This window comes from Oxyura jamaicensis, chromosome 1 (assembly GCF_011077185.1).
Source record: "Oxyura jamaicensis isolate SHBP4307 breed ruddy duck chromosome 1, BPBGC_Ojam_1.0, whole genome shotgun sequence".
NCBI classification, from domain to species: domain Eukaryota; kingdom Metazoa; phylum Chordata; class Aves; order Anseriformes; family Anatidae; genus Oxyura; species Oxyura jamaicensis.
Genome location: NC_048893.1, coordinates 95640230 through 95701177, shown reverse-complemented (window position 1 = coordinate 95701177; position 60948 = coordinate 95640230). Strand labels below are relative to the sequence as shown.

General features: G+C 47.0%; 3 protein-coding genes and 1 long non-coding RNA gene across 11 annotated transcripts in view; 2 read left to right on the top strand and 2 right to left on the bottom strand.

Moving 5' to 3' along the window:
- Window positions 1-1417: 1417 nt before the first annotated feature.
- Window positions 1418-22627, bottom strand: LOC118160522. Its single transcript, XR_004747545.1, has 8 exons — window positions 22498-22627; window positions 21916-22053; window positions 16676-16836; window positions 16378-16572; window positions 8351-8398; window positions 5088-6053; window positions 3991-4068; window positions 1418-3546 (listed from the first exon to the last, which is right to left on the bottom strand). It is a non-coding gene; the product is annotated as an uncharacterized LOC118160522 (long non-coding RNA).
- On the top strand, window positions 7792-27087 carry GJA5 (gap junction protein alpha 5). 3 transcript variants are annotated; one of them, XM_035315297.1, is made up of 2 exons: window positions 7792-8181; window positions 24123-27087. In XM_035315297.1, exon 2 carries the CDS (start codon window positions 24209-24211, stop codon window positions 25316-25318), a length of 1110 nt encoding a protein of 369 aa, XP_035171188.1. In that variant the 5' UTR covers window positions 7792-8181; window positions 24123-24208; the 3' UTR covers window positions 25319-27087. The 3 variants fall into 3 exon arrangements, with proteins under 3 accessions (XP_035171188.1, XP_035171186.1, XP_035171187.1); XM_035315295.1 differs by having other exon boundaries at window positions 7794-8181; window positions 24155-27087; XM_035315296.1 differs by lacking the exon at window positions 7792-8181 and adding an exon at window positions 13465-14268 and having other exon boundaries at window positions 24155-27087.
- A 15020-nt stretch (window positions 27088-42107) lies between these two features.
- Window positions 42108-49251, top strand: ACP6 (acid phosphatase 6, lysophosphatidic). 2 transcript variants are annotated; one of them, XM_035315298.1, is made up of 10 exons: window positions 42108-42317; window positions 42425-42553; window positions 42675-42805; window positions 43447-43526; window positions 44341-44428; window positions 45996-46128; window positions 46902-47002; window positions 48329-48424; window positions 48629-48794; window positions 49078-49251. In XM_035315298.1, exons 1-10 carry the CDS (start codon window positions 42123-42125, stop codon window positions 49216-49218), a joined length of 1260 nt encoding a protein of 419 aa, XP_035171189.1. In that variant the 5' UTR covers window positions 42108-42122; the 3' UTR covers window positions 49219-49251. The 2 variants fall into 2 exon arrangements, with proteins under 2 accessions (XP_035171189.1, XP_035171190.1); XM_035315299.1 differs by lacking the exons at window positions 42108-42317; window positions 42425-42553; window positions 43447-43526 and having other exon boundaries at window positions 42673-42805.
- A 5657-nt stretch (window positions 49252-54908) lies between these two features.
- Window positions 54909-60948, bottom strand: part of BCL9 (BCL9 transcription coactivator) — a 28947-nt gene continuing 22907 nt past the window's right edge. For 4 of the 5 annotated variants that reach the window (XM_035315291.1, XM_035315290.1, XM_035315289.1 and 1 more), the window contains exons 7-9: window positions 60053-60948; window positions 58348-58608; window positions 54909-57102 (exon numbers count right to left, since the gene is read on the bottom strand). The exon at window positions 60053-60948 is cut by the window's right edge and continues 1334 nt beyond it. In XM_035315291.1, the coding sequence (XP_035171182.1) occupies window positions 55985-57102; window positions 58348-58608; window positions 60053-60948 (2275 nt within the window). In that variant the 3' untranslated portion in view covers window positions 54909-55984. The remainder of the gene's footprint in view (window positions 57103-58347; window positions 58609-60052) is intronic. The other variant, XM_035315293.1, reaches the window with a different exon arrangement.

The following is a 60948-nucleotide window of genomic DNA, read 5'->3' as shown; positions in this document are numbered from 1 at the left end:
AAAGATAAAAATTTACACGAGTCAAATGAAAAATCAGGAACAATGCAGGAATTTTAAAGAGGCCCAGGCTGCCACCTGACTCAGCGTCTAGGCAGGATATTGATTAGCAAGGCTATTCTTTATTCCTCTGCTATTGTTTAAGCATGGGCTCCCTCATGACAGCAACAGGCGTGGGAACACAGCAGCTTTGGTGTTAAAAAGTGCTTTTATCACTGAGCTGAGTAGAGGGGTCTCTGGGAACCAGAGATGGTGTGTCTGATAGTGAAGGAAAGGCATTCAAACCAAGAGCCTTATTCTGAGATCTCTAGGGCCAATCCCGCATTTCTTTTGAGTTGTGTTCAGGCTCCAGCGAGTTCAGAGAGGTGCAGAAAGAAAACATCCCTGCCACTAAAAATTCTTGGATTTTTCCTTGAAACCCAGTAGCTGCTGGGATGGCAGCTCCTACATACTTACTTACCCAAGTTATAAGCAAGCCATTGGGTTCTGTAAATGGTGTAGCACAGCACAGAGAACAGGCTCATCATCGACCAAGCTTCTTTAACATGCGTGAGCAGGTTTTGCAAGCCAGGTTGGGCTCCAGCCTACAATGGCTACTGCAAGAATTCAACAGAACCAGACAAATATGTGGTCATTTGCATCATTTCCATTTAAACTGTCCATGTGCTGGCAACCTGCCATTCAGAAAAGCACGAGTTTCTACCAAATGAACTGATGGATATAATTTCCTGGTAGCTCCAGGCAGGAATAAAGCAAAGTCTTTGGTTCCATGGTAATTCTCCACGCACTAAAAAGCAACACGCTTCAGTACTTGAAAACATCCAATTTGGTTGAGTAGGGGGCAAACAGTGACCACCATGCAGGTTTTCAGCCAGCCGAAATATTTCTGCCTCCCATCAGAGATGTACAGGTGGCTACTGATTTTATATTCTCTGTAGGTTTGTTCTTCACTTGCATTAGAAGCTCAGATGTGATGACCTCATATATACATATGAGGGTCTTTGTTTTCATCCACCCTTAAGATAAAATAAAAACGAAACTCCTTCAGGCACTGACTAAACAAATATCAATATGTGAATTTGCTTCAAAAACAGGGCACTGCAAAGTGGACTGTTAGACAGAGGACATGCTCTTTGTAGACAATAAACGTGTATTCCAGCATCTAGAAACCCTCTGCAACATTGCTTCATGTGTCTGTGTAAGTGTGCACAATTTGGTCATAGTGTGAGCATACCAACTTTCTCTATAGGCTTTCATGATTCAGTATCATTCTTTCCAAGCATTTTTAACCTTCCCAAAGTTCAAAACCAGTCAGGACTCCAACAAGATTCTCCTGCTTTGGTCTGTAACAAATGGACAACCAAGATAGACCTTTTTTAGAAAATAATAATAATAATAATAATAATAATAATAATAATAAAGGTGATAGCCCTCCTTCTGAAAGAACCATGTTAGCACACAAATACTGTTTTTCAAATATGGACTTTCTCTGAAGATATCTCAGGACTATTTATACAGTTATTTAATACCTTGGTTGCTCATCCTGCCTCCATGCCAGCTTGTACTCAGTGCCTAGTAGTGAGCAAGCTGTGCACCGGACTGGTAAGCTGAAGCCCAGAGGCTGGCTTGCTCTGCCCATCCAGACACCACAGACACTACAAGCTGGAGACACTCATCTCTGTGAAAACAACCCCAGCTCTAGCACTGACCCACACATCAGTCCAGAGATAAACAAAACAGCTACTGCATCAGCTCATAAGCTTAGTGAAGATGTCGATTATGTCCTTAGCCACATATTTTGGCAGTCACGAGTTGAAGAATCCATCACCTTACCCATTATTCCACAGTCCAAAAGGCAATCCAATAAATGTAGCAGGTTGCAATTTAAAGGACAGCTCATCTCTCCTTGAGCTCAGTGGTGCAGTCATATTTTCACTGCTTACTTTCTGACCTTCTTCCTCTTCCAAACCTAACTTGCTCTCAGACAGTGGAGAGAGCAAGTTAACTCTATAACTCACAAGCTAACAGGACCAAGGCATAGGCTCCAATATGATCCTGCTATCATCAGTACTGTTTAACTGTCAGCATGTTCTCTGGCAATTTCTCTCCAGGCCATTGATGCTCTCCTAGGATGGATCAGATGCCAGCCTGACTAATAACGGCTCCCACAGTGCAGCATGGACAAAAGCACCCTGCTTGCAGTCTGAGGGAGGGAGTGGAGAGGCAAGCAGACATACACTGTGCTGTTACATTTGCCCTCAAAGCCAGTGAGCAGAGCACTCTCTCATCAATATTTAGTCTTCCAGTCTTCCAGTCACAGTCTTCCACATGAACCACCTCACAGCTTTGTTGCACTTGGAAACAAAATGTGAGTTCCCATCCAGTTCGATACCTGCACAAAGCAAGCCACAGATCACAATCGACCTCTTTGTGGATTCCTGTAATGCTGGTCAATTTGCTTACACAGCTGCAGGCTACTATTTCACATCACTTCAGTAGCTGAAAGACAATCTTGTGTAAGTCCTGTGCTGGAATTTCTGTGTGGTTCCACTTTTTAAAATGGAAAATAATTTCTTTTAATCATGTGACACAATTTCTCAAGTTTTTTTTTTTTTTTTTTAGTGCAAGGATCTGAACAGAGGAGGTAAAATGGGAAGGATTGCCTGGGTAGAAGGAAAGATATGTGGCCTGGATTAGAAGGGATTTGACTGGAAGATTGGCTTGGATTTGCCCTGACCTGTTAGACGGGAATGGGAGACCTCTTCTCAAAGGTTTTTTGGAATGAGAGTGTAGGCAGTGCAAGAGAAAGCAACTCATGTGAGCAGTATGGGCCAGCCACAGTATCTTCAAGAGAAACATTGAAGTCTGGTGTTAGACTTACACTGGATTGTAGCATTTGTGGAGAGCTCCGGCTCTTAAGAGCCTGATGGCATTAAAAACACCAGTAATTCCTCTCAAGGCAGCACTCCTTATGTTTTCCCAACAATTTGGGAACTGCAAAGAAGAGCAGATTTCTCAACTCAGTAATTGAGATGTTGCCTCAGCATTTTTTCTATCAGCATACTTCAAAGCTCTTTAGATTTCCTTCCCCAGTGCAGCCATCCATCCTCTTCCAGCAAATCTCAGACCTTACTGGTTATTACCAATAAAATTATTGATGTTAGAAATGCTGACTCAAGAAGATGAGGCTATTTAAGAACGTTTTAGCAGATGGTAGTTGAGTGATACTGCATCATTTCATGCAGCCCATTGCAAAACCTCTTTCTTCCCTGCTGTGTTCAATTGTTACTTTCCCTGCGAGAGAAACTTGTTTCTTCACAAAGCTGGCCAGAGAGGAAAGTGTGGGAAGAGTGTGGGAACAGCAGACAACATCAAGTCTTCCCATTTTTCTGTTCTCTGGTTCTTGTGAGCAATATTGTGTGGTTTTTAACTGCTGCAACTCTGAAGAGTTCTTTCAGAGGGCACAACCCGTGGTGTTCCTGATTTGGAGACAACACTCCTAAATACTGAGTACATTGTCAAAAAAATCCATCTCGGGTTCCTTTTGATCTGAAAGAACCAATTTATTTTCTTCTTCAGATAGACACAGGATAATTATAGGAAGCACCCGTATCATTCATGTGGCTATCATATGCAAAAACCACCTATCTTACTAGCATGCATTGCTTAGGCATCTCCATTTCTCACACAAACTGAAAGCCACAAAACATCATCCCTGACCAGGAAAAACTTTATTAGTGATTTTAATATTTTTGTCGTAATTTTTATCATCCTTTTGTTTTTGCTATTTAAGAAAAATAAGTCACTTTCATCATAAAGCAACCGAATTCTATATTTTGGATACAGAACTGCCAGATTTATCTCAGAAAAACAATTAGTTTATAGCTACCTCAGCTTGCTTCAGTCAGATTTAAATATCTCTTGCTTTTCCACCATTTTAAGAAAAATAATAAACACCAGCAAACTAACATAGTCATGTCTGATACCACTTACTTGTCAGGTTTTATCACCAGGATTCTGCACGAGCTAATACAGGAGTCTTAGCCCAGTGCAAGCACACTTTGGTATCATCTGGCAATCACAAAATAAGAGAGATGAAATACCAGCAAGCCACAAAGGATATATCTCAGTACAGGCTAGCAATTTTGCATATGATTTTCAGCTAGGTGTCCCATGATCACCCTTCATCTTCGTCACTGCTGGCATTAAAAACACAAATATACAGCATGCAAAGGACTGGCGAGAATGCAGTGCCTGTCTTTAGACGGAGCAATCCCTAGTTAGGATTAGAGCAGACTGCACCACATCGTGTATGAGGAGTAAAGGGAGAGAATTTAAATGAAGTTATATGGGAATTTAAGTGGAGAGGGTCCTACGTTAGACCATCAGCAGTACTTCAGTGCCCAGAGAATCCCCCAACCCCAAGCCAGTCCTCATAGCTTTAAAAGTGGGCGCTGCCCGTGGCCATCTGCAGAGCCCCGCAGTGTTTCAGTGTGGCTCTGAGCAGCCGTGGTGGAGAAGCAGTGGCCGTCACTTCCTTGTCTTTGTGGCTGTAGGTGACTAACATGCACACCTGCTTCCTTTGCAAGCTGTCACCTCTCCTGGGCAGTGGGGGCTGTTACAGATTGTCAAGCAGACGGCATTTTACCAGGAAACCCAGGTGTCCAGCAACACAATTAAGGAGATTTGAATTGACCAAATCCTTCGCCCTTCCAGAAAACAGAACTGATTACATACCTCTTCCAAGCTTTCCTCTAAAAAATATTCAGGACACCAGGCTGACAAGTATAGGTACTTAATGCATCCCCGTGTGTCTATTTGTCGTCGTGCAGGTACATTGAAGGTGCAGCATGATCATCAGGGCTGCCTGCTTCCCTTGCACAGCTCAAGTTGACTTCATGTCAACACTTTGGAAAGAGAAACCCCTTGTAAGGCAACTTCCCTGCACTCTCTGCACCACTGCGTTGCTGGGAGTTAGGCTAGTTTGTGAGCTCTTTTCAATAGAAGAAATATAATTTTATTCTGTGCGTGTATATGTGCGTGTGTGTGCATGTAGCACGTGGATATTTGGTCTTCTAATATAAATGTACCTTTCTGTTCTGCTTGGGCCAGCAGTGTCCTCCTGCCCCCTCCATTTGCTGTAATTCTTGTTGTTCGCAGAAGGCTTCAGAATCCAGCCAACTTGTATCACAAAAATAGTGAGAAGAACCATTACTCATAAATTTGTGCAATTGATTAAGTCCTTAATTGTACCCAGGAGGTCATGTCTTGAAATGCTTTCAAACCATCAGAAAGAGAAACAAGCTGCCTGGGAGCAGCAAGCACCATCTGAGACTTCTTCCATAACTCAGACTGTTTACTTTTCATCTTCACTCACCACTTCCAAGCACGTCTTTTTTTCCGCATATTCTTTTACTGTTTCTTTTTTGAAACTCACTTCCAGGGAAAGTTCTAAGGATATCTTGGCCTTCGGGGCAGATTCAAGTCTTGATTTCTCTATACCCCAGCAGAGAAAGTATGGAGCAGACCAAGGTCCTTCTACCCCACAACAAACCTAGTTTTCTTTATGATGAGACATGTGCCTGTGATTCTTTCTATGCTGGCAGTGTTACGTAGGCAGCCTCTTTATAAGCTCAAGCTTTACAGCTGGGACATCTCACAGCACCACAGCTATCCAACCCCAGCATGGGAGAGCACGCCTCAGGAACTGTGTGCTGGTACTGGCACCACATGGCAGCATGTGGCAGCCTACCAGGGTAAGATGTACCTCAACATCCATGCATCTGGCTGGTTGGCAACCTTTGCCAGAAGGTTCTGGGAAGCCATATGAATCCTGGTAAGAAAAACAGGAGCTTCGACAATCTACAACATTTTCCAGTCCATGATGTTTTTATGGAGAGGGACCTTTCCCCATGTGAATGGCCCCAAGCTGTAACTATATCAAGTTAGTTACATGAGCAAGTCTTTGCAGGATCCCAGCCTCGGGGATTGCTGGGAGTTCAACAGTGGTGAGTGACTGACAAAAAGGCTCTCACAGAATACACCTGGGGTCCCTACTTATTAGAACAAAGTGTGAATTAAATGATACTGGTGTAGGTGACACAGATTCCAGTAAGTGCGAATAAAACATTTCCCACTGCCAGAACACCATCTCGTGATTCACGTGAAGTATCCCTTACAGCAGAGGCAATTGAGAAGGATATTGACTAGCTGCTGTCTGCCTCGGACCTCCCCTGGCAAACTGGCCTGGTTAGCCGTGCAGGGTGGTCGACTTCCAGGCTATCAAGTCTCACTGAAATCAATGCAATTCAAGAACATACTTAAAATAAACGCCTACAGACTGTAGTGAACTAAGGTACTGCACTGTTCTCTGAGGTTTTTTGGCTGGTTTGTTTACCAAGGAAGTATTTCAGAGGGACAGAAACCAGCAAAATAGTCTAAAAACTGTAAGAATACCCTACAAGCAAGGTAAATGTAAATGTAATGCAAATGAGAGGTGGTTGCATTTACAGTAAAACTACAAAGTTTAAGACCCAATTTCCTAGGTCTTTCCAGAGATCATGCACTCCCTTTGACCCTCATATAAGCAACTAACCTGGCTAAATTAAAATGAAAACATAAGCCAAGATCTTCTACCACTTGCCAATGCAAGAAGTGCTATTGCCCTAGGCCTCAGAGATCACTGTAGTTATGCATTCCTGCTTTTAGTTAAGCTAATGAGGAGAAGAAGGAAGAGAATTTTTGAGGTGGGCTCCTCTTCCTTTCATTTGGAGAGTGGTTACTGAGTTGTTCAAAGCTTTTGTGCATACCTCTGTGTGCTCTGTACCTCTCAGCGTGTGACTTTCTAGAGACTCCTACTGCACTATTGAAAGGAAAGGTGAGTTCTTCCTATATGTTCCCTGGAAGCAGGCTAAAAATGCAATTAGCAGAGAGCCCTCCAAAAAAGCGGACGATTTTGCATTAAGCAGAGTTTGTAAATGCTTCTCAGTTACTTGTTCTATTCTCTTTTCCTTTCTTTGCAAATGATGGATCACTTAGAAAGGGCCAGACAGTGTGGACATTTTTGGCTTGAGACTAAGTGTGGTTGTCCATTCTTCTCCATAGCCGCATGCCAGCGTGTGTTCAGTGACTTAATGGCACTGCTACTTTGGGGCAGCTAAACAGAGCAGCAGACTGCAGCTGCTTCTAAAGATATAAATATTTTTACAGCTGGGGGGCTCAAGCAGCCCCACAGGATCAAGGACACCTGGGTTCTATTCCTGGCTCTTCTACAGACCTGCTGTATTGTTTCGCTCCTTTCAGAAGCTCTAAATGAAGACGTTTTCCTGCCATATCTGTAACCTTAGGCATGAGATTTCAATTCGAAAATCTGGACCACAATGAGGGGTTTGGGGTGATGGGGCAGGACTGTGAATGCAGGGCATTCACCTGATAACAAAATCCCACCAAAGCCATTCCACTGGTGAACACCATGAATGGTTCACAGGCCAACCTTACTTGCACCATTTACCAGTTAGCCATCTGCTGCCTTCAGATATTATTTTATGGCTTTCCTTTGTTTTTCACCGAGGCCTAAACAGGAATGAAATTGTGAGTCTTGTCGCTAGCCCTTTTAAATAAATAGCTCTGCCATCACTCTAATAAGTTTGACAAGTTGGTCCCAGGCCCTGGACAGGAAGCTAATAAACTTTAAGTTGCTTTTCTATTGTTTTCCTAAAACAATTTGACTTCCTTTCTGATAGCCTCAAATTCCTTCATTAAAAATAGAGTAGCTGGGAGCCAGAGGAAGAGCTGAACGTGAGCCAAGTTGTGCTTACAATGCCGCCTGCGTAAGATCACATTTTTATCCTGATCCACGAAGACTCTTTAAAAGAATAGCAGGCAGACAGCTGCCAGTGCATGTCAGGAACAGCTCGGAAGCCAGTCTCCCCCAGCATCAGTCCTTCAGGCTTGAGGGAATCTCCAGCCAGTGAGCCAGTGTCAGACCACAGCAGGAGGCTGAGTCCCAGGGAGCTGACTGGGGTTCGTTTACCCTATCCAAAGTGTCCTCCCTTAGACACGGATCTCTTCAGGGAGCCGAACAGTGACAGAGAGGTGGGCTCCAGCAAGACCAAGGGGCTGTGCTAAAGCTAACCCTTTGGTCAGCTTCACCTGCTCCTACCTCTACTGGCTCTGCAAAAAGAGGTAAAGGTCTATTCTTTCTTCTCACTTTGTGAAATATATCTATATATATGTATATATACATACACACATATTTGTGTGAAGCAGCAATTCATCTAGCTGGAAATCTACAGGACAAGGTGAATGTCTGGTTGCTAAGTAGATGAGGATTCCTTGCTTTAAAATGACTTACTAATCATTTGGACAAATCCTTTGGCTCTCCACGGTTTGGTTCCTCCACCTGTAAATCAAGGAGAGTGTTTATGAGGGGTGTAATTACATTGTTATTTGCAAAGCATTTCTCAGCTAGTCAGAAATGTTTTAGAGTTGGGAGGTGGAAGCAGTAGCTCTGAGAGTACAGTGTTTTATTTCCAGTAACATAAAGTCGACAACTAAGCTTTAGTGGTCATTTTAGATGGTCATTTCTCCCCAGTAAGATGAAAGCCTCTTACAGATTTTCTTGCTGAAAACTTTATTGGCATATGAGACTAACACAGTGACATTTCACACCTTGTTGTTCCTTTTTTCTTTTCTCATTCTTTGCTGGTTTGGTACTCTGGTCTGGGTGGTGTTCTCACACTGATGGGCAGCTGAACTCCACCACACTGTTCTCTCACTCTGTCCCCAAAGAGGGAGAGAAAGCACAATGAAAAAGTGCTTAAGGGTTGAGATAAGGACAGGGATATTGCTTACCAATTACTGTTACGGGAAAAATATTTTCAGCATAGGAAGATAATTGATTGCCTATTGCTAGCAGACCCAGGGAATGAGAAACTGAAAGCTAACTAAAAACACCTTCCCCCATTCACCCTCTTTCACCTCCTCACCCCCGAGTGGCGCAGGGGAACGCGGAATGGGGGCTGCGGTCAGTCCCTGACGCTTCATCCCCGCCGCTCCCTCTCGGTCCCTCCCTGCCCCTGCTCCCCGCGGGGTCCCTCCCACGGATGCCGTCCTTCTGAACTGAGCCTGCGGGGGCTGCCCACAGGCAGAACTGCTCCCACACGGCTCCGTACCACGGGGTCCATCCCCCAGGAGCAAACTGCTCCAGCACGGGTCCCCCACGGGCGGCAGCTCCCCCCAGACCCCTGCTCCTGCGTGGGCTCCTCTCCACGGGCTGCAGCTCCGGCCCGGGGCCTGCTCCTGCGGGGGCTCTCCATGGGCTGCAGCCTCCTCCAGGCCACATCCACCTGCTCCTTGTCGGCTCCTCCACGGGCTGCAGCGTGGAGATCTGCTCCATGTGGGACCCATGGGCTGCAGGGGGACAGCCTGCTCCACCAGGGGCCTCTCCACAGGCCACAGGGGAACTGCTGCTCCCTGCCTGGAGCACCTCCTGCCCTCCTGCTGCACTCACCTTGGGGGCTGCAGGGCTGCTTCTCTCATTTTCTCACTCCTCTCTCCCAGCCGCTGTGTCTCAGCAGTATTTCCCATCCTTAACTCTGCTCTCCCAGAGGCCCAACCAGCATCACTCACTGGCTTGGCTCTGGCCAGCAGCAGGTCCCTTGTGGAGCCGGCTCTGACATGGGGCAGCTTCTGGGCTCTGCTCAGAGGCCACCCCTGCAGCAGCCCCCCACTACTAAAACCTTGCCATGTAAACCAAATACAGGCTGGAAAGAAACTGAGGCAAAAATGTCCATAAATAATGGAATCAATTGGGGATTTTTTTGTTTTTCTACTAAAGAAGGAATTGTGACTATAAAAGTAATTCCCCCTCATTCAGGGACCTATCATCACGTGCTACTCCTGTTCCCTTGGGCCCAGTCTGTCCTTGGGAATTTGCTTCCTGCTGTAGGATGCCTTCAAGCTGTCTCCAGAGGTTTAAGCTATAGCAGAGAACCTCTATCTCCCTCCTTCTCTTTCAATCATATCCATGCCAGGGGATTTTGGATAAAACATTTCATGAGAAAAGTCTGCTCTATCAGGAGGAAAGCACAAGTTATTTACCCTTCAGACAGTCTCTTGAAGTTCTCAGATCTCAGGAGAACATTTACCGGCATTTGAAACACCCTTACAGCAAAGCCAGATGCTGCAAGAACATCTGCTTTATGTGAAGAAGCTCATTCATATGTGAACTCTCATCTATACTACTGCATGTCTGCAGACCTTCTCCATGCATTGTGTTGGCTTGCCCTTTTTATTTGTTTAAATCCCTGACACAGAAGGAATACTCCATCAAATAACCACAGGATCAATGCTGAAAAACTCATCACACTGAAACTCTCTCTTCAGGATTTACCTGGCTTCTGTGTGAAAGGGAGCAGCTCTGATAAGGCAATAAGGGAAGTACGGGAAATAGAATGAAAAAGGGACCTCTTGGCTTATCAGGCTCAATCCTTTTGAATAACAGGCAAATACAAAACAAATGGCCTTTTCTAAACTTACTAAGCTCTACCCTAAATCTCATTAGGTTTCCACCCTCACTTCTGTTACTAGAATGCTGTTCCAGCACCTCCTTCCCTGCTCTGTTGCTTAGAAACCTTCTGGTTTCCAACCTAAATTCATTCATGGCCAATTTATATCTATTTATTCTTATGCCACATTGTCCTTTAGCTTATGTAGCTCTTCTCTCTCCCTAGCACTTACTTGCCCAACCCCCAATTCCAAAAAGTATTTATAGGCAGCAAATCTCTCCTCTCTTAACCTTTGCTCTGCCAGACTAAGTAACTAAGCTCCCTTATAGTATTCACCCTGCGGGCACATCACACGATGTTTTAATTACTCCGAGTAGCTGCAGTAGCACGAAGTTCAGTGTGAAATAATAATGCAGAAAAGGTCGTACTGGTACCTCATCTATTTTCAAATCAGTTCAGATATCTGTTTGCAGTCACTTCTGTGACTGATAAGTAAACATACGCTTGGCCGAGAGACACTTTCCATTCCTCTAATCGCCCTGTTGACTTTCTTTGCACCTGTTCCAGGCTGAATGTCTTGAACATGGGTGAGCAACACTACACACAGTATTCCTGGGGGGGGGGGCTCGCATCCTCTTGGGTGACATTAATCTTACTCACTACAACTGGAAATACTGCTCTGGCCTGGAAGCTCACCTGCCATTTTCACCCTCATCACATCACTGGAAGCCTTCACGCAGGATTTTCCCCTTCTCTGTCATGCCAACTGGGAACTTCCAAGTGCTGAGAGAGATTCCTAGTGTCTGACTTTGCACTTTTCCATTTAACCTCACCTTGATCACTCCAGTTGTGGAGAGCCTTCAGTTCTCCTGATGCTGGAATCACCTCTGCCCTGATGATAGGCTCTGTTCCATCAGCAGATTTCATTAACATTTCTACTTTCAGTGTCAAGGTAATTAATGCCAATATTAAGAAAGATCAGTCCTAAGTGCAATCTTTGAGCAGCCTCACAGATAATTTTCTTTTAACTTGTTAGGGAACTTGTGTCTCAATTCCATCAGTCTCTTACCCACTTGAGGATTTTTCTAATAATCCCTGTCTTATTCAGCTGAGACTTTTAAAATAATTTGCTTCTTCTGGGATCTTATGCCTGACTGAAGTCTAGGTAGATATGGTCTGCTATGTTTCTTTTACCTAGAAGGTCAGGAATTCTACCTTTCATCAAAAGATGATGCACGCTGTCCTATTTTCCCCTTACCTCCTGTATTTCTCATTTCCTTCAAAATCTGTTCTACAGCACCACAAACTGCTGAGATCTGCAAGCTGCACATGGCAAGCTGTCAGCTGTTCTCCTCATTCCCACTGTCTGGGGGAGCATTCTCTTCCACTTGCTCTCCTCACTCAAGTCATAAAAGTTTTTCATAGCAGACTCTTGAGGAGGAGAGGAAAAATCCTTCTTCCCAGCTTACCAGTGGGCAAAGCAGCTATTTCTCTAGCTGTGGAGCTGGAGAAGCTGCCATGACACCTTTGTTTTTCCTAGAAGAGGCTGCAGTACGATAGAGAGGAGGAGGAAGGACACGCTAAGCATCCATACAACATCTCTATTCACCTGTCTTTTGCCTCACAGTCTGCCTTCACCCATTTCCCTTCTGTGCATCATAATTCAGATAGTTTCCTCAATTTAAAAAAAAAAAAAAAAAAAAAAGAGAGAGAAAGAGAGAGAGAGAGAGAGCTCAGAACAGTTACCTCAGTTACCTCATGAACATGATGCAGAAAGCTTCTCCCCATATTCATTCAACAGAACTCCAGCATATTTGCAGGATTCAGAGAAGAACTCTGTAGTATTCCACTCTGGAACAATACTAGGGTAGGAAACACAAAGGATTGATCATAGAAAATCAGATCTGATCATTGTGAGTGCACAGCAAAGTTTCAATAAGGCAGGGCGGGGATATTGCATTTCAGACAGCTTACTTGCAGGAATTGCCTCTCTGTAGCACATGAAAAAACTTGACAAGCCTTAGCTAGCCTATCCCAAAGCCATCTGTGAGTTAGATCTGTATTACTAACACCTTTTCTTGGACACTTCTATGATGAAGTTCTTGACAATTTCACTGGCATAAAATCAACACAACTTCAAATAATAATGCTTAGCGGAAATTTCTTCAGAAAGATTAATGAAAACATTGATATTCTCCTTCCTATGGCATTTCATCACAGGCATAGAACTGCAAGGCAGGAGAGAGAAAAACAACTCCAGAAACATTCCCATTTTCTTTGAAGACACAGGAAGCCTTTCAATAAAGTTAGAAATGAAGTGGCAAGTCATCGTGGGTTTCCCCATGCTAGGAGTTTTCTGAGCTGCTATGGGAATGTACTGCATGTCCTGTACTAATCATCAGTGAGGATTCAGTGGGCGGGAGATTAGCCCTCCTGAAAAGGAGTTGCACTCTTAACTTCAGAGTGAGAGTGTCCACATGGGACATGACTCCAGAGCAGCCTCTGCACAGCACTGTGTATCTTCTAAATAAAGGGGATACTAAATTAGTAGGAGAACAACGATTAGATTAGAAGAGTTGCCAGCCCTGCGTTTTAGTCTCTGGACTACTTTTGCTTCATGATCTACACTAGCTGCTGCACCGAGACTGTGCAGTTATGTTCTGGATGAGAGATAACTAGCCCAGGAAGGATTGCTGGAGGGACACCAGCCAAACCTTGTGTGCAGCAAGCCAGTTCTCAGGGAGCCACAGTTTTCTAAGCAAATCTCACTCTCCTGACACTGGTTCTTTCAGATCAGCCTTTAGCAAAGCCAGAAGGCCTCTCTGATTCACCCTCATCTCTTGGCACAATGTGCAAGAATGAGAGTCTCAATTTGACACATAGATAAAATATAAGACCTTCACACAACATTTTTAAGACAGGCCCAAATGTTCATGCATCGGACTCTGTGTGAGTGTGTGTGTACATGGGAAGGGGACAGGTTGTCAAAAAGCACCTTGCCTGGCAGGCAGGTTATTCTCTGTTTATCCCTAAGGGGGCTGGGACACCTTCCTGGGAAGCATCAAGTGCCCCCTGGGACAAGGCTACAGCTATGCTGGGGCCCTGGTCCAAGCCAGCAGAGCAAGTCCTGCCTTACTTGGAGAGCTGCAGGATCCTGCTCCACATGGATTCTGCTTTGCCTAAGCCTGAATGAATCAGAAAAATATCCTTCATCGATGTCCTGTGTGGGAGAACCTTCCCAGAGTCTGGCTGGGGTAGCTGTGGTGCAACCTCGTCTCTTTTCAATTAAGGAAGACTTACTTATACCATGGCGTGTTATCTGGGGGAGGAGGTGCAAGGAACAGCAGCAGCAGCAGCAACTGGAAGGGACAGGGAGAAGCCAGCAGTGAGTGCATCCTGTCAGCATGGGGAGGGTGGCACAGAGAGAGACTGAGCATGGGGAGGGAGGAATAAGACCCGTGATCCTTAAAGGAAAAACAACAGGAAATTAGGTTTGAAAATAGAAAGATTAAGCTGGAGGGGGTGGGAGAGACAAGGAAAGTAGGTGAAGAAAGAAGAGGGGGGAAAGGCAGAGAGGCAGTGGGGAAGACAGAAAGTGACACAGAAAGGGGGTGGAGAAAAAAAGAGGGGAAGAGAGAGAGAGAGAGAACCATACTAAAGGAATAAAACCAAGCAACTGAGAAGAACGAAGAGTTCAACTCAATTACAGAAAGGAAAAGTGCTAAGGCAAGGAAAGGAGAGAGAAGAAAAGACTCAAAATCAGGTAAGTTACCATGAGAGGGAAATAACAGAACTGCAGGAGCATCAACGGGGAGATCAAGCTGTTAGACTCAAGGGTAAAACAGCATGAGGGGAGAGATGGACTTGGTGAGGCAGGAAAAGGACAGCCTAAAACAACTTAAGAATTCTATTTTTTCTTTCCATTTCTATCCAAAGCATTCCCACTAGTAACAAGGTGGGTTTGGGGCATTTTAAAATTACACCATTTTCGCCACAGGCAGCTACACAGAACTGACAGGGGAGCCTCCCTGCAATAAACACGGATACCAATAGATTGCAATGTACTGGATGGTAGAATAAAAGCCGCACGTATCCTCAGACATTATAATGTGCAAATTGTAGTTTCTGCTAGATCCCATTTCAGCATGCCGTCAGGCTGCTCTAGGGAGGGTGGCGAAGGGAACTCTTACCTGTGAGAAGCTGCCAGGGTATAAGCGCTTTATCAAGCGTCTGTGTAAACCGCCTATATTCCAAAGCACGCAGAATAGTTTCAAAATGCCTCAGTTTCTTTGCCTTGAGAGTATTGTATCCTGGCCAGTTTGTGATGTGGATCCTGGGAACGTAACTCAAATGTAGCGAAGTGCCTTGTTCGTGTCCCCCAATCATATGTGCAGCACGCACTGTGGGTAGAATGCCTTTCTTCTCCATCCCGGCACAGCTCAGAGCAGCCTCAGCAAAGAGGCACACGGATCTAGAGGGACAAAAACCCGCTCCCACTCGCAGCTTCTTCTTTTTGTTTGCCTTCCTAATTTTTCCCCTATTTGCATGTGGAATAATTACTCAGTTACACTGCCATAATTTAATATCTCCAGCGTTGCAACCACATGTTTTAAAGAGTAGCCCAGCTTGAAAATACAGTGCCCAGTTGTCTGGTAATTGCTACATCTGATCCAGCATAGTTTCTTTGATAACTCCTTTTAGTGGTCATTGGTAGTGTCTAATGAGCTTTGTGGCATTCTGATTTTAACAGCTCAGGTAAACTGAGGCAGTACCTCTGTCCCTGAAGTACTGTAAAAACCACCAGAGGATTATGTAAGCAGCATTTCTGGATAAATCTCAGGTACAAAAAGTAACGGGCTAAATGAGCCCTAATTGCTGAAGTCTTCCTTCATGCTAAAACCTTGATGAGGAGGCATATGTGAAAGGTTTTCCCTACTGCTGTCTATGTGAAGCCTCTCCTTAATGCTAAAAAAACTTAATGCATGTAATATGTGCTTGCATGTGTGTGTGCAGATAGGAGTGGGTTAAACTTTTACTCAAAATTCTCACACAGGAGCTGTATTTGTACCAGATGCCAAACAACTCTGCATCTGTTGGTCTTTTCAAAATGTACTCTGTTGAGAAAGCAGAACATTTCTGACTTTCTTCCCCCTTTCCTTGAGAGCAGAACACTAGTTTAGGAGAATTCCTGAGGGTTCGGGATTTAAAATACTAATCAGACTCTGGTTGCTTGGGAACTATGTTAAGTATTCCTGTTACTATAAGTATTTGGCTTTTGTTTTGCCTTTTTTTTTTTTTTTTTTTTCCACTCAACACTATATATTATCACACTATTTCAGTATTTTGGACTTTCGCATGAAAAATTTAAACCTTGTCAGGAAATACAGATCTTCCTACCCTAGCCTCTCTTCTCTTTTTGACCTTCAGAGAGATTTCACACATTCTGCACGTTTGTCCTTGTTTTCTGACTTATCTCAAAGCATTGAAAATAGACAAGAAGGAATGAGTAACTCAGCACTATACCATGTCATTAGGGAGCATATTTCAGAGACTGCTCCACACCTCGGGTGCTGTTGTATGAAGCACGTGAACAGAGGCTTAAAATTAGAAATAGTTCCCAGGAGGCACAAGAGAAACTTCAATCTTTGGGCTAGGAATTCATGAAGAGGAAAATAAATCAATTTTATGCCTATTGATAAACAACGCATAGATCTCTATAAGCAATACTCTAATAAGCCAGCTCTTTCACGAAATAAATATTCATGTCATACAGTAAGTAATGAGCCGAGATGCATGCCTCTAAGTTCCTCTAGTGTATCATTAAAGAGGGGTCAGTGGTTTTTAATGTAAGAACTAAGGGTTCTACACTTACATTTCAGTCTTTCTTCGTTATCTTTGTCATAATGGCCATGCCTTGAGAATGGCTCAGAATTTCCATACGAAGCTCTTCTCCCTTAGAAGTGGAAAAGCTGGCAGATGCCTTTGTAAGGGCACGGTGACTCTGAGCAGGCAGTCCAGCCAGGGTAACTGTTCCAGAGCTCCAGGGTCTTACGCTGCATTTGGATGCCTGGTGGGAAAGGCAGAGAATAGCGACATGGGAGAAAAGCTGTCTCCAATTTAAAATCACACAAAGCTGTCCAAGAGGACAGGTTTTTGTTCTTGCTGCTTACTCCAGTTTCCTATGCAGAGATGGGGCAAATCACTTAAACCATGTTTGTTCACAAATGGCCCCTCAGTGGTGCCTCTTGTCTTCTGGATGCCTGCCTCTTAGATGTGGTCTAACTGGTGGAAGTGATAAATGCTCCTGCTCCAGCGTTAACCAAGGAGAGCTCTGCTTCGAACATATGTTACATAGTGCTAAGTACACCGAAGAAAACAGATTAGCAACATCTCCACGCAGCTTCCAAAAGTAATGAACATTTTTAATCGTAATCTCTCTCTGCCTTAGTTCCCCAGCTGCAAAATTCATGTAATACCATCTCCTCACCTCCGAGTGGTAATGAAAATAAGTAAATTAGTAATTGTGAAGCGATCAGATACCGTTGTGATGAAAGCCATAGGAAAACCCATGAGGAAACTAATAATTCTGTCTTTAGAACAGGACTTGAATAATGTACAGTAAATGAGGCACAGGCCACCCACTGAACAATAAGGAGAAAACAAAACATTGAATAGCTGCTGCTCAAGAAAGCCCCAGCCAGGCTGGCACGGAATAAGGCAGGCATCCTGTGCAAAGAATGAGGTGACAATGTGAGGATGTGGTTAAAGACTCCTAGCTAGGAGGCACAGGCACAAAGAGATTGAATTAAGATTACTTAGGAAAGTAACTCTAGTATTTGCTAACTCCCTACAGCTTGGTTTTGAAAATTTAATATTAGTTGTTTTTAAAGGGGAGGAGGGCACGTATACGTATATGTATGTGTATATGCTGAGTATAAGAAATAATCCACTCACAAGCTATAGCCAAACTTCACCCTGGATGAAAAATGAAATGCTAGGAAGCAAGGCTACAGCACTGAGGCTGGGGTGTGAAGAGAATTGTAAGGATCTTTGGGCAGAAAGAAGAAATAAGAAAGAAGAAATATACCTTGACAAGGTATAACTAAGTAGATAGTTGCTGAAAGTTTCCCATTCTAAAGCTGAAAGTGTTAGCAACCTGTGTGCTGTAGTGAGTTAAGTGGTCAAAACAGCCCAAAAGCTGACCCTCCAGAGAAGGATCAGTGGGGAGCTTGACTATGGGAGAGCAACAGGGAAGGGGTAGGCAGAGAGACATTGAGGAAGAAGGGGAATGAAGGATAGGGTAAGTCTGACTTTGAGCCCTTTCCTTCTCCTGTTACCTCTCCAGTCTGTTTTATCTTGACGCTGTTCTGAGTTGCATCTCATGCAGTCTGTGAATCAGCCTAAAATCACATGAATATGTATTTTACCGCTGTATCAGGCCCAATGTGATGCCCACCATCACCTCCATGTCTCCTTATACCAGCCTCCCCTACCGTCTACGCAGTGCTTAAAAACAATTTCTGTCAGCAGAGTTCAGGAACTGCTTCACTATGGCAGTCCCTACATTTCCTGACATGTTTCTGCCTTGCAGAGCTCCCTCTGCCCTGCTTGGCTGTCCTCTCTCCTGTACACAGCACCGCCCAGTTTAGTACCAGCTGCAGATACATCTAGGGTAGCTTCTCCCTACAGAGATAAATATACTGTCAAGAGCATCAAGCTCAGTCATCCTGGACTGGATGTTCTTCAACCTGATAGTTAACGGATAGGGTGGATAATATCCATTAGCCTGTTTGTAGCCTTTACATCAGAGAATTGATTTATTTTTCTAGCAAGAAGCATATATGTGAGCCTTTGTTTAGCATATCCCAAGTCTAGTCTTATTGCGGTTGCTTGGCTAAGGGCTGATGTTTGCAATGCACAGAGAGAATTAGAGGGTGCTCCCCGCATGCTAAGTATAAGCCTGGATACCGCTACCACGTAACTATTTGAAGCAGGCTTTCCAAATGCAGAGGGACAAATTCATTCCTCAGCTTGACTCAGATGTGATAGAGGTCTTTTCTGTTCTTGATCTCCTGTATCCACATCAGGCAGAGCTTGGCCCTAATGTCTGGATATATAAGAACATAAGAGCACAATTTGACCCTACCCAAGGGGAAAAAATAAAAATAAGTATTAAAAAAATTAGACATCTTGTATAAACAAGCAATAACAATTCAGCACGGTGGAAGTTTGCAGCTTCCAGCATCACTTCAGATGAAAATATTCTACATCATACTGTCATCTGTGTGTGTAACACATCCCTGATGTACACACTTGGAGGTGTTGAGTGAGCTCCCTCTGTCTGTGTCTCTGTGTGCGTCAGGGTGTGTGTGTGTTCAGGAGGTGACAGGTCATTCAGCTCCCTTATCTTCTCACCCACTCTCGTTTTTTGTGAACTCTGAGATTTTCCACAGTTGGAGAGGGAGAAAGCACACCTCATCAAGGAATAACAAGCTGTCTGCAACTACAAGCAGGGCCCGTGGTCTGGATAGCAGCACGACCCTTCCAGAAATTGCAGTGAACTCAGGAGGAGCAGGGAGATGAGAAACATTGGACAGCTGTCTTCTAGGACAGGAGCTGTTAACACAGAGCTCTGCCATGAGATTTGAGCACAGGAGTCAAAGTCACTCTCCTTGCAGCTTACAGGACTTTGAACTCAAGGAACTAGCAGAAAGGAATATGAAGCTATTTAATGCAGACCCATGCACAGATCAGAGTTACAAACTTGGCTAAAGAACTGGCCTGTTTCAGGCAGAAACTTACCATAAGCACATATATGTGCATATAAAGCCAGAGGGATGGTGTTTGGATGGCAATGCCTGATGCGTCACTGCTCATCTATTGTACATACATATGAAAGAGCCAATGCCAGTTAATAGTGAACAAAAAGATACATGCTGAGGTGGGCTTTAGCATTGATTTATGTCCCAAAGCTCTGAAAAGCCAGCCTGAATAATGTCAGCAGCTGTATTGTGCAGGATGCTAAGAGTGGATTACTGCTACCAGGGGGCTGGAGACCCCTAAGTGACAGCGCTACCTACCCTCCAGTGCAGAGCTGCCGTGTCTGCAGGTGTGAAGGGCCAATTTTGCAAGGCTGGGACCACTCAGCTCAGGCTGCAGCCTGCCAGATGTTAATGCAGGGGAAAAGATCTTTGCTTGCATGCCTCAGCAGTAGCTATCTGTTGTGTTGCCTGGGCCTGCTAGGAGGTGACACAGCTGGAGGAAGGCAGGCCACAAGCAGCTCCTAGGCATTGACCTTGCCACAGCTGACCTGGATGCTCCACGGAACGGGGCTGACACTTCCCAGTGCTTAGAGGAGACGGCTGCTGCCTTATTCAGAAGCTCGAAATGGGGGACTTGCTGCACGGCCTTAGGCAAAAGTAGAGTGACTTTGCATTCATTACTCTCTCCCTTCTCTGGGAACCTCACTTCCCTTACACAAATGCACCCTGCTGAGAGAGCTTCTCTGAGCCTGCTTGGGACCTGCCAAGAGGAAGAGGTGAGCTGAGAGAGGGAGAGCAGAAGCAGTATTATAATCAGGCTCTCCACTTTATTTTAGAAACATCCTGCAGAGATGTCGACCTCCTGTCACCTTCCTTGTGGGAAAAGTTAGTGTGAAGTGTGGAGCTTGGCTATTTATATCACTGCTGATAGTCTCGCCTGTCTGCTAAAGAGGGGAAAACCAGTGAATTCCTAGCAACTCCTGGGGAAACAGACTCACATCGAGAAGAAAACCCTGCAGGAACAACCTTCCTGCCTCTTTGGTGTGAGTTTCTTAGCAGTTCCCCGCAGCTGTAATGAGTCTGCCCAGCCTGGCCCACCTGCCAGAGTGAGAAAAAGAAATGCAGAGTGCCTGCCTGTCATTCAGAGCACGTGGCATCATAAACAGGAAGGGCAAAGCTGCTCTGAGAGCTACGAACACGTCCCCTCCCACAGAAAAAGGTAGCACAAGAAGAAGATGGCGGAGAGCAGCACTCTGTTGGCGAGGCAGCCTGGTGCACTAGCAGGTGCCATCCCTGCCGGGGTATTTTTATCTCGGCATTTGGCAGTCACAAGGCCCTGAGCTGGGTGGGAGCCGCGCTTGGGCTGCGGTTTTGCTACTTGGTTTTTCCCAGCTTTAACTGCATTCCAGGTGACGATGAAGCCGGGGCAGCCACGTCGCTGGGTTTGTGCCGGGCTGCGCTGGGCTTTGTCACATACACATTTCCTCTTGCCAAGACCTCATGACTGCGCACAGCCCCTCTGCTGCTCCAGCAGAAAGCTGCCAGCCAAGAGCACGGCAGCGTGGTGGCACGGCCCGAGACTCTGCATGAATATGCACGAGGGCTGTCAAGACAGCCTGCTATCAGGTGCCGAGACCTCGGGAAGATACACGGAGGTATTTTTTGCTGAGTCACGCCGGAGAGAGACGAGATTTGTCCAATTAAGTCCAAAGCAGGAGTATAAAAGGCCACAGATGCTCACATGTTGAGAGGCCAAAGCGTGTGGGGATAACAGTCTGGGAATAAGGAAGGGGAACTATATGGAAAATTCCCAAGAATAGTAAAGCCCCAGGGGGAAAGGCTGTGTCAGAGACAGTTCTGCATAGCCAGGAAAAGCTGTCAGGAGGTGACAAAAATTCTTTGCTCACTGGCAGCACAGAACTAGATGCTTTCTTCTGTTGTTCTCAGAGGTCCTTGGGCTGGCATGGCAAGAATAGCTCTCTAATAACTAAAACCAGCTAAGCCAAAAATGCTGCACTAGGAAGGACTCCCCTTCTCTTGGTATCCAGCACCCATTCTCCCATGTCCTCCTACCCCCTCGCAGCAGCCAGGGGCTCTCTGGGGCTGCAGCAGGCACAGCAGGAGGCATTGGGCTCCTTGGGCAGCCCCTCCATCAGACAGCCTGCACGGGGAGCAGTCAGCAGGGAAGGACAGAAGGAATGGCCATACTACCTAGTCCAAGCCCCATGGCTGCCAACCTTGGATCATTCAGATTTACCTCCTTTGGGAAAATATCGTGGGACTGTTACTCTCACATCTGGTGCCATTTTTTAATTTTTTTCCTGGACTCCTCTTGCACTTACGCTTGCCTACTTCGTGTTCTGTACACACTGATCTTAAGTTTGCAAATATCTAAGTGTAGTAGCCATCAGTAGGCAAAAGCAGACCATAATAAAACCTCAATCTACCTGCACATCATAGAACTGATGCAAAGAGTTGCTCAGTTTATGAGTGCACATACACATGGCAGGAAGGAAATCTCAGCCTTGGCACAGCCAGGGAGAACTGTTTTAATTTTTACTCTAACAAGCAAGGTGAATTAAGGAAAGGCAGCTGTGAACTAGCAACAGCAGGAGCCATAGGGGCACCTGCAAACAACACATACTCACCTGGAAAAACAAGGACACCCTCAGTCGTTCATGCTGTCAGGGAAGGAATATTCCACGTGGTACCATTGTGCTACGCCCTAGCGACCTTGGACACACCTGTACACTGAGCTGTAGGCTGGTGGCTGCCTTGTCACCACTCTGCAAAAAACATTAAATTTAAAAAAAAAAAATAATGGTTTCAGTGCAGCTTACTGTAAACCCGTCACTGATTTAACTGTCTGTATTTAATTCCTTGGTGCTCACAAAACAAAGCCATATGTTAATTCCTCCCAAATGCAGTAACTGCACCGAAGCCATTTCAGCAGACAGACCCTCAGATTTTTCAGTTTTACCAGCGTAAAGAAGGAGAGAATCAGAAAGACAATTTTGTGTGTTACTGCTCCTCTGGTTCTCAGCTGGCAGCAGATGAAACAGCTTCTGCATACTCCAGCAGCCACCAGGATCTACAATAGCATGACTGCAGCATGCCTGCCAGGAAAGAGCCAAAGCCCATCCTTGGCTTGCTGGCGTGCCCCTTCTCCCTCCTCACACAGCTTCCAACAGGCGGTGGGGCAGCAAATGATCACCTCTCCATCTCCTCACCTGGGAAATCCTCACCTGTCCTCAGGGCAGCCCTCAGCAGCACCACGAGTTTAAGAATGAATGGCACTTTCATTCTTTGTCCCATTCAGCCACGCAGATTGATGCCGTGCACAGACAAGTAATGGTAAAAAAAATAATAATAATAATAATAAAATCATCATGTTCATTGCTACAATAAATTATATCAGTTACATAACCGGGGGAGGGAGTATTGTTCCCTCAACAATCGTATGGTCTCCAGCCTTTGCTCACAGGAAATGTACACAACATCACTGCAGTAAATTTTCAGCATTTAACAGCGTCTACTCTCCACAGGCATTTTTGCACAGTAAAAGCAATTGGCTTTTAAAGAGGAGACGAGGGAAAACAAGGGAGGAGAGTTATCACTTTTGGTGCCTGCAGCTTTGGGATTTACCTTGTCTAGTGCTTTTAGTGTTTCATTATGATGATTATTAAGCTTTGCATACATTTATTGAAAAGACATTTTCAAAAAAATGACTGTGGGAGAACATTATCTCCAAGGTAATAATGCATACTTTGTAGTGGCCAGCCCTTAACCCACGCACAAGATAGTGCCCTGGGAAGGTCAGTACGGTGAGTATAACTGCATCAAATGATCACCCAAGTACTCCCACAAAGCCCCCACAAAAGATGGATTTAGCCCATCACTCTCCTTTATCTGGGGGGTTAAGTGACTTGGCCAGAAACAGTCTGCCAGAGTCGGAAACAAAACTGAAGAAGGTTCTCCTTCATCCTGAGCTTGCAGTCTTACTACCAGCTCACCTAATCTTTCCTCTCAGCAGACCACCTACCAGGAGTTGCTGGTCCTTGGGAGGTATTTCAAGGGAGGCTTGTTTCCTTTGCCCATGCCATTTGAGCAGTGAATATTGTTTTAGGGCTTAAGAAAAGAGGAGGGGGCAAGATCCACCACGTAGATTTTGCAGCAGTTCCCACTTTAAGAGGTATGGCAGAGCGGCAGCAGGTTAGGTTTACAGGACTGGCACAACTCACCAAAGCCTTTACATACCCAAAACACTTCAGACTTGTAAATAAAATGCTTGTAACTGGTGATACTGCGAAACCAAAGCAAAACGTCCAGGCAAGGTGCAGGTGGGCAACAGGAAGGCTTTCTATGCCTTTCTTTCAGTGGTGACACTGAGCTCAGGCACAAAGCTCAGAGCTGCAAGCACTTCGCCTTCCAAGTGTCTGCAGATATTACGCAAAGGCGGCACATAAATGCATCAGGGCACTGCCCAGACCAAGCAGTACACCCCAGATCCCAGAGGATTGATCCAGTTAAGGATTCTCCAGAGTGCAGTTTGCAAATGGATGACTACAGCTTTACACGGTCCACAGAGGATGCAGTACGCAGACCACAGTGAAAGGACTTTCTGAACCAAGGAAAAATCTGGTTCACCCTCAAAATTGTAGTATCCCATTTAACAGCTTGTAGTTTGATTATGATAAAAATAATAGTAGTAATAAAATGGGTTTGGTGAATGTGAAACAGTTTTCATCAAACCAGAACTCATTCATTTCAGGTCAAATAAAAATGTTTCATTTTAGACAAGACAGATCATTCCACTCCATGCACCCCCAGCTGGGCATTTCCTGACCTTCCTTAGAACCCCTCTCTTCTGTCTGTTTTCACCCACAGAGGCTGTCTCCAGTGCTGCCTTCAAGCCTTCTCCCCCCCTCCTGGTGAGCAGAAATGGGGGACTGGAGCTTCTTGGGCGAGTTCCTCGAGGAGGTCCACAAGCACTCCACAGTGGTGGGGAAAGTCTGGCTGACCGTGCTCTTCATCTTCCGGATGCTGGTGCTCGGTACCGCAGCCGAGTCCTCCTGGGGGGACGAGCAGTCCGACTTCATGTGTGACACACAGCAGCCTGGCTGCGAGAACGTCTGCTATGACAAGGCCTTCCCCATCTCCCATGTCCGATTTTGGGTCCTCCAGATCATCTTTGTCTCCACCCCGTCCCTGGTGTACATGGGCCACGCGATGCACACGGTGCGCATGGAGGAGAAGAGGAAGATGAAGGAGGCAGAAAGGGAGGCCCAGGAGATGAAGAACAGCGGTGACAATTACTACCAGCAGAAGTGCCCTGTGGCAGAGAAGGCCGAGCTGTCTTGCTGGGATGAATCGGGAGGCAAAATTATCCTCAGGGGCAGTCTGCTGAACACCTACGTCTACAGCATTTTGATTCGCACTGCCATGGAAGTGGCCTTCATTGTGGGACAGTACGTCTTGTACGGGATCTTCCTGGAGACCCTGTACATCTGCCAGCGGGCACCTTGCCCCCACCCTGTCAACTGCTACGTTTCCCGTCCCACAGAGAAGAACGTCTTCATCGTCTTCATGCTGGCTGTGGCTGTGCTGTCCCTGTTCCTCAGCCTGGCCGAGCTGTACCACTTGGGCTGGAAGAAAGCCAAAGAGAGGTGCTCCCGGGCTTACAAACCCAGCCCCAGCACAGCTCCTGGCAGACTGGAATCTGCCCCGCAAGTGGAAAGGGCCCAGATGTACACTCCCCCGCCAGATTTTAATCAGTGCTTGGCGAGTCCCAACGGGAAGTTCATCAGCCCCTTCAGCAACAAGATGGCCTCCCAGCAGAACACCGCCAACTTCGCCACCGAGAGGGTCCACGGCCAGGAGGATGCTGCTGGTGAAGGGCCCTTTGTGAAGTCCAGCTATGCGGAGAGCCCGGAGGTGGCCAACGAGTGCGCGGCACCTGCCTTCCCTGAGAGCTACTTCAACGAGAAACGCCGCTTCAGCAAGACCAGCCGTGCCAGCAGCAAGGCGAGGTCGGATGATTTGTCTGTGTGACTTGTTGCCGGGAGGGATGAGGAGAAGGAGTGGTCTCGGCGCTTCGTAAAACTTCTGCAAAGTGGGCCGCAGACTCTTGCCACTAACCTCTCTCTCTTTTAATGCCCTCTTGCTCCTTCTCGGTGAACGTCATCGCATTGCAGACACTTCTCACAGCTTACAGCAGGGGCAGCCACTGGACAACGCACACCTGGAGGCTGAGAAGAAGCACCAGTCTCGAGATGTGAAGCTCTCGGCCATATTCTCACCAGGGGACCCGCAGGGACTGGGGACTCGCCATCCCTAGCCACAGACTGGTAGAGCACAGGCTAGCACGCTCCTGAGGCTGCCTGGCTGCCCCAAATGCAAGGCCAGCCATCCACTGCGACGCTGCATCCAGCAGGCTGACAGGACCTCGACCCCCTCAGCCCCCTCGCATCTCCTTTGATGTCTGTTCAATACTCACTACAGCACTGGGCAATGATACCGAGCTGAAGCTTCTCTCACCTGCAGGGAGCAGAAACACACCAGCGGGCCTTCTGAAAGAAAGACTCTCTCTTCTTTGTTGTCTCTCTTTCTAACCTTCCCTTTCTCTACCTGAGCCCAGATATTTTATACCAGTTTACCTATACAATAAACTCTACTTGAATTTTTTGACACTGTGCATAGAACTGTTCCCATAGATAGATAAGGACAGCCGTGGTCCCCCCACACACAGCTGCTTCGTGTCTAACTTTGGATTCCCTTCCTCATTCCTACACCAGCACAGCAGGCTGGCCCCTGGGATGTCACGCAGATGATCAGTTGACGAAGACTAGGGAATTTTCCCAACATACTTGTGTCAGCAATTTTAAGCAAGGCATCCACTAACAGAAATAGAGATTTTCCTCTGAGAACAGACATCCACCTAGTAAAAAAAGGAGGAATCATCATGTGGAAACAAAGTGATTTTTCCCTTTCTTATGCTCATCTTTCAAGCAACCTGAATGCTGCTGAAAGGGTGCTGACAGCTGCCAGCTTGGGAGATAAACATCCTCTGTTTACCTGCAGAAGAGGTACGGCCTGTGTCTTCTCCCTACTACCCTACCAAAAAATAATAAAAAAATAAAAATAAAAAAAAAACAATTCAGCAACTTTTGCAAGGAGCAAGAGGCCCCTCCAGGTCCTGCACATCAGTGAGCTCCTGGCTGCTCTCTCAAACCTGCCAACAACGATATTTGTCCTCACAGAAAATCTCTGTTCTGCCATCAGGTCATCTTCTTCGCTTCTGGTGCACGTGGTAAAAGAAACCCCCTATGGACCACCTCTTTCCACCACTGCAGCCTCCCAGAGCAGCCACTGGCGCCCAGTGCTGCACAGTGAGCCTGGTGGGTGAGGTCTGCAGGCAGCTCCCACCCTAGATACATTTTCTCCCTGCAGAACTGACCTTCCTCTTTTAAAGAGGGATGCCAAACAGAGCTAGACTGCTCCTTGCTGTTTACCCTGCTGTTGGACTGTGAGTGAGTGGCCTGGGACCAGCTTGTGAGGGGACCGAGCCATTCCCTTTCTTAGCAGCTGCTGAAAAAGTTTGTGAATCCTTGCTCCCGTTACACGGTTAGCTTTGGTGCAGTTCTCTGTACGTATACAAACACAACCACACACAGGGGGGGAAAAAAACTTTGTTTGTTTGTTTGTAAGGTGTTTTATAAACGTGTATTTTATAATCCTGAAAAGACCTGTGTGCTCGCTCTCCTTAACATGAGATTTTAGTCCATTGTGCCTAGGTTTCTCCTAATAAAGTTCTAACTCCATCTCTTCTTGTTGGTGTTTTGCCTCTCGTATGGCTGAGAACGAGCTGCTAGCATTGACCCGGCTGCCCGCCAGCCTCTGCTGCTCAGAGATCACAAAAATTCCCACTGCCCAGAGTGGCAGGGATGAGGGGAGAGCTCAGCCAGGAGCATAAATAATAAACACTGGGAAACGATTGATCGACTGGCTAGCAGAAAGCCCCTCCAGCTCCCTCTGCACTACCAAGGAAGAACAGGAAGAGCTGGCCCAGGAGGAGCTGCCCAGCCTTGTTGCGACAGAAACACCCGCTGCTTCCATCCCCTGGCACACCTTTACATCCAGAGCCTATGCCTCTCCTTCCCATACCCAGTCTGAACTTCATCCCTTGCTCCCACTTTCTGGCTTTCACAGGCTCCCTTCTTCTGACCTCGGGTCCCTCTGTCCACCCGGAGGAAGTGCCCTTCCTTCCTCTCCCCACACGATCTCCCATCCCATGGGACTCGACACGCTGGGAAGCTGGAGACCAGTAACGTACTGGGCCCCAGCAGGGGCATAAAGGACCAAACTGAAATTTCATGAGGACACCAGCACAAGGACCTTTAACTGGTTGACATGGCAGGGACCCTGCCAGGGATCAGAGAAACCTTGTTTCTCTGGGGCGGCAGGGGTTGTTCAGCCCAGAAAGGAGGATGCCATGTAGGCACCCACTGCCACACAATGCAGCAAGGAGGCAGGGTTAGCCCTCATTCCTAGCAGGCCTGGGAGCTTTTAGCTGGCATGTGTGCAGCCTTGGGTTGTGCCCATCCCTCAGGGTGCCACCTTGCTGGGAGAGATGTATTTAATAAGCCAGGAGCTTATTAAAGCATGTTCATGGATTTCCCTTTGGAAAACCTGGTTATTAAGTGATATTGCTTCTTCGTGGGGCCATTTAGGCACTAACACTGGCCTTGTTTAATAAATTATTCTCAGTTTATGACAAGCAGTAGTGCAAACTTTAAAAACTCTGCACTACAAGCACTCAGAGGGGTAGCAATTCCTTACTGGAAAGCAAGGTATGGATAGAATAGCCTACACTATTTCAGCCCTCCACAGTCCAAACATGTTCACAGGGTGGATTTTGGTGGTCCTTGAGACCACAGAAGGACAACCACACCAGCCCAGCTCTACACACACATCAGAGCGGGTAATCTCCCTCTGTCACACCTGCCTTAATGCCTCCCTGGACCTGTCTTCTAGGTATAACAAGTGGCCAATAGTTGATGGATGGATGTTTGCACTGGTTGACAGACCATTAACTTATGACTGGTGGAATCCATTGCCAAGGCCAGCCAGGCTGTCACACCACAGTAGGAGCATATTTACTTCAGTCAGTAAGCAGAGGGGCTGGCCTGTCATTTCAGACAGAGTTTGTGGTTATTGCTTTGTCCCCAGTGGATGGATGGATGGACATTCTTTTAGCTGTGACCTAAATCAACATCATACGTTAAATTCAGGCCTTGGATAGGCAGTCAGTCTTTAAATGGCATCATTACAAAGACAGTGCTCTGGGGAGAAAAAGGGAAACACCTGAGAACTTTTCATTCTGCATTTGTCCCTCTTTTCTCAAGAGCCTTACCTGCTGGGATTAGCTCAGCCTCTGAAAACTGTGATTTTTCCAGTGAGCACTGGAATTGCCAGTTAACAGAAATACTGTCCCGTCTTCTCCTCCATGAGCACACCTCAGACCGTTCCAGTATTGCCTTTTCCGACTGGTGCCTTTCGGAGCCAGAAGCCAATTCTGTCCTACAGCTGTTTGCTAATCTGCTGTTGAGTCTAAGATGTGAAAACAGAAAATGTGTGTTTCACCAAGCTCTTAAAACAGAAAGACTTAAACCTATTAATAGAAAATCTATATTTAAAAATATATAGAATGCCAAAACTAACAAAGTAATGAATCAAGACAAGGTCACTCCTGTAGCCCCTCTCATTTCTACAAAAAGCAGAGCAAGACAGTTGAACAGTTGAGTGGAGTAAGAGACAAATGAGGGAGATACCTAAAAGTAACGGCTGGTGCCCAGCATGCAGGCTGAGCAAGTTGTTTCTTCTTTCAGAATACGTAAGCAAGGCAATACTCGTGCAAACTCAAAGCTGATGTTGAAGAACTGATGTTAAAAAAGAACAGACTACACTATCCTCCTTCAAACAGTTTTCCACCATATAGGAGAGGTCAAGGAATTAGGAAGATCCATCAATCAATAAATAAATGCACTGTGCGCTCATAGGAATGAGAACGTGTTTGACTGGACCACTGATGTCTCAAGCACAAAGTTGAAATGCACCATGTCAGAAGTCAGCGTAGTGTGGCAGAGTCCCAAAGGGAGTGGTGGAGGCTGCCCAGCCATCGGTCTGGGCCTATGGAGGCAACTGCTGTCCCCAGAGGGAACCATTGAACTGCCACCGCTCCCTCCGAGGCTCTCAGCAACCACGCAGTCTCACCAAAAGGGTGCCCAGAGTCTTTATAAACATGGGTTCAGCAGAATGAAGGTATAGACAGCTCATGGTCTCTCGTTCTGGGCCCCAAGAGCAGGTGGCACCCAATTTTCTACTTATCCAAGCAAGGAAGAATGACTTCAAGAACTGGCATGAAGCTGAGAGGCAGCTGAAGGGACGTAATGCCACTGTTTCAATTATGTCCCACTCCTGTTTTCCTCTGCTCACTAAAGTTAACAGGCAAATCTGGTGCTGCTCTTCTGACCTGGTGAACAACCATCATGTGCACAAAAATCAGAAATTTCCCGGTGGCAAAAACAATGATAGAAAAGGGCAACACTGTCTTTACAAATAGCATTTAAAATAAATAATCAAATAAACCAAACAAAGAAGCAGGCAGCCCTATCCAAGGCTACACTACTAACCTGCAAGATGTTTAAAACAAACAAACAAGAACACACAATACACGGGCAGCATGGGGTGTGTAGCTCTGCACCAAGTTCGTGTTGTATCCAGCTCTCAGCTCTGAAAGAGCTGGCAGCGCTAGGAGGAGCCTCCAGCTGTGATGAAGGCTGTGCTGCAGGAAGAAAAGCCTCTTCCCGCTTTTCCCAGTAAAACCACTAACTGCCCCAAGGACTTCTGGAACCTCCTCCCAGTAGGGATTACAGGAGGGTATCCACGGCTTATGCCAGTTTTTGCACACCCATGCACACGTGTGAAGGAAGAGCAACGTTGTAGTGATTAGGTTGCCAGCCGCAGCAGATGTGCAGATGGACTGAGAATGAGGGTGGAAGGAGGCAGCTTCTTAAGATACACATTTTAGGGGAAAAAATTGTGACTTCAAAGTATAAAATTAATAGCTTTGCTTTTGCCCTCAGCATTTGTTACTTGTATGGTCTAGATGAATAAAGATCTTTCTGGGGACCACAGGAATTGTAACAGCACACACACACACACATATAGATAGATACAACATCACCATGAAAATGCGATGACAGAAAAAGAAAGAGAATCAAATGAGTTTATAACACCCACTTTAGCAAAATAATGCAGAAATTCTGCATTTTTCCCGCAGTGAACATTGTTTTACATTTTTTAAAATGGATTTGCTGAGGCCACATTCACATACCACCACTGTTTTCCCACAGTTATTTGAGTGATTGAGTTTGACGGGCAATAGAGCTCTCAGAAAGTGCATGTCAGCCATGGAAACTAAGTTTTAAATTCATATGTACAAATAGTTACCCCAGAGGCAGCTGTGTGTTCCTCAAGCCACCAGGAAGCACAAACAACATTGTGTAACCAACCCTGCCTGTCACAAACCAAACAACACACCTCCACGGTAGAGTATATGCCATAAATTCACACTGGAACATGTTTTAAGGACAGCTGAGGATTATACCAGTCAGAGCAAATAACTCTGGTGGAGTCCCCACCAGAAGATTTCAAATTTTCCATCAGCCTCTTAATGCAATCAACTCTCTCCATTTGGTGCTCCTGCACAGAGGGCTTCACAGCATCCTTGCAAGCCCTTACACTTGGCAAGTGCAGAATGTAGCAGAAGCATTGCAAAAGCACTGCCACTCAGGCATAAAAACACTCCCCAGCCTCTAACACAATTTGCCAAGCTAACGCAGGGCTTCATGGCCTACCTATTCACACAAAGGCAGTGGTCTCTGGATGAATAAAAGTAATCACGCTGTGTTTGCTGGCAAAAAGTATTCCCCCAGAGCAAGCTGGGAAGCAAAACTCTGAGAAGCTGCAATATTTACTTACTCCTTTAAACTTATTTCTGGACTGAGGCCCATAGGACTGCTACATTAAGCTGTGTTCCTCCCTCAAAGTGGCTACATCTTACTAGTGGATTAGGCAATCCTTTTCTTTTTTCATTTCCGTATTACTCTGGCCTCAACCCCTGCTCAGTCGGCACGTGATGAGCTCCCCTGAGGCTCTGTCTGCAGGAGCAGGGCAGTGGGCGGCAGGGAATTTGGCAGACACCCTGCCTCTTCCCACTCTCTCAGGCCACGTACTCCGCTGTCCGGCTCTTCTGATGCATCCTTAGGCAGGAAGAGCTCTCCATGGACCGCTGTTATTTTTCATGAGGACATCTCCATCTGACAGGGCTGGACCAAAGTGGGAAAGTGCTCAGGGATTACTTCGAGTGGGGTTTTGTGACTCACTATTCACACACAGTAACTCCTCTTCACCATAAGGTTAATTTAGATAGCAAGGGCAGATGCAGCCAAGCCAGACGTCAGTATGCACGGCTAGGGACCCACGAGAGAGTTAAATTTTCTTGTTCACGTTGGACATGAGCCTAACCTTAAAAAGGCATGTCCGTGGTGGTCAGCTATATGACAATATAAAGAGAGCAAAAGTCACATCTAGCGATTTTTCCAGAAACTGGATATGTGCTGCTAGGACATGCCATTTTTAACAGCCCCCCGCTCCCTGCTAATCTGATTCCTTTTAAGGGTAGGGGCGGGGGGGGAATGTAATTTTAAGTGAAAGCCCCCCCCCAGTAAAGCCTGACACTCTCATACTCAGCTACACACAGGCTTTCACTTAAAATTACATTACCCACCAGCTCCTACCCTTAAAAGGAATCAGATTAGCAGGGAGAGGCAAGCTTGAGGTCAGAAACTTGCTGCTATTTGTTTGGGTTTGTTTTTTAAGTAAATGCCATGCCAGCTGTTCAGCCTGGGAACAGAGTTTGAGGTTGAAAAGTGCTCTTAACAGAACCGGTTTGATGGGTGCCAGGCTACGGGCAACAAGTCTCAGAAACAAACGTCTCAACTTAGCCATTGCTAAATAATGCTTGGTTTCCACCTGGCTTTTCTTCTAATTCGCCGAGCATTCAAGAAAGCCTTAGGTATAGCAGAAATTACCATCACCTTCACTGCATAACATGAACTAACAACCCAAGGGCACAAGTGGTTTGTAACTGATACTCCACTGAAAACCAGACTATTTTCCAATCCGCTTTCCCCTCACAGATCACTAGAACTCTTTTCTCAGCTTTTCTTCCCCTCTGCGATGAGACTTGGGATTATTTTTCCCACTCTGTGGCCTTGTCTTTTCTTAGGATACAGCTATATGTTCCTTTCCACATTTCTAGTTTCTCCATGGTTCCTTTCGTCTCTGGCATTTCCGATGTGTCAAATTTGAGGACTTTCTGAAAAGCTCATTGAAGTACCCACTTCAAAGTCCTCAATAAAGAGGTTCTTTATGTTAAGCAGGACTCGGAATAACCCTCATTGATTCCTGTCAGGCATCTCTGTCTGAGCAAGCACACCACAGGCTCCTCACACAGGGAGCTACCCGACAGACCGATGAGGTCCTCAGAAGCTCACATGGCGACACCTCAACCCTTTTCTTCTCCCCATACACACCCACTGTGTGTATGACCAGCCCAATTCCTACAGCCCAGACACGCCACCGCTTCCCCGAGCGCCCTCCCCACAAGTGGGATGGGGGCTGCCAGCACCCCGTGCGTGTAGGCCTCGGCGCGCAGGCCGACGCCGCCTCATGGCGCCACGCGCTCGCAGCCCCTCAGGCCCGGAGGCTCCCACCCCGCGGGGCCCGGTCCGCTCCCCGCGCTAGTCAAAGAGCCGGGGTGGGCACACCAGCCTCACAACCCACACGTCTGTGACAAATTCACTGCCGTCAATGCGCTGCAGTTCGTAATGATTATTTTCTGTCCACAGCGCTGCTGTTTGTTTCAATCCATTTAGCAATATTCATTAGCTCCCCACTTCAAATTAGGGTAATTGAGAGTAAAAGATCACGTAATAAAGTCTCTTAGTAAGGGAGACCTGTCACATTCCCCTCGCTGACTCATTTGTTGACTCTGTCAACTTGCAGTCATGTTTTACCAGTAATCTTTCTTCAGAAACGCTGAATGATTCTTGAAAAATGTTCCGCTGGCCCTTCCTTATGATCTCACTGCCAATGAAGTTATTAAATCAAAAGCTTCTCTTCACATTTATCCTACTGTCTTACAAGAGGAGGATATTAAACTCCAGTGCAAAAACTGCTTTGCTTCTGACCCTTTAATGACTGAAACCACAGATACCAAAGCCCTAGAAAAACTCATATATGTCAACAATCCTTAAAATAAGTACTAAAAAGCAGTCTTAAGACAAAACTGCTGTTAGCCATACCATTGTCTGGGATACTTCAAATTCTTTCTTTCAAAGAATCTCAGTCACTCGCATCAAATGACTCCCAGCTGAGACATGAGAACTGGTAGCAGCACAAATACCCATGAAGCAGTGACTGGTACAGCTGACAGCCACATGGGATCAGAATGGCAACAAGAGATAACACAGAGCCCAAACAAGAAGCTCAGACATCCAGCTAAAGCTTTGGAGAGCACCCTCTGGTCCCTACTCCAGCTAGCTGTGTGTGTGACAACCAGCAAGACAATGAACCTTTCTTTGCCTCAAATCCATCTGGAAAATGAATACAGCAGCTCTCACCTACCCCTAAGGAGGTGCTGAGATCCTACTGAAATGCAATGACCTGAGATAGGCAGAAGATGGACATGGGAAGCAGGACAAACAGGACTATGTTCAAAGGTTAAACTCCATGTCTGAAGCTGTAATAAAACACAGACATAGCACCATGCATGTACCTGTGCACCTTGCACAAAAGCAGTGCAGGACTATTTCCATTTTGTAATCATTTTTGCAACCATGATGAGCCATGGATGTAAGGCAAGACCTGAAGAAAGATCATATCCCTAATTCAAATAGCTACTAATGTAGTTGGAAATACAGCAGAGACTTTGCATATACAAGCCCTTCTGCATGTACTTTGCTACCTCACAGCCTTCCTTGCTGTGTGCCAAAAAATAATCTGTGTTTGAATGGCCTACTGAACACTCCATGTGAAATTATATCAACTTCAATTCAGCTTGAGCTCCCAGTGCTCCCTCCACAATTCTCCTAATGTGTCAGGACCCAGTTTCAAGTTCATTACCTTCATGGTTTGAATTATCACCTACCATCTGCAAGCAAATATATTACTTGCAGTTAACATTTCAACAGCTTTCAGAGAACTGTGAAAACCCTCACAAGAGATACAATTCTATCTTTCCAACACTGTTGCATGACTCAGGTTCCTGCGTGCTATTCTGTCTGCCATGGATTTGCTGCATCACCAGGACAAATGATTAGATCTCCTCACAACACTGTCTTTCCTGTGCGTGCACTAGAAATCATAATGACTTCATATTATAGGACTTCACTTCATAATCACAGGACTTCACTGGGGAATGGTACAGATTTACAATTGAGAACTGCTTTGCATTGCATGGGTGGAAGACACTATGAACATATGAACCATAAAGTTAATAAGGAATAACTGTATTTCTTCATTAAAGTAATCGGCTGCTGATTCCTACTGGATTTCTCTTCCAATAATAAGCAGTATGCATGTCCTTTGTTAATGGATATAAAAAACACAGTACGTCTCATCCTTCTGCTAGTTCTTGATACCAGGAGCATTCATCCTACTGTTCTGCCACACCAGATCCAGAGGCTGCCCAGCCTCTGCCAGAATTCAGCTGGTTTTGTGCTTGCTTAGGGCTGGTGTGGGGAGCCTACTGCTGCTGCCTCCTTACTGATATCAAGTGTCTATGTCAGTCTGATACGCAAAATAGTTTTCCATTTGACGGTATGAAATGTATTAAAGAGACCAGTTGCAATTAGGCACTGAGAAATAAAGTGACAAGATGTGATACCTGCTTTGGAAAAGGTCTCATTTAGGCCAATAAAAAAAAAAAAAAAAAAAAAAAGATTTTCACAAACCTGTGGGGAAAAACACAGTTTAAAAAAAGGTTTGTTTTCCCAGGATATGAGAGCTGCAGGACCAAGAATAGAAGGATGAGTTATAAGCCTTTCAAAGCAGAGATTTATCACGGAAAATTCTGACAACCGTCAATGTGAGCAATGCCGTCAGGCACCACTTACAATCCACAGCATCTTTGAAACCTGTTGGGGGTTTTTAGAAAGAGCTAAAAATAAATGAAGAAATGCAGCAATTTATACACACACACATATATATTATTGTTCAATAAATAACAGGTGGTCCTGCCAGCAGTGTAAACACAGATGACTCTTGAAAACAGCCAAAAAACACCCAGCTAGGCAGCCCTTCCTAGCCACACAAGCAGCACATTCAGAGCTCTCCTTGAATTCTCCCAGTCTGTAAGCCATAATCATCTGGGATCCTGACTCTCTGTCACGATGAGGCCTGAGGACTTCCAAGCGTCTTGATCTCCTTCACTCGCTGAATTCACACAATTCCACCCTCCTGACCTCCCGCAGATTGTTGCCCTTCTGAAAATAACACACATGGAACAGCTGGTGGGACCAGAAATGTCGTGAATGTAAATAGCACGGGTCCCTGAGACGAGGTCTTTCCCCTCTTGTAGCAGACAAACCCACCACTTGAGCTGGTCCCCATCCTCGGATAACAAAGAGGAGTGTTTCCTAAAAGGAGAAAAGAGACTGGGGTACTACAGGCAACCTAAAAGGATTCGGACATCCAGTCTGGTTGACCACGCATTGAAACCCAGCAGGTCCACCACCTGCAGTGAAGGTAAAGAAGAAAACAGGAAGCTGCCCTTGAGTTTCAAACCTTAACTTAGGCTTGCAGCAATACAAACAGATAACGTCTCACCGCAGTGCCAGTTACATCTCCCCACCCTGCAACGGGATGAAGACAGATCACAGGTTGTACAGCACACACGAATCCTATGGTTTGGTCACTTCTATATGAGTATGAAAATGTAACAAAACAGCTTAACTTGCTAGGAACCCAGAGTAAGGTTCAAAATGTTCTCTTTGTAGCCGCTCTCCTCTGGTTGCTTAGAAAAGAGTAACTAGAATCATTTACACTTGCACCATCTCCTTCAACGTCATATCATCCCCAACCTTTTGATGTAATATATACCCACAAAAAGCAAAGGAGCTGGCAAAGATTAAAAGTGCCAAACAGTTCAATGCTGCCACAGGAGAGCACATCTGCCGCAGCATCAGAGCGCCGAGCCTCGGGATGCAGCAGCTCAGCAGCAGCGAGCGCCTGGCAGCTCTCCCACCACGCCCAGGACAGCTCTGCCATGCAAACACTGAGATTTCATCTGATGCAGCTGGGAACAGTTTACTGAGCCTGCTGCTGGAGGATCCTCCTTATCTAAGCCTTCATTTTCCATGGAGAAATCACCCTTTTAAAGCTGACGAGAAAACTGTCCTGCTGTTATGCCAGAGAGGCGCATAATTGAGTCTGCGTGATCCCGCAGACTACCAAATGCAGCAGATGGCTGTAGGCCATCCAGTTTAGGATGACAAAGTTTGAACAAAAGAAAAACAGAAGGCAGGGAGTGCATCTTTTGCTCTAGGTTACAGAAACCAGGGAGGAACCCCTCCACAACAAGCACAGTCTGCTTCTGCTGCTCGCAATGACCAAACGCATGAGCCTGCAACTTACAAGGAAAAGAGAGGGAAAAATCACATGGTCCTGTGCAAAAGGCACGTGGGGGGAGAAAAAAAAAAAAAAAAGAAAAAAAAAGACTGAAAGTGACCTTATGATGCTGGCTCTAAATGCTGTGACTCCAGCATTCAGGACTGTCTCAGACGACCTACCCAAATTCAGAACTAAAGCAGTGACCACAAGCATGACACCATTTCACTGCCAACCAGAACAAGGAAGGTAAACCGGTGATGTGAGAGCATGCAGGAAAAGTGATGAGATGCATAGATCCACACGCTATACTATGAACCATGCCTTGTGGGGAGGGCTCGGTCTGTGGCGGCATCTAGGAGTTTATTTTTTCCAATTCCACCCCAAAGGGTCACAGAAATGAGGAGTGGAGACATTCTTTCCATTTCCTGAGCTGCCTTGCTCACCAAGCAGCTGTCTGCAAGGTTTACAACAACAGACAGACCGGAGCAGAGACAAGAGTGATATAGCTCCACGGGAAGCAATACAGCATACTCAAACAATTTATAAATAATTTTCAACTCTTTTTGAATGCAACACAGACGTACATGCCCAGACTGACTAGCTTATTATAGATACCGTGGTCATCGATCCTCGCAGGACAGAGATATCATCATTAGCACAACCGTTGCAAATGGTGAAGGCTCCTGTGGCTGCAGTGTAAAGAGGTCTGTGATTCTGAACACGAATACTGCGTATATCCTTGCCTACATTGCAAGAGTGGACACCCGCCTGTTACAGCACGTGAGATTTGAGTAGCTGCTGTTACTTCAAGACACCAGAGTGAAAAGTAGCACTTCTCTACCCAATTGGAGAGCCAGCCACACGAATATTTTCTGGAAAGACATATTGGGCAGGATAGTAAAACACCCACAGTAAGATCTGACCCCTTCTGCTGCACACAGACCCTCCTGGTGCCCTACAAAACTGGGGCAGGGGACACCACACTTGGCATTAAGCTGCTTGTGGTTGACTCTGGACACTCACACGAGCCTGCGTACATCACCCTCCTGTGGCAGCCAGCTTCACTGCCACGCTCCCAGTGCAGCTGCGGCCCTTGGTTGCCCACAGCTGCTGGGGAACCTTTCCAGCTTGCTCCCCTTGCTGAGCAAAAAGCATTTGGAAAGGAAGCAGAGATGCCAGAGGCAACACAAGTCTATTTTCTGGCCCCTACCATTCAGAAAATAATAATAATAATAAAAAATAACATCTACCTGAGGGGTGTCCAAATTCTCTTTGTGTTTCTACCACGAGGATTTTTTTGTGGTATCTCTGATTTACACCACAAACAGCTCTAGCCATTTTTTCAGGTTTTCACATAAACCAAGAAACAGTGAAACACTGGAACCTGTCAGGCTAAGTTGTTTCTTTGGTGGGTATCTTTTAACACTTCTTAATTTCAATGCATGATGTGGGAAAAAAAAAAAAAAAAAAAAAATCTAATCATGGTAGTTGGTCTTGAACTTTAAGCAAACAACAGAATAAATAACTTATCAATGTATCAGCCACATAATGACTCTGTGGTTTGGTCAAACTGAAACTCACTATGAATCACTTTTATTTTCAAGACAATGAGTATGTAAATGCAAGCTTACCACACAGGAGTGTTCTGAGATGCGATCCGTTTGTGGAAAACAACAAAAAGGCAAATGAAAGGAATAGTAATACTTTGAAAAGGTAGCAATCATTGTAATTTGGTTAAATTCCAGCCAGGAGGAAATTTACGCTCTGCTTTCACAGAGCAAGAGTTCCTGAAACTTGCTTATTTGTTAGAGTTCATTAACTTCCCCCAGCGAAATGAAGCTCACCCACAGTGGCCATTGGAATAGCCTTCTGCTCCTCATCTGGTCACAAAAAGCAACAGAAGGGTAAAAATAACAGGTCCTTTGAAAATGTTTCTGTAAAGACGATGCATCTTAGAATAAGTTTCTACACAGTTGGATGAAGAAAAAAAAAAGGGCAACACCATTTGCTAAAAAATTGACAGCCGCCTGCTATTTTGGAGAGCTCTCCTCTAATTGCACACGCCTGCTGTGGCATGGCGTATTCTAAAATACATTTCTACAGAAATGCTGCTTGGCAGCAGCCAAATCCCCCCAGGAGGGACACTGCAGTCCCAGTCCTCACAACTTCACAGAAACTGGGGTTTTCTTCCAGCGTAACATTAGAATGGGAATGCAAATAAAGGCAATGCCGGCCTCTTCCCTTGTTCCACCTCTGCTCATTTACATCACATCATCTCTCTCCCTTCTCTTCCCCCCTCTTAACTACCTTTTCTATTCCCTCTCCACACAACATCTTTTCCTCCCTTGCCCCCCACACCACAAGATTCAGGCTTGATTTCTCCATTTGTTATTTTATTGGCTTCTGCAGTAACCTTTTCGTCTCTGCTGTGGCCATGTTCCTCTGCTTCTCAAGCTGCATACGCTGGAAACTCAGGTAAGCCTTTAGGAACAGCACCGCTTTGAGTCACCACCGAGATCACCCAATTCCCCCACCCGCAGAGGGATGGCAGAGCTGGTGGCTGTGCCACTCTCGCTGGCACTCAGCGCCTCCTCCCTCTGCCCTTTGTGCAGGTTTCCACGCTCGCTCCTGCTGCTCCTTCGCCCTGCTCCCTGCACGTGCCAGCTGCGTGAGTCCCTGCATGTGCCTGCCTCCTGCCCCTGCCTCTCCCCAGAAGGCCAGCGAGCTCTGCCTGGATCACCCCCTGCTCCTACCAGACGCTGACAAAGGCATCCTCAGAATTCATGCCCAGGGGATTTCCTATGCCCAGCTCTTCCAAATTATTTGTTCACCTTTGCTTTTGGTTTCCATCTGAATCATGCCATTTGGTTTGAGGATACTTGCCTTTAAAATCTGGCAAGCGCTGAGCTGCTGTGGTGACAGGGGCCACACGTGATTTCCCAGCAGGTCCCCCTGGGAGCAGGAAATGCCGGGCCTGCCAAAAGGACATTTACAGACACCCTCCTTCGGCCCGCAACGAGCTTCTTTCCCAGCCTGGCGCCTATACCACATGTATCCACACACAGCTCCTCTTTCTCTCAGGGTCAGCCCCAAGGGAAACAATCTTGTGTCTCTTTCCAGGATTTCTTTAAGTGCATTCAGTGGGAAAAATGGAGAGTGGGACAGCTGGGAGAGGCAGCTGGGGCAGGTGGCTGGGGACGGGGACAGTGTGTCCGCTCATCCTCGCAGTCCTAGCTGGCCCCAGGCGACACAAGCAGCACCTGCACTAGCTGCCGAGCTTCTGAACTCAACGTGGCCAACCAAACCTTGGTCGGCAGCCACGATGATGGCCCTGATGTTAAGAGTTAGGCATGGCTTTCTGATGCTGTTCCCCCCGTCCTTTGGGGCATGCTCTCGGCAAGGGTACAAAGGAAAAGCAGCAGAAAGCCAACAGACCTCTTCAGACCAAGCAGAAATAGAAAGTGTTGGAAACAGTGGAGGCAAGACTCTTCCAAAAGGAAGGGAGTGCAGCAGCAAAGCACAGAAGGAACACCTTTACCCTTGTCAAAAACAACAACTTTATGAGGTCTCAGAGACGCCAGCACCTCCTGGTATCAATCTCCAGTCAGGAACTGTCCTTAGGACCTTGTTTACTGAAAACACCTTTTTTGGCCCAGTCTCCACAGCATTTTTTTCACGTGCGATCTTCCAAAGATCGCATTCCACCAATTCCCACAGACAAAGCCCATTTCCAAAGGGGAAAATCTGAAAGAAGGAGATAGTGAACGCACTGTAATCAGGGCTGCAATTCCCTACGGACAAGTTAAAGAACTGATCTTTACAGACCACAAAGTAACTGATTCATAGCTTTCACAAACATCCCTAATTTCTGTAAAACTTTCCCTGGTCCTAAATATCCCTGATTTAAAAACCCCTTAGACTCTAAAAGGAGTTTAAAACTCTAAGGTTTTTTTTAAATGCTGGCACCCTGAAAGAGGGAAGAGAAATGGGGAGGAGAGACAGAGAGGAGAAAGGCAGCCAGGAAAAGGAGGGCATCGAGAACTGTCACGAGGGAAGGGGGAAAAGGAGGAGCTGGGTAAAGTAGGGATCTAAGCCTAGAGGAAAGGAACAGTGGGGCCTATAACATACCTATAGAGGCAGGATGGGCAGACGAGGAGGAACACAGCAAACCTTAGTAAGTCAAAGTCAAGCAGGTCTGTTCTAAGGAACAGGTGAATGGCTTTTTCCCTGGCATAAATATTACTTACGCCAGAGCAATGTCACCCCAAAGTCCTGAAATAGAAGGTTCATAGGAATGGAAGGGACAGAAACCTCTTGAGTGCTGCTTTATAAAGCCCAAGAAAGGCTTTGTGGATACACAGCTGTCTAGCTCCCACACCTACCAAAGTTATTAGCTGCTGTGCTAAAAAGATGCAGGGCAGCACAGCTGGTTGCATCAGCAGCCACTGCGCTCTTCCAGGAGTACCTCGATTGGTGCCACCTGGGCACCGACGCTGAAAGAGAACTTGTTTAGCACCCTCACTGTGGAAAAAAGCCCTTCTTTAACCGGCACCACCAACAAATCGGGAGCATCATCTTTAACACCACCCGCAGACCTCAGCTGGCAAGGCTGTGGGCATGAGGGAGCGTTAGCACTGAGCAGAGCCCTTCTGTCAGTGAGGTGCCATCGCTGGTGGGGAACCAACGGCGGGGCTTTTCCCCTGACATTCATGCTATGAGCTGACTGAAAGGCCCCCGTGTTGCCACCAGAGATTCGAGCGAAAGGCAGCATGCTCCCCAAAACCCCCTTCCCGTCAGTGCTGTCAGGGGTGGCCAGTGCTGGAGCTGAGGGGGATGCACACGCTCCTCTCTCCCTGCAGCTGGTGAGGATAGCCCACATGGACACCAGAGCTTCAACACGCTCATAGGCTTTGGAATTAAAAAATAAATAAATAAAATAAAAATTAAAAAATAAAGGGGGGGGGGTCTCCCTTCAAATGTTCTCTGAGGGAGGAGCGGGGCGACGCGGTGCCCGCTGGGAGTTGTAGTCCCGCGCCTCTCCCCCGCCGCCGGCCGCCTCGGGCGGGGCACTCGGCTTCCCGTCACCCCCCGCGGCGGCCGGCGGCGGGGGAGCGGCGCCATGGGCTGGTGCCGGCGGCTGGGCCTGCTGGGCGGGCTGGCCCTGTGGGCACAGCACCGCCGGGGGGCGGCGGCGGCCGGGGGGGGACCCGCGGGGCCCGGGGCCGAGAGCGGGGAGCTGGAGCTGAGGCTGGTGCAGGTGGTGTTCCGACACGGCGCCCGCACCCCGCTGCGGCCCCTCCCGGGGGCGCCGCCGGTGAGCAGGAGGCAGGGGGCCAGCGGGGGGGGGGGCTTGGGGTGGTCCCCGGGGGGGGCTGTGGTGGTCCCGGGCTCCCCGCTGAGGCGCTGTGTGCCCGGAGGCAGGTGGAGTGGCACCCCGGGCTGCTGGAGGTGCCCGCCCGGACCAAGCTGGACTACACGGTGACAGACCTCAACGGGGGCCCGCGGCCGCCCTCGCCCTACGAAGAGAACTACAAGAAGACGACGTTCAAGGTGAGGTGCCCTGGGACAGCTTCCTCGAGTTCCCTCTCTGTGCCTTTTTCCGTATATTTCCCCTCCGGGCTTGTTTATTTCCCTATTCCAAGGCGGACCTTCCTTTTTTTTTTGCACTCAGGGTGGTGCAATTGCGGGGCAGCTGACGACAGTGGGGATGCAGCAGATGTTTGCCCTGGGGGAGAGGCTGAGGAGGAGTTACGTGGAAGAAGCCAACTTTCTCTCACCGACCTTTAAGCCTGCTGAAGTCCTGTGAGTCCCTCAGTACCTTTCTGGACCTCCCCTTGCTTCATCCCGCCTAGCAAGTACCCCTGTGCTAGGGAAACTTTCTGACCACATGCGTCTCTCCCCCACGTAGCAGACTGGCTGGTCCCTGGACCTTCATCTGTGGTCAGTCTGCAGAGCCCAGCGTGAGATCTCATTCATGACACGAAGCATCTGATTTCCCGGTAGTCCTGAGAGGGACACCAGGGACAGATTCAGTGCACCTAGGTTTAGCCACTGACATGCACTTTTGTGGTGAATGAAGAGAAACAGACATCTCTGGAGCACAGCTGAACTCACTGTAGATGAAATAACTAAAGTTCAGTGAGATCAAGTGCACCCCCGCTGCTCACATCAGTAGTGCTGGGAGTGTCTGGATTAGGATGAGATAAAATCACAGATAAGTGCCCATTTATCATTGTCGCTGTCTCTGAAGGGAAGTTAAATAGTAGTTCAGAGAGAGGTGTCTGTATTTTAAGGTATCCATAGCACAGAGAGATGAATCCCACCGCAGGTTTCCAAAGCCACAGTGAAATCTGAACCCTCGGTTCCAGTGAGTCCTCCCCAGCTGCAGCCCCATCCGCACGAAGGAGAAAGTGCTACCTCACAGGCTGCTTTCTCTCTTTCAGCGTCCGTTCCACTAATATTTTCCGGAACCTGGAATCCACACGGTGCCTGCTGGCTGGGCTGTACCAACAGCAGAAAGAAGGTTGGGGAGACTTCTGACCAGTACCTTTCCTTCATCAGTCTTCCCTAGATGCACACACCTCTCACATCCCAACTCTCTCTGGCTCCCGGTTGTTGCTTCTTCATCAGCTCTTTGCTCCTGGCCCTCTTCCCCGTGCTGTCCTGTGTGTTCTTCATCAACTTGTCACTTGCTCCCTCTTTCTGTGTAGCTTACTGCCGGTGCTCAGCTTGGATCTGTTGCCATCAGTGCTGCAATTTCAGACCTGCTGAGGAGGTTTGTGTTAACCACGCTTCAGAATCAAGAGGGCAAAGAGTTCCAGGCCCCGTGTTCACAAGACGCACTGTCACTTCTGAGAAAAGTTTCTTAGAGAAATCAGAGTATCTCAGCGATAGGAGTACCAAGATCCCTCACGAGTTCAGTGTATGGAGTAACTTTCAGCTGTACGTGACAGTTGACAACTACTTGTGTGTCCTAGACATGCGCTCTGGGTTTTGAAGATCGCACCTCTGCTCCCTCAGGAACAAATATCAAAAGTGACTTTGCCAGAGATCCTTACACCTCGTGACACAGAAACTGATCTTTGGCACAGGCAAACACAAGAAAACAAATGAACACACAACTAGGAAGTATTGCAGGGTACACAGCAGACAGCCCTATGGAAATAAATGCCTAGTGAACAGAAACAGCAGAGTGGATTGGGCTGCAGGTGATAACTCAGTGGGAATTGCTAGATGACAACAGTAGGCTTGAGCAGAAAGACTGGGGGCGTGATTAAAGCGGTCTAACGACATGCAGATGCACTAGTGATCACAGAAGCTTCCTTCTCCTTCCACAGGATCTGTTGTCATTGTCACTGATGAAGCAAGCTCAGAAATCCTCTACCCCAATTACCACAACTGCCAGCGCCTGAAGTGCTTGAGCAGGTAATTGCCAGCCGTGCCTCCCTGTATGATTTCACTGCTGTTTCATTTTAGCAGTAGTAATTTAAAACAGCACAATTTCTTTTCATTTCTCAATTTCTTCCCCTGCCACTTACTGTTTGTTGGGAATGGTTAGCTAGTTGTATAAAACACTAGGTGAGCAGAGTCATATACCAAGCAGTAGAAAAAAAATACATTTTTTTTCTTGAAAGAGTAATTTAATTTAGCGTATGACTAGCAAACACTCATTACTAGCTAGTGTACAGCTATTCTGTGGCATTGCTGCAGGCCAGCGTTAATGTCATCTGCATCCTTTACCATGCCTTTCATGTGTGAGCACACTGGGCTTCCTTTTTAAATTCATCTTCTCGTTTGGGGGTTATTACAACATTCCTGCCACGCTTATACCTTCAAGAAACAGGAATATACTTAGCCTTGACACCTTTAATAAAGACTATTGGAATAAGGTAAAAAAACATCCTACACAAGAAGAACGCTCGTGTTTGCAGAATCAAGCACTCCATCAATGCTTATGCCAGGTTGGGCATGAGGTGGAAAGCAGACAACAAGGCAAACGTGTTGCAGTTTGGTTGGATTATACGTTAGCGTCTTTTTGTCCTAAGTTTTTTATTTAAGGGTTATCGGCATGCCTTTGTAAAAGCTCGTTATATAATGCTCCACACTGCAGGCAACAGGTTGCTCTTGACAGGGGTGAGGTGACAGCCCACAGAAGCAGCTTAGGAAAGCCAAAGGATATTCAAATTAGCACAAAGGGGAGTAAACTGCCAGCTCTTCTGCTCCCTTCCTCCGTCCCACCAACTGCACGTTTTGCAGCCATGTCAAGGTAGATTTCTTGAGCTGCATTAAGAAGCACTGACCCAACCTAGAGGTCTGCCCGTGCCAGAATCTTTTTGAATTTGATTTCAAAACAGAAACTACAGCTGTCCCTAAACAAAGGCCTTTTCTCACCTCTTCCCCCGACAGACCAGAGTCAGAAAAAATAAACAGACATGCAAAATGCTGAACTCAAAGTATCTGGCTAGCATTGGTAATCTCAGCTAAACTTTTAAAAATAAAATTCGAAACAGCGTAGGGGGACAAGTGGCTTCTAACAAAGTCAGAGATGAATTTAAGCTACAAGTGATTACCTAGGTGTTTCCCTTTTCCCACACCATACAGAAATCATCTCAAAGCTTCACAGCTCTTTTCTTCCATGAGGCACTTAGAGGTTGCTCCTTGGAGACAGGCTTTCAATGTTCCAGTATGACTGGCTCTGTTAACGGCCTTTGCTTACGGGAACCTCCTCTTGGAGATTTTAATATCTTAATTTTTGTTCCCCCGCCTCCATGAGAGCAGATGCCAACTGCTGACACCCAGACACAGTGTTTGTCCTCTCTGCCAGGGAGACTCCCAGCATCAGGAATCCCTCCACATCCAGTGGTGCTCCTACTCCTCCCTGATGTGAGACATCGCCACTGGATTGGGTGTTATAAAAAAAAAAAAGAGGAGTAGGAAGTCTGATGTGTGAAAGTTTTTGTCTTGTTTTTGTTTTTTCCTGATCCCCTGACAGGCAGAAGTTGAAGAATGCTCTGCTACAGCCGGGTATCTCTGATGACTTGAAAACAATTAAGGAGAAGATGGGTATTGATGGTGATAAGTCTGTGGACTTTTTTCTTCTCCTTGATAACCTTTATGCTGAGCAGGTGAGCTGAGGTGCATTGTCACGCTATTACAGAAAGAAATACCCTTTTTGCCCTGTCCCCATGCATACGGAGAAAACAAGGGAGGTGTCAATGCCGACTGATACCATTGGGTATCCTGGTATCTCTCAATTTAGTTCAGAAAGTTTATAGAAATGGCACGGCCTTTTTTAAAAAGCAAGATACAGAGTCAGCCTTCCTCAGGATGGCTGAAGACTTACCTCCTGTGTTTATGTTCTTACCTTGAAATCCAGTATCTCTTTCAGGTGTAATGCAGTGGAGCTCAGAGGGTGGCTGGGCCTTGTTTACCACCATTAAGGCACTTGTAACGGCAAAGTGCTTTCCCTTTTTTTGGCAGTCGGCACCTAACAGGATCATCTTAATCCTGGTTCCGGCATGCCGGCCCTGAGCCAGATTGCCTCTGCTACTGGAAGGGAGCTCGGTGTATTTGTACCTCACCTTAATACCATTAGCTCCAGCAAAAAAAAAAAAAAAAGTGTAATTGGGCTTGCTGGTGTAGCTGTCAGCTGAATAGCTCGAGGTCTGTTATACTCGCTTCACACAGCCTCAAGAAAAGATGTCTGTTCTTTTGGTACATGGAGCAAGTCCGTGTGTTTAAAAACCATAGAAGAACTCATACGAATACTGCAGTGCATGTATACAAATACAAATGCTGTGACATGAACAGCCGTTGCCTGCAGGCTGGCATTTGTGTGGCTTCAGGCTTGGCTCAGAAAGGGGCAGGCCCGTTGTTACGTGACCTCCTCTCCTTCCAGGTGCATGGTTTGCCGAGCTGCCCTGTGCTGAAGAACTTTCAGCAGACAGTTGAGCGCCGATCCGTTGACTCACTGCTTTTCTTTCTGGAAGACGGTTCAAGGTGACTGCCTGTAACCATGCCTCCAGGCTGGGGGGTTGTCCTAGCTTACTCAGGGTGGATGAGCTACACTAGCTTACCGTGGCAGAGCTAAGAAGTCCTTTCCAGTCTGCCCATTTCCCCACCAGAGATTATTGCCCCCTCGGCCATCTCAGTGCAAGGCCTTGAGTCAGGAAGTCCACACCGAGGAGGCTAGGATGTGGGCTCATGTCCCGTTTTGCTGGTAGCTGTGGAGGGAGTAATGCCTGAGGAACAGTACAAAGTCACTGGTAATCAGTGAATGCCTCAGTTGCCAAAGCTGTTCAGGTGAACCTGTGTCACGGGCAAAAGCAGAAGAGCACGGGAAATGCTTTGAGCCTGAGTGCTGAGGCTGCACAAGCAAGGCTGTCCTTGCAGACACACAACTGCAATCTGAATCCCACCCAGGTACGTTTATCCCAGGGCTGGCACCTGCACAGCTGGGCTGAGAAGTGTTGATGCTAGTGGAAAAGGTGATGCCAGGCCCTGCACACGTGTAACGACTTGCAAAAGAATCTGCTGCTACATGCAGTTAATTACTCACTTCACAGTAATTTGTAAAGGTGGCTGAGTTGCTAACCTAGCAGCAGCTTTCTTTCCAGATTTATTTGTAGCTGCCATAGTCACCCATGCTTCTCAGATGGTGGCACAGGACTGCCCTTTCTGCTAGGACACGTGGCCTTAGCCTTTCCTGTAACTTGCATTAGAGATCTCAGGTACCGAATGACTGATTTCCCCCCGGTCACACAATAGTCCAGAGAGCCACAGTCACAACCACACTCCACTTCCACTTAGGTCTTCATTAGTAAGAGTTTCTTCACACCAAAAGTTGCTGAAAGATCTCCTCCTTGTTTGATACAGAGATAAAAATACGTATTTTGTAAATATAGGTGCTTTCTTCTCCTTATTCCTGCCCCCAAAGACCCCAAGCACTTCAGTTGGTCTGTCACAGTCAGCTACAGTCATCTTCCCTGGCTGAAATCCATGCTTCCAGAATCACAACGAGGTGAAGCAAAATAGGATAGAGAACATCAAGGAGTTTCTGGGGTTTCCTTTATGTGGACCACATCTTGTGAGACCAGCTTGTTAGCACTTCTCCCCTCCCAGTCTGCAATGGCATTGGAATCTCGGTGGTGACTAAGCAACTGCTGAAATAAAAAGTAACCGTAGGAATCACATTTAATAATTCTTAGCCACATTCAATACACATTAACAATTTGTGGGGGGAAAAGCAGGTTTCCAGGCATTCGTTTGAAATTAAGTAATTCAAAGGTTAAAAAACTAGTAGATTTATTTCTGCTTCTTTTATAGAGAAGTTCTTCAGATGTGTGTTGGTGTCCTTTTCTATACCTTACAGAAGAACATTACAGAAGCAGCAGATTCCTCATCTCCAGCTGAAAAGGCCAGGTACAGGGCAGATCTCTCCCTCTAATCGTTGTAAATTCCAACTTGCTGCCAGTGTGAAAAGCTGGTTCAGAAAGATATTGAGTACGTGAGTAAAGAGAATGAGTGTTCATCGACTAGGGAAAGCATGAGCAATACTGGCTATCCAAAGAAACACAACTAACCTTTTAGGATTTTTTTTCTTTTCTCTCTTTTTTTTTAAATCAGAAAGCTTATTCTCTATGCTTCTCATGACGTTACCCTTATACCTCTCCTGGTGGCCCTGGGCACCTTTGATCACAAGTGGCCCCCTTACGCTGCGGATGTGACCCTGGAACTGTATCAGCACCGGCAGTCCAAAGAGTGGTTTGTTCGCGTGTCTTACCATGGGGAGGTAAGATCCCACAGGAAGCCCATTGTACATGTCCTCAGCTTTTGTTTTCGCACACATCTGTGTAAAGCTGTAAAACGAGACTTGTTTTGAGCATGCTGTCGAGCCAGATAAAGTAAGACACCTAGGGCTCATCCCCAGTAGCCAAGGTATCTCTTCTGGTGAGCTGGCTCTAGATCCAATATGAATTTATGCATGGACATGCCTTGGCTAGCGTATCTCCCTGCTGAAGAATGCATCAGGATCAACAAAAAACATCTGTGATTTTGTCTCTTTGCCTTTGCAGGAGCAAGTGGTGAAAGGATGTAGAGCAGGTCTCTGCCCACTGGAAGAATTTCTAGAAGTACTTTCACAGTATTCAGTCAGTCCAGAGGAATACAATAACCTGTGCTCTCAAATGGAGGAGAATCAGCAAAGCGACTCGTAAATAGTTCTTAAATTAAACGTTTTTGTGTCACAATCTTTGACTATTTTTCCTTATATTCTTGCTAGCCTTCCCTATTCTAGAGCTGTTTCAGATGAGGGAACTTTTTCTGACCAGACACAGGGTGGCACAGTGTCACTTTTCACCGTTAGCAGCTAGAGGAAAGAAGCTGCATAACAGAATGGCTTGAGTTCACTTCAGAAATAGCCGTGCAAAAGGCACAGAGTCTGAAAACAGCCCTGTTTAAACTGCCCTGCTGCTTCAGGAGTACCAGAAAATGACTGCTCCTCGTACGCAGGGACTGTGGGATGAAGCCCAGCTCACTCTGTGCTACCAGACTTAGGAGCTTTGACGTGCCAGTTCACAGAAGGTCCTGCAGTTCGCTGAAGCTGCTCTCCCTTTCCCTTCCCTTTGTCACATCGGAGATTTACTCCGCATACAGATGAACCTCCCAAATTGCATAGCGTTTAGCCACCCCATCTTAAAGGCATTTTTGTGCACACGAAACCTCTCCAAAGGGACAGGAAGCCTCCAAAGCTCTTCCCTGCACTCCTGTAATTACGGGAATTCTGCTGTGAACATGCAAAACCACCACAGTGGGCCCAGTGCAGGAACATGCACTTGTGGTGAACTCTGCTTAAACTGCTTTAAAAGAGAAAATCCAGGGAGCTGCTACTGACTGCCGCTCTGGGCAGTGCTGCGTCTGTTTTGCACTTGGTGAAAAAGGAATATTACCAGCAGAGCCAACAGAAGTACTTCTAGCCGAGATGCCAACACGTTTTCCCGTAAGACAATACTAAGGACCAGTATGCTGCCAAAACCCTCACAGTAAATAAAACTTGGATCCTACTTTTGGGATTTGTAAAGGCTAAACTATGGGGGGGGGGGGACCACTTACTAAAATGGTGATGCGTTTTTTGTTCTGCACTACCCCTTCTCGCTTAGAGAAAACAGACTGCAGTGATGTTAAGCCTAAGTCATTGACGGATATGTGACTGCAGGCACTAGACTACCTTCTCCCTGAGAAGCGTGGGCTGGATTTACCTCTACTCTTTCATTAGACTGCCCCCACCACAATTACATGTTGACACCGCACACAATGAACAGAATAATTTGAATACTAAATACATCGCTGGAGGTCTCACTGAACTGCTATTAGAAACTGTCAAAAAAGCAAACAAAACATTGTTATTTTCCACCAAGTTCTTTATGCAGCCTAAAAACATAATGCCATTATAGAAAAATCAATGGCCTTGCTTAAGAACAGCATGTTCTGCTCTAGTCAAGCTCTCTCTTTTGCAAGGTGTAAAGTATTTGGAGAGCCGTGATGCAGACATTAGGTATACAATTGGAAGTTATTTGCAAGGTGCGGACTGCCTGGGAACGGGGATACGGGGGAACATCATCACCAGAGGCTTCAGCTGTATCCGTAGGAAGCAGAAATTCACATACCTTCTGAAACGAGAGCCACAAGCGTACCCCAGCAACACCGAACAGCAACCAGGCTAGAAGCTCGGGATCTACTGAACTGAGCAGCACGAGCTGTTCTAGCGCAGCCCAGATTATTAGAGGGCACTGCATTCACCCCATTAAAATAATCTAATCGCTCTAGGCAGAATAATGTACATTTGGGTACCAACAGAAGACCCCAGAAAAACAGGCCAGCTTCTTGGCAGTGGCTAGGAAGAAGCCTTCTCTGTGAACAGGTTCCTTCATAGCTGTCTCACAGCTGCTTCTGCACCCAGCTCGGCATTGGTATGAAATTGCTCCGACCACGCATTGCTCTAAGCCTGTTGAGCAGCTCCGAAGTAGATGTGGCCTCCAGTATGAAGGAGCCACGTTTCTGACCAAGCAGGTCCAAGTAATGATTTTGGAAGTGGGATTGGCATGACAGTGGAAGAGTCCAAAGACCACAGGACGCAGTTAAGTGTCAAGTGCCAAACTGCAAGTACAGAAGAGCTGAGGCATTTCTGAAAACATGGAATATATATACATATATATATAATTATCAAGAATTATAATGATAATACATGTATTATGATCAAGAAATCCATAATTTCCTAAGGAACTGATGCATCTCTATGGAACAGGCCTCCTTCCCTCAAGAGCCAGGAGAGAGACAAATCCAAGGTAATGGGACACAAAACAACCCAAACTTTCTAACCCTAGGGCTGTTAATCTGAGTAGTGCTGAAGTGAGCTAACAAGTTCAGCCTCAGGTTCCCTTATAAACTTGAAGTAACCGGAGTTAGTTGGCCTCCCTGGCTACTTTAATCCACTGCAGTTACCTCAGGTCAGTTAACTCAAACCAAAGGCATTTTGCACTGCAAACCTATCCTCACATACCATGTTACACTTTAGGCCACGTTAGTGTAGTGGGAAATTGGCACCAAAGCTGGCAACTTAAAGGTAGGGATTTATTTTCACTTCACGTAGAAGAGCCTCTTTTATGGTTTCCAGTATTCCAGACAAAACAGCGCCACTCTTTTTTCCTGCCTCGTGCTCCGACTCGAACGAAACCAACTGTGAGGTTAAAGCCTGAGTGCGTAACAAGTCATGAGGATGTAACTTCTCTCAGTGAAGGACCACGAGCACTGAAGGTGTGCTACTTCAAAGTCCAGATCAAGGGGATATCGAGCTCAGTACATTTGTCAATAAGGCCAACATAGCAAAGCTAACAGTTTGGGTTTGGAGTTGGAGGCCTGAAAAACCACTCCAGGTAACATGCTTTAATCTTAAACAGAAACAGCACAATAAAGCTAGGTGTCACACATCTATCACAACGAACAGCATTGACAAAAACTACACAGGCTGACTAAGAACTGAAAAATCTTTCACTGAGAGGTCGCCCCACCATGAAGATGAACCAGCCCACATAAGCAAGACTTTAGCTTAAGGGTTACTACGCGATCAATACAGTGAAGCACACTCTACTAAACACTGGCCTACATCAAATATTGCTCATTTCTCCTCAAAAATTATCAAAATATGGAACATGTTTCAGCCAATGCCCTGACAAGGCTGCATAAGGAAAGTACTCACCATGAGTGCAGAAGAAAACCACCAAGTGTAGCCTTTTCTGCCATCAAAGTAAAACCAGCGTAGTAGACAGTCAACATAGTACGCACTACAAAATTAAGTTGTGTCTACACCATATTTGTAAGAGCCCAAACGCTTTGGCACAACAAATGCTAAGATCTGATAGCCTGAGGAGTGTTCCAGGTGCACATTTATCCTCCTCGGGAGGAGCCCGTTACTCACATCGACTCCACGTCAGGATATGTAGGTTGTACCAGAAGCACCACCAGTGTTCAAATCCCAGTCAAGACTGATGCAGATCAGATCTCCACGCATCGGTCTGTTTTCTGAAACATTACCCGTTAGGTACCGCCACGAGGTCAGCGCTAACTGGTAATTCCAGCGACTTGCTTGTAACGTTCTTTGGTAGATTAGCTAGCCAGCTAACACAGGTACAAAGCTCAAATTCATTGGGACGGTGCTTAAGACTGCCAGCATACTTCACAGATGACCGGTTCGCAACAGTCTACTACTTTAAAACAAGCAGATTTCAAATATTTTAAACTTTTGATTTAGCAGGCACATTACTTTGCGTTTCAGAAGTTCACCATCTGCTGGCTTTACCTTTTAAGTCTCTCCGCGCTCCGGCTGCGCAGCCATCTGGGATGAGATAATTTGAACAGCAGACTGTTTCCTCCCATGCTACTAGAGAGGAAGAGCAGCCAAGCATGTATGAATAAAGTCTATTTCATTCTTTCAAACAAAGGTGGAGGAGGAGGATTTGAAAGTTTTTTAAAAAAAAAAAGAAAGAAGGAGGAGGGGGGAGAGGAAAAAAACTAAAAATGGCAACCCCGCTTTCCATCTACAAGTGCACCATGGCTACCAGAGCTGAGTCACAGCTACTATGGGAGATAAATGAGCAGGAGAGGGCAGAGCCTGACTTACAGATCCCAAGGTGAATTTGCAGGGTGGGCAGCTAGAAAGCTTTTGCATTTGCGAAGCAAAAAAGGGAAAAGTGGGACCGGAGCAAAGCAAAGCAGCTCAGCATCCATCCACCGAGCTGTTTTTCCGACTGAATCCAGCAAAAGTCTGAATCTCCTGTCAGTTACCTGGTGTGAATCAGGCAACACCCCTGAGGCTAAGGGCACCCACTCAGGAGAACCCAAGTCTTCTGCATTTTCTGCAGGAAAAGGCTAAGATACTAAATGCCAACATTTTAAGTTAGATGGGCAGAAAAGGAACCTTAATTAACCAGCATCTTTAAAAACGCATCCTTTTGCTATCAACTGGCTTTGAGACAGCGACCTTCCTATGCTAATTCTTCTACATTAAGCTGCAGTCACCTCAAATCCTTTGCTATTCAGAACACCTCAACACACATGGGAAGCAGCCAGGAAGATGATTTAAAAATCCAGCTTATTGCTACATCAATCAAGTTTGCTTTGTTCAGCGTGGTAAAAATAGTCAGACGTCGCGGCAGAAGCGGCAACGTTTAAAAGGTTGCACTGTGACAGTTCCCATGCAAGGTGCTAAAAAGGGAGCTGTGCAACCATTTAAAGAAAAGGTAACTCCTCTGTACAGAAATAACACTTACTGTGTCATTGTCAGCTCTGTCTGATATCTTGACAAGCCCGTGCTTCAGGCACACTACTTGTCTTATTAGAGGGAAGCACCACAACACACATCCTACACTTTGTCAAAAGAGTAATTCTCACCCAAAATCATTTTAAATTTGCATGACAGCACAAAGGTGAATTCAGAAGCAGCCAAGGGAATGCTTTGAGGATTGCGTGCCTCCAAAGGGGCATGGCTTCATTCATTTTGTAACACTAGCAACAAAACTTTGGTAAGCTGGCCATGGACAGCAATTCTTTTTCCACCTGTTAAACATCAGTTAACTCCCAAACACTCTCCTGCACAAGCATCCACTCCCTTCCCTGCAGATCTGACACCTCCTGGTCTTCTCCAGGAGCGGGGCTCAACTCACGATCGATGTTCTAGCATCCAGTCTTTCACTCCTCACAGACAAAAACCATAAAACCTGCTTGCTGAAATTCTCTCAAAAGCCAGGTTGGAAGAGACAGGGGATTAGAAAGCAATCGATGAGAACTGCAGCAAAGCAACAATTTACTCAGCAGGGCTGTCTTGATAAAAATCTGCTCACCGACGACTTCTCCCTCACCTTTGTTAAGTTCATCCGCTCCCCGCTGCCTCAGCCTCCGAGCGCCACAAGTCAGAGACCCTGCCCAACCCGCAGCCCCCGGGGGACACACAACCCAAGCAGCTCGTGCAGCCGTCGCTGCTTCAGGGAAGCTCCAAACCACGTACCTGTAGCGCTGCCAACGCTCGCCGAGAGGAAGCGGCAGAGACGACGGGTTTCGGCTATTCCTTGAGACTCTCGATAAACCGAGGAAGAAACACAGTAACTATTGTCCCCAGGGGTGTTCAGAAGCAAGACCTCACTCCAAGGAACACCAAGCTCTGTCCAGCAGTAAGCAAAGAGAAGCGCCTCGCAAGGAGCACACAGTTGCCTCCAGAGCCAATTTTTATGAGCTGCTGGAGCTTGCCCCACCTAGCCTCTAGACTGCCTGTGATCGTCCTGGGGAGCAGAGAGTCATCTGGCCAGCCATCCGATGCACTTAGGAAACAGCTGCACTGGATAAAAAAGACAGTTCATCTTTGTAAGAAACAATATATTTTATTTTTCTGACACCACAGCCCTGGCGAGTGGTTTTGTACCAAATTTAATGGAGGTTACACAGAACGTTTTACGCTGGGGAGGAAAAAAAAAAATAACCACAAAAAAAATCCTGGATAACTTTTAGTGTCTGTTCCACTCCCACATTAATAAAATCACTTGGGGTTTCTAAGAAAAGGAGAATAGGAAACAGTGAGAGAGACTACTGTAGAATGTAACAGTGTCCAAGTCCAGCCCCTTCCTAAAAGTGGGAAGAGTCCCCACAGGAGGAGAGGCGCTCCTAGGTTTACCCCCCAAAATAACACAATGTATTGCAGCTGCCATAGGAGGAGACAGAAGGGGGACGGAGAGAGAGAGAAGCCTATTTAATAAAGAGTGGGAGGGAGAGACAGAAGGTGCTGGACAGCACGCCATAATTTGAAAAATATGTCCTTAACTTATTATTTATTTCTTTTAAAAGATTCCCCTCACTGAACTTAAGTTCCTTTTTTGTGCTTTTCATTAATACTCTGCTCTGAGGTCGTAGTTTGGTTTTTCTATACATTGGAGTTGAAGGAAAATAGTCCGAAGTTCTGAAGATGGATTCTCCACCTAAAGTAAACAGCCTAGAATCCCATTCTCCTCTCACCCCAAAGACTAAAGTCTCTGCTAAAATCCCTTTTACAATATAGTACAGTACACAAAAAACCCCAAAAATAACCGAGAGTCCTGGGAGAAGCCAGTCCGAAGGACGTAAACATACAGAGAATGGTGCAACTTGTGACAAATGGCAATTCTCAAAATACAGCTACAGATTCTCAAAGCAGGTGCCATCACGGGATACCCAAGTCCACAAAAATAATTTTTAAAAAATAAATCTTAAAAAAAAACAACCTGTTAAAATGAATAATTTTTTTTCAGGTAATTCCATACATTCGAGATTTCCCAAAGCGTCCTCTGGTCTCTTTTCACCTATTGCATGGCCAAACTGTACTCCTGAAGCTCCCAAAAAAGCCCTCAGGACTCGGAATCTCATCTTCACAAGGATCAGAACATCCAGTCTTACGGTAGCAGCTTAAAACATCATGTTCCCTGGGTTTCCAGGGCCTTGGCTAAATCCTCCCATGCCCACGTCAGCAGCCATGCCTCGGGGCCTCATCTGGGGGGGAATCATGATGTTCTGTTGGGGTCCCATCATGCCCTGCATTGACATCATCATGCCGGGTGACCCGACGGGGCCCGGGTGGCTGTACAGCCCCGCGGGGGCTCGGTCCTTGCCTGGGATCATGCCCACGGCGGCCACGGGGTTGCTCATTAGCGCGGGCTGCCCGGGCATCGCCGTCTGTGCTGGTGCCATCATGCGATGGTGCGGCCCCATCATGCCCTGCTGCAGGAAGGCCGGCGGTCTCATCGGGTTGTGGCCCGGCATGGACGGAGCTGTCCCGAGAGGGATATCCGGAGTCCCCACCGGCCCGGGGCCCCCCATGCCAGGCAACGTTAGTCCCATCCGCGGGGTCTGCTCTCCTATCATCCCCTGCATGTGGGAGAAGCCGGGCCCGGGCCCCTGCGGTTGCTTGCGGCCCGGCACCTCCCCGCGAGGGAAATACTGTAGTGTCTGGCTCGGCTTCTCCGACGGGATAATCCGGGAGAGGTCGAACTCGGGTATTCCCGTGGCTCCGGGACGGATCACCTCCTGCAGCTCCGGATCGGTGAAAACCGAAGGCATATTGTTTCCAAGAACAGTGAAGGAGTCTGGACCGCCAGGGCCTCCAGTCTTGCAAAGTGCTGGATCTGTCGAGCTTTGGGGCAGGTTGGTAGGACGCCCCAGAGGTCCCTCTCCGTGGAAGCCCATTCCCGCCGGGAAGTTGCCTTGCCCGCCGCTCGGCCCGTTGTGGGGAAATGGCACCTGCTGTGGAGGGGACTGTACGGGAGGGAACCCCTGCGGGAAGCCCAGGCGTCCTTGAGGTACCATCGGAGACTCTTGGGAACCGTGCCCCATCATCGGGTTGTGTGACATCAGGCCGGGTCCCACGGGGACCCCGTGAGGAGGTATATTGGGTCCCATAGCATTTGGAGAGGGCATCTGGTTGTTGTGGGAAAGAGGCTGGGTCATTCCCATTGGGCTAAGGGTTGGCATTGGACCCACTGGGTTTGGACCTGAAATTCGAGGATTCTGAGAATTAATGCCCATTCCTAGGGAAGAGATAAGGAATCGGATTTAGGTAACAGCCACGCATAAGCAAACAACGAAAATATCAGAGAGCTTTCTGCAAGGTTACCACATCCACAAAAAAAAAATAATTAAATTACCGCTAGTAAAGAAAGCAACAGTAGTGGCCCTGGAGAGTGCCATTTTAACCAGAAAATTGATGCCACCTGCACAGCAGCCTCCCTAAGCTCGTCACTGCTCTAGCAAAAAGGGATTAAAGCCTGCTCTGTAAGTAGGATCTCAACCCAGCTCATACCTTTACTACTTTCCTGGCAGTCTAGACGTGGCAGTCAGTGACAAACATGTCTGTGGCAGATTATCAGCACATGGACACTTGTCCACCCAGAGGTGACTGAATCTCCTTTCAAAACCTACGAAGCGATGAATCAGGTAACGCTGATAAGCCTAGGCGGTGGCGATTGGCGAGGTTAATGAGCTATCATCAAACTTGCTCAATTAGTCAGCTTTCCCGGGTATACTCAGCAACTCTTATCATTAGTGTGTGAAACAGATAGCGAAGCCACAGGTAAACTCATCAAGAATTCATTACCAGTCGCTGCTTTCTTCAAACATCCAGTCATCCCCTCTTGCGACTATTAATTCAACCGGGTGGAGGGCCTACAGCCTACTTTTTTATTAAATACGCATGTACCCATCAACGTTAAACCGTCAGCAGAAATTGGATTCATCATATGAGCATGCTCTTCTCTGAGAGAGCCCCAAAGAACAGTATTTTATTTTGGCTTTCCTCCCACTTTCTGAGGTAGGGTCCAGGACAGTTTGCCTCAATCCCAGCTGAGGTCACCTGCCTCTACACGCTCCCTTTACCAGAAAACATACATTTTGAGAAAGTGCACTAACATTCTTCTGTAACAAAGGCAATATACAAAAATAGTGGAGGAGAAAAGACTAGACAATTCAGTGTCAACAACAAAAAAAGGAACCTTGTGACGCTTCTCTGACACTATCTGAAAACAAGGGAAGAATGGTTTCTTCTGGGTAACACACCGTAGGTCTGACAACTATCCTGGGAGTGAACAGCCTTCACTCACACAAGTTATTCCACTAGTGGAATAAGAGTGGGAATCTCTCACATACATAGAACAACCCATAACTATATATCCCTCAAGGGTTCCCCTCTCATCACCTTCATCTGATGAAGCTTCCATACAAATCCCTCTCACCGTACTGCCTGAAAGCTCGGGCTTACGTTTCCTTGAGTTTCTTACCTGGTACACTGTTCATAGGTGGCAAATTTGGGGAGCGTGCCGGAGGGGAGTCATCATCTGAGCTGGCCACAGTTTTGATGGCATCGTGATAGAGCGGTGTTGAGCTGGGCATGGCAAATTTGGACATCCTGGACATCATAATGGAGAGAGGGTTCTGGGAGAGGGTTGGCTCTGGAGGCATTGTATAAGGGCTGCTAGAGGGAAGATTTCCAGGGAGAGTCACAGGAGCAGACTGGCTGACTGTGGAAGGAGGTGGACCACCTTAGAGGGGGAAAAGAGAGAATTTATTTTTTTTCACTGTTTTTTTCCATAATGCACACCCTCTTCTCCTAGGGGATCTCAAAAACTTAAAAACCCTTTTATTACAAGGGACCATCTGACTAATACAGTCAATGCCTGTGAAAAGTGACAAGAAAAATAAGCCTATCAGTCAAGATGGTAAACATTTGTTATCCTGGACTCTGCACTTCTTCTGGAACTCTCAGGAACCTGTAAAAATCTACAAGAACCACCATCAGGTAAGTCTGAAAATCCTACAGTTCAACCTCCACGCACCAAAGACACACATACATGCCATGTCTAGCCATAAAAATCCAAATAAATACACAGTCAGTTAATTAATCCTGTGCCCACCAGATGTCAACTGCAACTCCTTTCCCTTTTTCTTTAAGCAGCACCAAGCCAACACAAAAGATGTGTGTGGTGCGATGAAAAGCTGGAGCAGATATTACGCTGAGACATGTGGGCAGATTTCTGACAAGCTGCATCAGCAGCTACAAGCAAAACTCCTAGTTTTAATTTCATTTCTGCTTTTACATATACGTATTTACTGCTTGATCTAGTTAAAGAAGAATTCTCTGCACCTACCAGCTTACTGTAATCCTTCGCTCTCCCCAGAATAACTGCACCTCCAGCCTCCTTTGTCCTTCAGCAACGAACTCCATGCCACATTTGAAGAAAAGACACTAAACTGCTGGCAGAGCCCGGCCAGCAACCCTGCTCGGTGCTGCGCGGGGTCAGCCTCCCTGCGGCACGGCTGCTGGGATTCCCCTGCTCTCAGCAGCCCCGGCCCCGGCCCTGCAGCGCTGCCTGTTACCCGCAGCAGCACTAGAGGGCAACGTGGGCAAACCTCTCCTAGCTCGGAGGCTTCCCCAGGCCAGAAAGCTCCCGCACTCAGAGCCTAGCTGTGGGGAGAGGGAAAAGAGGGGAGAAGCACACTGTGATCAGCCCCAAGCCGTTCAGGAGCAGGCTGGGCTCTCAGACCTCTGTGCCAAGGACCCAGGCCACAGCCTGAATCTCTCTGGTTTGCTACCAAACGGGAATCATACAGCGCCCGCTGGCTGCTCAGCTCTCTCTGAAGCAAAGTCCAAAGGTTAGCACATCTCGTCTGGGCTGGGACACCTGGAAAGCTCTAACCACACCTGGACACACCACAAGCCCCTACGCTCAGCATGCCTTTGTAGGAACTTCTTATTCTGAAGCATCTTCATACCACACGCAGAAATTTCTCCGCAAAGCCACAGCCATCAGGAGGTAGGGGCACAACAGCCAAAACCACTCAGAGGACAGTCTTGTGCCCTCAACACCAGACATCCTTTCGCACCTCTACTCCCCACCCCGTCACTTTGCTCTCCTCCCAGCCACCAGCCCTCACCCCCAGGAGCTACGGCACAAGATGGAGTTGGGACGAGGAGGAGGCACTCACCCGACTCCACGTTCCCCAGCATGGCCGGAGAAGACATGGTGAGAGACGCCTTGTGGTTCGGGGGAATCCCGGGGCTCTGCAAAGGAGGCTTTGGAGACGAAGTCCATCCCGGAGAAGGTGCGGGGAGAGACGGAGACTTGAGGTGGACAGGAGAAGCAGCAGCAGACCCCAAGACCGGGGGGGACTTAATGGAGGCAGCGGCAGCTGCGGCAGTGGGGCCCGCGAGCATTCCTGCCAGCTGGGAGGGCGTCTGGGGGGACTTGAGGTTCCCCGAGGGAGACCCCATCATGGGAGACTGGACCTGGCGCATGGTGGGAGACTTCAGGGGGTTGATCCCTGGAGAATGCACCTGACCGGCTGCGGAGATATCCAGGGGCTTGCGGCCCAGGCTGCGCTGTGCGGGGGGAGCAGTGTTGAGGCTATTCGGGTTACTGGTGGGGTTGAGAGGTAGTGGCGGCATGTGGCTGAGCCGGTTGTTAGTCCTTTGGTCAGGCCCCATCTGTTCTCTGAGATTTCGGAGGCCAACTCCTGGGCCCTGAGACATGGGAAGGAAAGGCCTGGGACCCATGCCATACTCCTGCTGCGGGTGCTCCCCGAACGGCAGCGGCACCATCTTCTGCTGGGAGGAGAGCATCTCCGAGACGCCGGGCCGCAGCTTCATCATCTCTTCCGGCCCGACTCCTGCCTCCCTCAGCTTCTGAGGTACCAGGGGTGGGTTGGAGCCCATGCTGACATTCATGCCCATGTCCCCCTTCATGCTGCCAGGGCCCATCCCAAACTCCAGCTCCCTGCTGGAGCCCATCTGGGGGGGTATTCCTTTAGGGAAGTCCCCCCGGGAAGGGCTCATCGGCCCTTCCACCGGCATGCGCGGGAAGATGGGGTTATTCCCGGGCTCC

Bases quoted from the DNA above. Each gene is read 5' to 3' on its own strand.
- GJA5 (XM_035315297.1), top strand. From the start codon at position 24,209: ATGGGGGACTGGAGCTTCTTGGGCGAGTTCCTCGAGGAGGTCCACAAG.
- ACP6 (XM_035315298.1), top strand. From the start codon at position 42,123: ATGGGCTGGTGCCGGCGGCTGGGCCTGCTGGGCGGGCTGGCCCTGTGG. The intron at 42,318-42,424 runs GTGAGCAGGAGG...GCCCGGAGGCAG, and splicing joins CCCTCCCGGGGGCGCCGCCG to GTGGAGTGGCACCCCGGGCT. The intron at 42,806-43,446 runs GTGAGTCCCTCA...TCTCTCTTTCAG, and splicing joins TTTAAGCCTGCTGAAGTCCT to CGTCCGTTCCACTAATATTT.